General features: G+C 38.7%; 1 protein-coding gene across 1 annotated transcript; it reads left to right on the plus strand.

Annotated features, from left to right (window-relative positions):
- Positions 1-25,970: 25,970 nt before the first annotated feature.
- LOC132038931 (3-hydroxyisobutyryl-CoA hydrolase-like protein 3, mitochondrial) lies at positions 25,971-55,918 on the plus strand. Its single transcript, XM_059429426.1, has 10 exons — positions 25,971-26,172; positions 31,797-31,898; positions 32,097-32,161; positions 35,612-35,746; positions 35,824-35,920; positions 53,846-53,975; positions 54,499-54,677; positions 54,796-54,923; positions 55,061-55,162; positions 55,644-55,918. The coding sequence occupies exons 1-10, from the start codon at positions 26,076-26,078 to the stop codon at positions 55,740-55,742; spliced, it is 1,134 nt and encodes a 377-aa protein (XP_059285409.1). The 5' UTR covers positions 25,971-26,075; the 3' UTR covers positions 55,743-55,918.
- Positions 55,919-60,262: the final 4,344 nt, after the last annotated feature.

Consider the following 60,262-nt stretch of genomic DNA (forward strand, 5'->3'; position numbering starts at 1 on the left):
AAAGAAATAAATTTTCCCCTGTTCTACAAATTTGGAAGGTCCGTTGACGGGAAGGTTGAAGGGGGAAACCATTCTTTTAGTTTGGAAGGTCCTGGAAGGAAGGAGTAAAAGGGAAAAGAGGTGGGTTCAATCCCCCTTTTACATGTTTTATGGATGTTTGGACGGTTGAAAATAGGAAAGGTAAAAATTGAAATGTTGGTATGGGTGGTGGGTGTTTTTTAGGGAGGAAGAATAATAAATTTTCCTAGCATTTTGGTTTTTTGTTGTGATGGATTCTATGATGCAAAATGAAAGTTTAATGATCAAGTTGAAGTTATAGTTGTGTGGGCTGATTTGGAAGTAATGTGATTTTTAATATGCCTTCTTGAATTTATGAAATAATGTTGTAAACGTATGGAATTGTTGATATAGTTTATGAATTTGGAAGAAGAAAATATGTTATTGATGTTCCTAATGTAGTTGGAAGATTTCGAATTGGAATGGCCTATTGTTTGGGTTGTTTTGAATATTGTATGGATTGCTTGGAATGTTCTTTTAAATGCGTGTTTGAATGGTCTCGGATTAACACTTGAACGTATGATCATTGATGTCAGTTTGAATGTATGTAGTTGAATGGAAGATAAATGAAAGGCCAAACCCATCGACAAACACTTGTGGTCGTCCACTTCTTTCACTTGAGCACCTAAAGTGGCCCTTGTTCCATTTAGACACTTCAGGTAGGTCATTCCTATTCCTTGAACACTTTTGCCGTTATCGGAGAAAAACCAACACCGATCGTCTCTACGTGGATTAAGTGGCCAATTAAATTGTACCGACTCATTTAAATTGTGCCAACTCAATTAAATGTGTCAACTCATTTTATTGTAAATTCACTAATTTGTAAATTCGTGGAGTTTTGACCATTAAAAATTGGGGCTTTTGAGGTACAGTTGGATGTACAATGAGGTGGCGCCCCTTTGGTGTTGGTTTTGCTCCGAAATACGGTGATTGCCAAAAGTGTCTAAGTGGAATAGGAATGGCCCTTTGGGGGGGTGTCTAAATGAAAACAAGGGCCACTTTTGGGTGTTCAAGTGAAAGAAAGTGGACGACCACGAGTGTCGTCGATGGGTTTGGCCTAAATGAAATGTTGTCGAATTATGTAGAAAGGAATTATTAATGTTAGAATGCGTTTTGAATCACTTATGGATATTGTTAGTATGGTTGTTGGTTTGGTTGTTATTGATTTGGCCGAGTTTAATTCTCGGGGATGTTGAAGTTTTAGGGGAAATCTTTGTCGAAATTTTTGTAGACAAAGTATTAATTTGGAATTGGATTCTTAAGGGTTATGGCTAATGGTTGATACCTAATGACATTATTGTAGATCGTGAGAAGTCGAGACGTAAGTTCGGATTAGCTTAGGAAGTGGCTAAGGTATGTAAAGCTCACCCCTTCTTTCTTTGGCATGTCTTAGTTGAAAATAAGTTATGACACGAATTCACGAGGTAACTCTGTACTGGTGATCCGGGCATGTTAATCTTATTGGCTTCTTGATATCAGTATTCTTAATGTGGTCAAATCATGGTCCGTATGTCACTTGTATAATTAAATTTCAAAAGTTGCAAAAAATTTTGTTTTCAAAGAGTTTTGTTCCTAAACGGTTCCGAAACTACGAACGTCCGTAACTTTCACAGAAAGGCTCAGATCACTTCGATGTGTTCGTAGAAAGTTCTTAAGTGGATAATGTTCGTAACTCTCCCTCGGATTGATTTGATGTATGGCTATGGTCTCTACGACACTTTGATATGCTTATGATATATGACATGTTCCGAGCAATGTCCGAAAGCTATTTGGTTTTATTAATGTCCGAACTTTCAAATGACGCTTCGATTGGATTACTTCATTGAGTCCATGAAAATGATTTGTGTGCATATGGTTTCTCGCTACTACGCTCGTGCAAGCTCAATATGTCTTTCACGAGTCCGGTAGGGTACGTATTCATGCACATATCTTTGCATTGTTCACGAGTCCCTCACTAGGGCCGGGTACGATATATGATGATATGACTATTCAGGAGTCCTGAAAGGGCCGTACGACCGAGTCCCGAAAGGGCCGGGTACGGTATATGATGACATGATTATTCACCGAGTCCCGAAAGGGCCGGGTACGGTATATCATGGTATGATTATTTATCGAGTCCCTTGCTAGCGGGGCCGGGACACGCTATTCACCGAGTCCCTCACTAGAGGTGATACAAGCCGAGCTTCATCAAGAATATCCATTTCAAGCCGAGCTAGGGATCACGTCTTTGGAGACTTACTAGGTGCTTGGATTGAAGGCATGAAGCTCAAGAATATGCTAAAATGGAAGTATAGGCCTCATTTGGATGAAGTAGGGAGAAGAAGCCTTCTCATCTTTGAGAAGACTACTAACCAAACAAGGCCCTTACTTAAATTAAGGGTATTATTGTAATAGCCATAGTAGTCTTCCTTTTCTATCTAGTATAAATACTATCTTAGTTTTATTTCATTTGGTAGACTTTTTTATGATATGAAATATTAAAATAGTGAAATTGTAAGACTCCATTGGGAGCATGAGAGATGAGAGCTTGTTGAAGCTTTTGGTTGAATTCTTTGTTGAGAAGGTTGGTTGCTTGGGACTTTGTTGGTCACCTTAAGAATTTGGTGTTTCTTTTGATGATAATTTAGAGGTCTTAGTTTTAATATAACTTTGGTTGCTAAATTGAATCTTAAGTTGTGTCAAATTATCTATCTTTTCTTTTCCTTTTGTTTATCTTCTTAATTTTTCGTTTCCGCGTATCCGTTATTGTATCAATTGGTATCAGAGCCTAAATTAGATTTGTTTCAACAAATCTAGCTTGGGATTTGATTCTAAAAAATTTTAAAAAAAAAATCGAAATTCAAAAAAAAAAATAATCTGAAATTCAAAAATTCAAATTCGTGTTTGATCTGTCCTTGTTTGTTGTTTTTGACACTAGATTTGAGTTCCCTAGTGTTTTTTGAGTCTAGATCTTGAGTTTGAGTTATTTGGAGTCATATTAAGTCATTCGCCATTGTTGGAACATGAAGGTTTTAGAACTTGAATGTGGGTTTGAAGAAAGAAGTAGAAATTAGAGCTTGAAAGTCATTGGGTTGTATTCTCCTAGTGAAGAAGGTTAAGAATCCAAAATTTGAAGTGATTTGGAGTATTTTTGAAAGATCTACCATTTTTGGTATTTGAAGCTTTGAAGAACTTAAGAACTTGAAAAGTGGGTCTTGTGATTTGGTTGAAATTGAAGGTTGAAACTTATTGGGTTTTGTTCTCTACATCAAAGAGAACTTAAATCGAAATTTGAGCTAATTTGGAGTTGGTTTGAGGGTAGTTGAATTTTTGAATTGTTCTTGTGTTCTTGAAGACCTTGAATCTTCATAAGAAGAAAGACTCTCAAGGGCTATTTGATCCAAAGTTGCCAAATAAAGTTGTGAAAAAGTGTTTGTGGGCCCGAAGTAAGTAAAAAAAAAAAACAGAAATACTTACTCTAAATTTACGATTTTTCAAAAAAAAAAAAAAAAAAGTGCCACGTCATTGCCACACGTCTGCGCACGTCAACGATGACGTCGTGATCGACGCGCCTCGACGGAGCACGTGGCGGCCAAATTCGAGTGGGAGTTTTGACACTTAGAAATTTTTTCTAAGTGTTGGCGATTTTGGTCCAAATTTGAGAGGGCATATCTTTGTGTGTATAAGGTGTTACGGGACCATAATATATGTAAATTCAAGTTCAGAGAGTCTACTTTCCGAATCAACAAGCCGTTCATCAACCAGAGGTCTGTAGAAAAAGTTATAGACGTTATAAAATATGTAAGCTGTTCCGAATTTCTAAGTGTTTGTCAAAACTTCCAAAAATTTGTCTAAGTGTTTGGCTAAGGTTTGCTCACTTCTTCTTCTCACTTCTTTGATTCTTCTAGCTAATTAACAACTAGTAATTGATCCTTACTTGGTTGTTAATTAGTTCTTAATCCTTTCTTTCAAGCCAATTCTTTTCGTTCTTTTCTCGTTTTTACAACTTCATCGTTAATTTCTTGATTGAAGTGCGTTTGTTTTAAATTGAGTCGTCCTTTCTTTCTTCGAGTCGATAAGAATCCACTCTTGACCTCGAGTAGTGAACGGGACCTTGTGACCCAACCGGATTAACAAGCATACAAACATTAGCCGAAGCAATTTGTGAGGCATTCAAAAGTGCGCGTTGAGCGTTTGGTGAGTTATTTTTAACTAACGTAACGTGTTTTCTTGCTTTGTTTAGTTTCTTAAATAGGTACTAATGGCTAATCAAGGAGGAGAAACGCAGTTCCAGGAACCTACACTTGTTGATTTGATGAGGTTGTTGCATGATATGAACAACAAGGTAGGGAGGTTGAATAGTCAAATGGATCACACAGTAGGATAGAAATCACGAGAATGTAAGGAGAAACGACGAAGAGAGCTTGATTGGTTCAAAACTCATAGAGTTACCTATGAAAGAGAGGGCACAAGTATGTAGTGGACAAATGTGGGAGTCTTCTCTTTCCACAACCTATTCCACAAGAGACAATGAATGCAAGGTTGCAAAAATCTCCACCCATGGAAACCTTGTCAACTAAAGAAGATTCTTCGTGTGAACTTAAAGGTACGATAGCTAAAACTCGACACTTCCAACTCTTTGAATGTACAAGTTTGCGATGTGAGTGTGAGTAGTAGCTTGTCGTTGTGTGACTTTAATGATTCTTTACCATGTGATGATAATGTCATTGTTGAAAGTGTCCCTACACTAGTTGATCTTTTAGATGACCGAATTGATTCTTCTTGCAAGATTGATTTGTGTCCACCTAGTGTTGACACTTGATCGAGGATAAATACTTAATCACATAACCTAAGGGGGAATTTTCATATCTTTTATCTCATAGTAATATTTGCTTCTTGTAGTAACTTACTAACGTCATACTCTCTAGGTCTGATTTGAATAAGCTTAAATAATTTTAAAATATCCCTAAAAATTCAAGAAATTTAATATCAAAATATATATCCTTGGATAAAGTCTGGTTAACTTTATAACATGACAATTTACCTTGTAAGGGTCTTACGTGGGGTTCCGAACTATCATCCTTATACTATAGCTCCATGGTCAAAGAACCCAAATAAACTTACTATGTAAGGTAAATAGCCTACATGTATTACCATACCGAAACTTGTCAAAAAAAATGGTTTTTTTCACACGTTAAACACACCAGCCCATTTGGCGAGTCTTGGTCTTAAATTTCCTTCTTATCGCGCTTACGCATTCGACGTGTCCGAAGAATTGGATGGAAAAAGAATGTCACTTACTGCTCTAAGCTTCATGGAACGAGTTAGAATAATTCCTGATGACTCCATTTGAAAGCAATATATCGATAATGATTAGATTTACATCTCTCTCATCCGTTGAGACAAGGCGTATTCGGTAGAATGGGAAACGATACACGACTCAATTGATTTATGATATAACATAGCTCTATTGCACGATCTAGATTTGAAAGAAGTGAGACAATCCTAGATGTCTTGGTGGTCAACTATTTATATGTGTGGCGCGCACACACATATAAAAGTGACTTACTTGGACACGGTTTCATAGACTCCTAAGACACTTGAACCTAGGCTCTCGATACCCAAGCTTTGTCACGCCCCGAACCATGACACAGGCGTAACACGGCACTCGGTGCCTTCTTTGCATGTGACCGAGCGAACCACATGACTTAATGAGTCTACATGGGACATGAAGCGATGTGGAATATAAAGTAAACATGCATGAATTGTGAAAACATAGAATTCAATAATCATAAGTACGAAAATATTATTATTATTATTATTATTATTATTATTATTATTATTATTATTATTATTATTATTATTATTAATTATTATAATATCATGAATGCGGAATTATAGTAGTAAGCCATTAAGACCAACTGAACATGACAATCGACTAGTCTATGAAACTCTCGACACGAATACGTTGTTAAACTATTCACCGGGACAAGGCCCTCGGCATACTTTAAATGCATAACTGACATAAATAGAAGTAAAGATACAACCCCGAATGAGATGGGGCTCACCAAAAGCTGATACGAGAAAGGTCCTAACGAGCAAATCTGCTGTCATGTCAATCAATACCTGCATCGTGAAATGCAGGCCCCCGGGCAATAGAAAGGGGACGTCAGCACATTGAATGTACTGGTATGTAAAGCAACTGAAAGAAATAACATGGGATATGGAATAACATGATGAGAACTGAAATTGAAAACCTGGATATGAACATGAGTACACATATCTATCTATATATATATATATATATATATATATATATATATATATATATATATATATATATATATATATATATACATAAATAAAACATGATAAGTAGGAGAGCATTTCATAAACCGACCATGTGATATCACCACGTGGGTACGTGAGTACGGTACCTCGCTTGGGACCAATAGAGCCCATACCTTGCCGGGGTATAAGGTGGTAACGTGCCTGATGGATCCATTCGGTGTAAAATTAAGGAATCATCCTAAGCGGGCGGAAGCGATCCTTATCCTACGGTGGCTACGTAGTTTCAGGCTATCTGAGCCTTCTCGGTAATTCGTGCAACTCCCAAAAACATGAACATAATATAGTTGGCTAAGAAGCCCATGATTTTCGTGAAATAACTTATAATCATGATTTCACGAAGTAACTTGTAACATAGCTTGTATCATGGTTTCATGAGATAACTTGTAGCATGGTTTCATGAAATAACTTGTATTTAGTATATATATTTCTTGTATCATGGCATGAAAGTAATTATATGATTTAATTGCATGAAAACTTGTAGACATATAGGATATTCATAAAATAATCATTCTTAGTCAAAAACATGCATGCAAGAACCCATGGAATACAAAATATGGGTTATCATGGATTACGGACGTATTCTCAATAATCATAACGAGTATCAAGAACACAATGATAGAATAATAGCAATTCAAACATAATATAGTCATAGACATGGACCTAGGGTTACTATGAGCATAGTATAGAATAGAAACCCTAGTTTTGTAAAGTTTCATACTTTATGGATTAGGAGGCGTGGGGAAGAACAATGATTTTCCCACACGTAGTTAGTAACTCTACATACCTTAATCTCTCCAAAACTTGAAGAAAAGTCAGAATCTTTGAAGAAGAATTCCAAAAGCTTTGAATTTGGAAACCTTGAGAGGATTTTCACTGATTTTCGTAACTACTGTTCGTGGCTCAAAGGGTACTTCTCCGAACTTCCAAATCCAATCTCCACCGTAAATATTTTATAATTATGTGTTATGAACACTCAGTTAAAATTTGAGCTTGATCCAACGGTTAGATTATCGGGAAACACCAAATTAATCTGGCTGGTCGGAATGAAACTCAACAAAAAAATATTAGAGTTTTCTCCAACTTTTTACAACTCTTAATTTTTATAGGGTAAAGGGATGGATGGATTTATTCTAGTCTTTATAAATGATAAATCTTGTAGAATACAAAGGTTCTTGATTAAAATATTTACCTTGGAGGAAACCTTAGGAAACTAGATTGCCAAACCAAATTCTTGAAGGTTTCTTGGATTTTCTTGATTGCAAGAATGAGTTTCTTGCAAGATTGAAGTGTCTAGGTTCTTTAGGGATGGAGGTAGAGAGAAGAGAATAGTCTCTTAGGGTTTATAATAGTGTTAGGGACGTTTTTACTTCATACAATAATAAAATAAGGAGTCCAATTCGAGTAGGAAAAGGCTAAAAACGTAACCCAAAATCTGAAAATTCTGCTCCGACCAGTGATAGTAAAACAGGCATAACTCTTAGCACAGAGCTCCGTTTGAGCTCCATAAGATGCCGTTGGAAATCTATTCCAAAGGGATACAACTTTCGTGTTTTAAGTTTTCTGAAATTATCAACTAATCAATGAGTTACAAAGCCGAAGTAGGCTAGTCAACCACTTTCGTAATACGTACAAACTTTCAAATTTTTCTCTAAAACTCTAACGTTACGAGCCTAACATGAGTTCTAAGATACGAGGTGTTACACTTCAAGAGTGGTACCAATGGATGATATACAGGTGACCGAGCAGTTATCATACGAAGAACTTTCAGTGGCTATATTAGACAAACAGGTCCGTCGGCTGCGGACCAATGATGTAGCTTCAGTTAAAGTTTTATGGAGGAATAAGAATGTTGAGGAAGTGACTTGTGAAGCGGAAGTGGCAATGAAGACTGAGTACCCGCATTTGTTCCCAGCAGTACAGGAGGTTCAATCCAAGGCATCATCACCCCAGGTATTATCTCCTTTCAGTTACCGTGATTGGTCGTATGAGGCCACGGTATTGTATGTTATAATATGTGGCCCTGTGTGGCATTATTTTGGGTTACTGTGTGCAGGACGGATGGGTACAAGGGAAACTCTACCGAAATTTTTATAACCCAGGATTGTTCGAACATTCGAGGACGAATGGTCCTAAGGGGGAAGAATGTTACACCCCTCGTTTTCGTGGTAGTAGAACCTATGATTTTCTAGTCGGGTATGCCCTTGGAATTGAGACTCATGTCTGGGTTTTGGAGATAGAAAGTGCCTTACCCCGTGTATAAGGGTATCAACAGATATTCCTGGCAATTTACAGGACTAGAAGTTGAACGAATCGAATTGACACGATGCCTCCGAACCGAATCGAAAAATCTTGAACACCCATAAAAATGACGCGGTCGTCGACATAGTCGACGGACCGCCGCTGGCGTCGACAGGGTCCCGCAGCCTTGCATCTACGGGCGCAGGTCGACGGAGCAAGTCGACGGACCACTGTAGCTTTTTAGCTTCCAAGTATAAATATAGGAGCCACGACCTTATTTCTTATTTTCCTCCATTCCAAATTAGACAAACCCTAATATTTCCTCTCTCAATATTTTCCATCATATTAGTGAAGATTTGACAAGACCCGGACCCCGTAAACCCGAGCTTGTGAAGAAGAAGGTTGCTTCTAGGGTTTCTTCAAGGTTGTGAAGCTTAGGGAGTTAAAGTTGAAGTGATTCTTGGGATTTTTGACCCCTCAAGGTATGTAAATGATTTCTATCCTTGTATTTGAGTTTATTATCAAGAGTTTTAGTGATTTAAGTAAAGAGAAGGTATTTGTGGGAGTGGCAAGTTGATGAAGGACAATGTCACGACCCAAACTGATGGGCCGTAACAAGTGCCCGACCACTACTGGCCCAGCACTCCTATGCTTGCATTTACTGCTCACTAACTATCTTGGGCCCATACATAATCTGTAACTGAGCTGTACTGTCTCCCGAACAATCAACATAAGAGACACTGCACCGGGAACTCACGGCCAACACATACATATAAACATAAACACTGAGAGTAACAACATGGCCATGCTTAAGCCGCCACATATATACTGTACAACAAAATAAACGCTGACGAGGCTGCATAACATCACAACTACATATCACTGTCTACAGACCTCTATGGAGTACAAACTGTAGAAAGGACAGGACAAGGCCCTGCCGTACCCGTATATGTACGTAACAAGATGGCATAGCAAGCGGACTGAAGCTCCGGATCAATAGAGCGTACCGCCGCCAACAGGGAGGTCCTACCGCCGTGGATCGTTCTATTGCTACTCCGATCCCCCCGGACACGAACGTTAGCCGTCCACAAGAAAGGACGCAAGCACAAGTAATGTACTTAGTATGTAAGGCATGAATGATGACATGATAATATGTACAGTAACATGAACAACAACATAATAAGGAAATATGGAAAATATAAGAAAAAGGTATGATCAGAATCGTCATTGCCTCTTAAGGCGGAATCATGCATGCTCACTTTTACCTTCAAAACATATCACCCATACATACATAAACTGTCTGAATCAAATAACGTCATTAGCCCACGTCTGGGCCTCCCGCGTTCGAGGTAATCATCTCACGCCGCCCACCAGGCAGCCGCCCGTGCTACATATAGACACGTGTTATTATCATCATCCATAAGCCGCCCACTACGTCCAGTGAATGGTGCTTCGCCCGCCCATATAGGCACGGTAATCATCCATAAGCCGCCCACTATGCCAGCGTAGTGGTGTCGCCCGTCGTATAGGCACGTGATAATCATCGCAACATAAGCATGCAAGAGCCCAATCAAAAGCTATAACTCCATCGAGCGACGTAAGGATCAGAACCTCCGATTGTATTATGGAATAATCATGATCGTCGTGTCTCACCTTAAAGGGACGAGCATTATAAGGTGAGACTATCAATGAAGAATAACATTAAGAGAACATAGAATAAGATCATAAATGTCATGAGGCGTCAATTCATATACTACTTTGAAGTCTTTTGAAAACAGAGTCATTATCAAAGAATAAGGTTAAGGATCAGGGAATAGCTCAATATTCTCATATCGTCATTGAAATCATAAATTGGAATCCTTTAGACATGAAATCGTTCTCATCATAATCATCATAGAAATATTCTCCTCTTTGGCATCACTGTCATCATGTGAAAACATGCTCATCGTTGTTATCATAAGAGTTCACATAATCATAAACCTTTAGTTTGGAAAATACGGGCATTTAGAAAACATGTATGGATTATTAGAAAAAGGTGCCATGACTTTGAGTCAAGGACTTCCAACTTTGACACTAGGGATATTATGAAAACATTTATGGTATCACAATATAGGAGTCATGCCTTTGAAAGAAAGGGACGAGCCTTAACATACCTGTTCAACCTCCTATTGGCTACGCTTATGCGTCCGAGCTCGTAAGTCTACATTTAAGAGGATTTACACTAACGTTAGCCTCTTCATCGCACACTTGTACCAAGTTTCAAATCAAACTATTCTATATTCTGCAGAAAATCGGGTAGCATTTCCCCTGTTTATATGCCTAGCCCGAATTCTCAATTCAACAACCAACAACAATCACAACAATACCAACATTAACCATAATATTTCCAACTCCAAATTATTCCATAGAACATCCCACACGCTGTTTTCCAACTTTCATAATTAATCAACTCAGTATACAATTATTTAACCACGCTTTCTTCGTAAATAAATCGATATTAACACAAATAGAAAGAGATTCATACCTTTCCCTTGATAATAATGCTATATATTCACTCCTCAACCTTGAACTTAAGTCACAACGCCTCAATACACAATTTTTTAGTTGTAACTATACGTCGTCTGGACCAGGATTTGGGAATTATACCTGGTTTCGGGCTAAAAAGTTGATGATGGAAAGTTGGAGATTTTTCTGGAATATTTGGGGGTGTTTGGACATGTTTGGTGTGAAAATGTGGGCCTCCCCTTTATAGAACGGTCCAGTTCTCGCCCGGACCGACTTAAATTTTCCTTCCGCCGCGTTCGCGCCTTTGGGCGCGTTCGCGCTTAGTTTTTTCTGACTGCACTTTCGTTCAGTAAAAAGGTCATAACTCTTTATCCCGATATCGTGTGAGGGACCAGGACCTATGGTTGGAAAGCTCTTTCAATTATCTACAACTTTCATTCCTGGTGTTATACCAAATTCCAAACTTATACTATCGTTTCGACCCCTCCAAGTCAGATCATCCGAAAATGCTTCCTTAAATCGTCCTTTTGGAGGGCTTATGCCCATATTTGGCTTAAGGGTCCTTCTTAAGACTTGCTCAACTTTCCATGTACTACCCATATATCTCTTCATATGTCCTTTATAAAACTCTGGTGTGTGGGCCCCACCTAGCTTGCAGCAACGAGGGCTTTTCATCAAGTGCCATATGAACCAATTCATAACATATGGTCTCCAAATGTCATATATATATTATTATTACACTCTTATAATATAACCTTCATCCCGAATCTGGGCCTCAAAATTGTTCAGCGCGTTCGCACCTCGTGGTGGCGCGTTCGCGCTGTGTTGGCCCTTGGCCTCCTGCGCGTTCGCGCAGACCGTTTTCCTGGTCTGCCAGCCCGACTTGTAACGTCCATATCTCCTTACCCCGATGTCCTATTGAGGAGCGGTTTGTTGTGTTGAAAAATAGACTTCCCAAACTTCACTTTAGACTTTGGTTTCACTTCAAAACTCTTAATATACTAAAACATATTCTTTCTTCCAGTTAAACCAAAATTTCCGTACCCAACCTTGGGCAACTTTCCTTCAAAGCCTTGGAAGCTTAATCTCCTTAGTTCACTGGTTTTCCAATCCTCCTATAACCTGTTATGCGAACTCATACTCTTGTAATCGTAACACGAGCACTTATGATCTTGCATCTTCTCGACAATAACTCTGATGTCTGCAATTGATTAGCTAATACCTAACGAATCTCAACGTACAGAAACTACGGGGTGTAACAGACAAGATAATGACTTGGGGTTATTTTAAGAGATGATTGGAAATGGATTTAAGTATATTTTGATATATATATATAGATATATATATATATGTGTGTGTGTGTGTGTGTGTGTGTGTGTGTGTGTGTGTGTGTGTGTGTGTGTGTGTGTGTGTGTGTGTTGTCATCGTTTTGTGGGTATTGTGGTTGATGTTGGATCGAATGAGAAGTTGAAGAGTTGTTGAGCTTATAAGGAAAATGTTGCCCATAAATTGTCAAGCTCTATCCGTATTTAAAATGATTAGTAAGCGAAGTAAATGGTCTAATTAAGGCCTATGTTATCTTGATTGTAGATTTGCAAGTTCGAGAGGTAGAAGTTGGACGATTGAGTATATTTCAAGGTATGCTAAGGCCACCCTTTCTTTCCTTTGTCATGTTCCTATGGTATGATCTAACAAGCGAGTAAGCGAGCTTCCATATTACTCTACTCTTAGAAGCATTAGAAGTACTTCAGTCTTTGATGTTCATGTACCCCGTTTATGAGCGATCCTTCTGTTCATGAGTCCAGTCTTACATAGCCAGTTCTATGCATACAGTCGATTCATGCATTACATTCATTATATATTTATGTACATTGACCCATGACCAGAAAGCGTTATATACGCGAATATTATGTATATATGTATATGGGGTATGAGAAGGGAGATAGGCGGTATATACGCATTACCACCTGATCAGCTGGTGCACATTGATGATGCTATTGATTATGGCCGCAGAGGAGCCGATATGATATGATGAGATGCCATAGAGGCTTTACAGTCGTTATACACGCACATATGTCAGGCGTTATATACGCACATATATCAGGCGTTATATACGCACATATATAGATGTATGACCCTCATTGATAGGCATGAGCATGTATATTATGTGCCCGCAGAGGCATTGTCAGTTATACAGATTTGTGCAGATACAGGCAAATACTAGTTCATACAAGTACATGTAGTTAGTCATTTCAGTTTATGAGTTCAGATCTTATCCATGATCCTTATGTATATCTGTTGTTCTTATGCCTTGCATACTGCACATTATCCGTACGACTCCCCCGTTGCTCGGGGGGCCGCGTTATGCCACAGTGTGCACAGTAGACACAAAGTGGTCCGCCCGCAGACCTCTAGATCTAGCAGCCGGTCGTTGCGCTCCATTTGATCCGAAGTCATAGCCGCTTTTGGTATGCCACCCTTTTCGAGAGACGTGCACGCATATGGGTATAACAAGGCCCGTCCCATCCTTTCTACAGCTTTCATTCCAGTAGAGGTCTGTAGACAGTTATATGTAGTAGTCAGATGATGTAGCCTTGTCGACTTCTATTCTTTTGTGTATAGTACATGTAGTAGCCTAGCTGGCTTGCACTGTTCTTCAGCATGTTGTGTATATATGCAGATTGTATAGAGTTTTGATGTTTCCCTTTTATGAGATCAATTTATGCCATTATGGGCCCTTGATGTTTAGTAAGATTCAGATATGAGTACAGGGGTATTTGGTTGCTAGATGTCAGACGCTCGTCACGACTTGTTGGTTTGGGTCGTGACAATCACCATGACCCATATCTTGCCGTTGGGCCTGAGCGGTGACTAACTGGGTCAGCAAATAGATAGCCTCTCTCATCTCGTGACCTGAGGCATCTGGTGGAGAAACTAGGGGTGCTGGAGCTGAGGCTCCTTCATGCTCCTCTAAAGTAGGTGGAGTATGAGAGGACCGAGATGGAACCTCAATCTGGGACTCTCCCTCATCTACCTCTGTAGGCAGTACCCGTTCAATTCTCCTACCTACTACTGTCTTGCCCTTCTGGGCCGCTGTTGCTTTTCTCTTCACAGGCATCGCTGAAACATAACGCACGGTTAAGAAGAGAGAAATTCTTATATCATAGCTCTATCGCACGATCTATGATGAAGAAGAAAGGTCAATCATTCCTAAATACCCGCAGCCTCTTGTTTATAAGTGTGGTGCGCTTCACACCCATAAACATGACTCTACTGGACACGGCTCGTAGACACACCCTAGGACGAACTGCTCTGATACCACTTTTGTCACGACCCAACCGGAGGGCCATGACGGGCACCCGGAGCTAATCTACGGAGTACCTCTCGTCATACATCTCATAGCCATATCTAGGTGAGCCACACGGCTAACTCATAATTATGACGAATTGAAAGGACACAAGTTTTATCGAACGTGGACACATCTATATAACATCATTAATTATGCCCATAAATACAAGCCGACAAGGCTATCAAAATGATATACATAATATAAGCCGACAAGACTATGGATATCTAGCTATGTACATCTATTTACAAGCCTCTACATGGAGTATGTAACATCATAAAGACGGGACAGAACCCCGCCATGCCCATATATGTACACAAAAAGAATAATACCAACTACTGTAGCTCCGGATCAAAAGCACTTCTATGCAATCACTAACGAAGCAGCCTAAAGGTCTGGTCTGTACCCCTGTCTACCTGCGAGCATGAACGTAGTGTCCACAAACAAAAGCACGTCAGTACGAACAATGTACTGAGTATATAAGGCATGAATAGTAACATGATGAAATCATGAAGATAACATAAGATAAGGAGAGAAATTTATACCTTATAACACTTCTTAAGACATTTGTCATGCAACTTAATCCTTCTCTAGGAGAAACATTTCATACATATACATATACTATACCTTACCCGACCATGTAGGTTCGGTGTCAACCATACCCGGCCATAACAAGGCTCGGTGTTGTCCGTACCGGACCATAACAAGGATCGGTGTTGTCCTTACCCAACTACAGTGGTGCGCGCGCAATAGATATCACACCCGGCCATATAAGCTCAGTGTTACAATATAGCCTTATTACTATTATATATAAGAGGGAATGTGAGGACTTTTGTAGTCCTCACAATAATTTCCCAAATTTTTAAAAACTTTTTCATTAATTACTTTTATGTCCTAATTTTATTTATTTAAGTCAATTTTTTTATTTTTTGTTTTTAAAGTCTACTTTTCAAAAGCTATCGAGCCTGGGGACTTTTGTAGTCCTTACAATAATTTTCAAATTTTTTTTAAAACTTTTTAATTAATAACTTTTAGGTCCTAATCTTATTTATTTATGTCAATTTTTTTGTTTTTGTTTTTAAAGTCTACTTTTCAAAAGCTATCGAACCTCCTACCTCATTTTTCACGTTCTTTAATTTTACGATTGGTGCTCGATATCCGCATTTGAGCCCAATTAATCAGGATAATTCGCACTGCATCGCGTCTATTCGGGGAGCGCTTCCTCCAAAGATTTTTTCCCATATCCATGTTCGAACCCCTAATCCCTAATTAAGAGAGGAGCAGCTTCATCTGCTGCACAAGTTAAATTATGTATTTGTCTTAAAAGTTCATTAACTATGTATAGGTTATTTATTTAGAATTAAATAACTTGTAAAATTAGGATACATAAGTTATAATGTCAAATTCCGGTTCCAAATTTGATTTGAATTAAATAATTTCATCAAAATGGAAGTTAAAATATTAAAGGAGTGGAATGAAAATTTTGCTTTTATATAACTACCCACTTGTGGGACTACAATGGGTATATGGTTGTTGTTGTTGTTATTGTACACTTGTACTAATACAAATTATATTTCTTTAGTTAAAATATCTGCTTTTATATCTTGAGTTAAGCCCGGGCCTCACATAACTAGTATATATATATATACACACATTTATGAACGCATAAGTAAAAGCAACATCATCATCATCATCCCTATATCTTTCCTTAGAGGGTTAACGACGATGAACAAGATCATAAGAACTTTGAGAATCGTGAGCTTCTAGCGTTTCTAGGAATTAGAACATTATGAATATCACAGATGGAATCGTGATGAGATCACAGATGGAATCACAATGAGGAAATCATACTTTTCGAAAGAAAGGTTAGCCTTACATACCTTTTCGTCTCCTTATTTACTTAATGTTCTCCTCCAAAGTCCGAAAAATCTACATTCAAGGGGATTCATACTAAGGTTAAGTCTTAAAAACACTCTGAAGTTCAAAATAGAATAATTGACGAGCTAATGAAATTTGGGCAACACTTCCTCTATTTTATTGACTTTCACCGTATTATAAAACAACTCCCAAACAACAATAACAACATCCACAATATCATAATCAAGTAGTTATATTTAATTCAAAACTCATTCTCATAACCAATTTATATCAACAACTTCAACACAACCCCTTGTACACTTGTATATAACACTCCCTCATCATCACTATTACCCCTCATAACAAGATTATACTCAAAACATTCTAACAACTATAACCCAAGTTAACTTACTATTCAAAATATCATCAAATCCATATTTGAACTTCCTCTTCCACTTTCTTCCCTCAATCAAGTTTTTCAACAACCCAGCATTCTCAATAACATGAAATAGATGTGAAAACTAACCTTTTATCACGTAAGGATAAGCTTTGGATCAAATTATCCACTTGAGTGCAACCTCCAACTTCAACACCAAAGGAATTCTTTGACTCTACAAACCCTAGCGAGCCTCTCAGCACTTGAATCCCTTGATTCCTGCCCTTTGACCTTTGATTTCACTTGGGTTTGATTGGGTATGCTTAGTGGAAGGTTCTAGAGCTTTTATGGGCTGTGGAAAATGTTGAAATGAAACAAAATGAACATGGTTCGAAATTATATATTAAAAAAAATTTGGTACCGACTCGGATTTACGGTCTACTTTTACGGACCGTAAAAATTATACGGTCCGTATAATTGGACCGTAGATTCTGACCGACGATGGTTCGTTACACCTCGAAAAATTTCATGTTACCAAGATCGTAGACGGCTTAGTATAAGCTCAAGGAAGAGCAAAATTGTAGAAGGATCAGGGATGAAGATTATATGATCTAAGTATAAGAGTATATATATATATATATATATATATATATATATATATATATATATATATATATATATATATGACATTTGGAGACCGTATGGAGTAAATCGATTAACACGTTACTTGATGAATAGCCCTCGTAACCGTAAGTTAAGGTGGGGCTCACATGTCGGGATTTTATAAAGGACATATGAAAAGTGATATGAGAAGTACATGGGAAGTTGAGCAAATCTTAAGGAGGACCCTTAAGCCAAATATAGGCATAAGCCCTCCAAAAGGATGATTTAAGGATACGTTTTCGGATGATCTGACTTAGAGGGGCCAAACGCTATTATAAGTTTGGAATTTGGAAACACACTAAAAATGAAAGTTGTAGATAATTGAAAGAACTTTCCAACCATAGGTCGTGGGCCCTCATACGACATTAGGATCAAGCATTATGGTCATTTTATGATAAAGACTCCAAGCTGCCAAATGGCTTCCGCGGGTCCCACTTGAGAAGGTCGGTGGAACCGACTTATGTGGGGTATAAATGTTACACCCCGTATCTTCGAAGAGCACTTATCAAATTTGAAACATAAGTACGTTGAGTTAGGGTTAAGTAAAACCACTTTGGAATATAAGGAGCAAGTATTATTAAATATATTTAATGAGTGAAGGATGTATATAAGGTATACCGGAAGGTTTTATAAGGAAATGAGTGGAATAAATGAAGTAGTACGACTTTGGAGAAAGAATGGGTAATGTTTTATGTGAAAATTTTGGTCCAACTTGGGGGACGAATATCTCTTAGCATATGAAGTGTTTTAAGGTGAAACAAAAGCCTAAAATGAAGTTCGTCGAGTCTAGTTTCCAACGCAACAAACCACTCATCGATAGGACATCGGAGTAGAGAATTATGAACGTTACAAGTTCAGCTGACAGAGCAAAAACGCGTGCTACAGTACTACTACAGTAACCGACTTGCTACAGTACTGCTATAGTAAATTGCTACAGTGACCCGACCCGAATTTGACCCTATATAAAGGGTAAAAACCCTTTTTTTCACCAGATTTGCCCAGAAAATTCCAGAAAATTGAAGAGAGAGAGAGAGAGAGAGGAGATCACAAAGTAAGCAATTTTCAAGCGACGGAGCATTAATCGAAGCTCGGATAAACGCATGGATGTGATTCTAGTATGGTTTTGTGCTGGATTCAAGGTGGATATTGAAGATATCGCTGTTTTAACAAGAATAAGGTATGAATCTCCTATTAGTAATGTTAATTTTGGTTTATTTACGGAGATAAAGTCGTTAAATAATTGTATAGCGAGTTGGTTGGTTGTGGAAATTGGAAAACATCGTGTGGGATGTTTTATGGTACATATTGATATTGGAAATGATGTTATTGTCGTTGTTGTTGTTGTTGTTGGTTGCTGAATTATAATTTCGGGTTAGGCATATAAACAGGGGAGATCTTTGCCGAAATTTACAGATTCTAGAAAGAGTTAGTTTGAGGGCTTAAGACAGGCTTATGAAGATGAGTCTAACAACAGTATAAAATTTTCTTGAATATAGATTTACGAGCCTGGGAGGCCAAGCGTTGAATAGTTAAAGTTAAGGCGACCAAAAAGGTATGTTAAGACTTGTCCCTTTCTTTCAAAGGCATGATTCCGATGTTATGATTTCATAAATGTTTCCATATCTTCCTTGTTTTCAGAAGTTGGATGTTATGACTCCAAGGCATAATTCCTTTCCTAATAATTCATAAATTTTTTCCAAAATGTTCGTATTTTCTAAATCAGAGATTTATGGCTCCGTGAGCTCTTATGATAACAACAACGAACCTGTTTTCACAATCATAATGATGATGTCAAAGATGGGAATATTTTCCTACGAGGATTATGATGATGATGATTCCGTGTTTAAAGGTTTCAAGTTTACGATTTCAATGACGATATGAGAATGTTGAGCTATTTCTTGATTTCTCAATTTTATTCATGGATGATGACTATTTTTAAAGATTCCAAAGTATATGAATTGATGCCTTATGAGATTTATGATCTTATTCTATGTTTTCTCTTGATTTTATTCTTCATTGATAGTCCCACCTTATAATAATTTTTCCTTCAAGGTGAGACAAAGCGACCATGATTATTCCATAATATAATCGGAGGTTACCGACCTTACGTCACTCCGATAGAGTTATAGCTTTTCTTTGGGCTCTCCTGCATGCTGCTTATATGATATATGTATATGTAAATGGGGAATATGGGAAAAAGGGCCAGAGCGTTATATACGCGTAACCACCTGATCAGTTGGTATAATATGATCTCATCTCGGACGCGGGACATATGTGGTTAAATAGATCGAAGCCGACGCCTCGGCAACATGATATGTTCTATTTTCTGTATATATGAACAAAAATGTTTTTCAAAGAAAGCGAAGCATGCATGGCATCCGCCCTAAGAGGCATTCACATGTACAGGTTACTCTTTTATTTCACGATATGCTCTATATTTCCATTCTATTATTAGTCATACTTTACATCCCTTACTATGTTACTATTCATGCCTTACATACTCGGTACATTAGTCGTACCGACGTCCCTTCTTGTGGACGCTGCGTTCATACCCGCAGACTGTAGCCGGTCGACGATTCGCGCAGCCGAGACCTCCTCGGCGGGGGTCCGCACGCTCCATTGATCCGAGCTACGTCTTTTGGTATGCTATTCAATTATGTACATAAATGGGTACGACAGGGCCTTGTCCTGTCCTTTCTACAGTTTGTACTCCATAGAGGTCTGTAGACAGTGATATGTAGTCGTGATATTATGCAGCCTCGTCAGCGTTTATTTTGTTGTACAGTATATATATGTGTTGGCCAAATCGGCTCGCGCCATTACTCTCACTGCTTATGTTTATATGTATGTGTTGGCCGTGAGTTCCCGGTGCAGTGTCTTTTATGTTGATTGTTCGGGAGACAGTTTAGCATAGTTACAGATTGTATATAGGCCCAGGACAGTCAGTGAGAAGTAAATGCAAGCATAGGAGTGCTTGGCCGGCAATGGTCGGGCACTTGTTGCGGCCCATCGGTTTGGGTCGTGACAATAAATACCCCATTAACTCCATTTTTCAGTATTTTACATTCTCAATAGTCCTAGAAACTTCTCAACACATCCCCCAAACATTTATAGCCCATTAAATCAAGAATTTAACAAGATTACACTTAACTAGTCCATGAAAGGTGATTGTTCTTGCTTCTACTTGATGTTGTGGTAAGTTTGGTCTTGAAGAAAGTTGGTGTGGCTGAATTTATTCAAGTATAAGGTATGTTCTTCATCTTATCTCTTATGTTAAGTTGATTTGAAGGTTTAGCAAGTCTTAAAAGTGAAAATAATTATGGAGGAAAGGTCATAAAGTGTCGTGTTGTAGTTGTTGTGTTTATAGACTGTTTTGAGCGTGTTGTGGCCGTGTGGCTGGGCTGATATACATGTATAGATATGGTATCTAATGTTGTTGGTGTTGATGAGATTATGCTCCTTGATTGGGAAGAAATGAAGTGTATATTGTTGTTGTATGTTGAAAAACATCGTGTGGGATGTTGAAAAACATCGTGTGGGATGTTTTATGGAATATATTGGTAGTGATAATATTGTTGTTGATGTTGGTATTGTTGTTGTTATTTTTGGTTACTGGATTGTAATTTTGGGCTAGGCATATAAACAGGGGAGATGCTGCCCAAATTTCGGCAGATTCTAAAGGAGTTTGGTTTAAGGACTTGAGATAGGCATATGACGATAAGCCTAACAGTAGTATAATTTCTCTTGAGTGTAGATTTGCATGTTTGGGAGAATAAGCGTTAATTCGTAGGAGATCAATCAGGTATGTTAAGACTCGTCCCTTTCTTTCAAAGGCATGATCCCTATGGTACGATTTCATAAATGCTTCCATAACTTCTTTGTTTTCAAAAGATAGAAGTTTATGACTCCAAGGCATGGTTCCTTTCCCGATAATCCATAAATGTTTTTCAAAATGCCTGTATTTTCCAAACCAGATATTTATGATTCTGTGAGCTCTTATGATAACAGCGATGAACATGTTTTTACGATGATAATGATGATGTCAAAGATGAGAATATTTTCTATGATGATTATGATGATGATGATTTTATGGTTAAAAGTCTCAAGTTACGAGATCAATGCTTTTATGAGATTATTGAGCTTATTTCATGATTCTCTCGATTTTATTCATTGTTGTTGGTCTCACCTTATAATAATTGTTCCTTCAAGGTGAGATAAAGCGATGATGATTATTCCATAATATAATCAGAGGTTACCGACCTTACGTCACTCCGCTAAAGTAGTAGCTTTTATTTGAGCTCTCATGCATGCTATGAGTATAATATATGTATGTAGCTATTTTGTGACATTACCGAGTTCTATTATTTCATTTTGCTTATGCACTGCACTCATTCTCATTCTTCATGTACATATAAAAGGCACAGTTGACAGGGGGTGACGCTGTGGCCTTTGTTGTGATGTATATATATATATCTATATATATATGTATATATATATATATATATATATATATATATATATATATATATATATATATATATATATATATATACATATATATATATATATATATATATATATATATATATATATATATATATATATATATATATATATATATATATATAAAAGGACAGCGGGGGGTGACGCGTGCCTCCTTTTCGTGATATATATATATATATATATATATATATATATATATAAGGCACACATGGACAGGGGGGTGACGCCGTGGCCTTTGTTGTGATGTATATATATAGGCACGGTTGACGGGAGGTGACGCTCGTGGCCTATGATGTGATGTTTATATATATAAGGCACAAACGGGGAGTGACGCCGTGGCCTATGATGTGATGTTTATATATATCACGATTGATGGGGTGATATGTATATATATATAATGTTTATATATATAAGGCACAATTGATAGGGGGTGACGCTGTGGCCTATGATGTGATGTTTATATATGTAAGGCACAGTTGACAGGGGGTGACGCTGTGGCCTATGTTTTGATGTTTTTAGGGGTGACAATGTGGCCTATGTTGTGGCATTTCGATAGATATATGTGTTTTGTTGATATAGCCATAATGATTTGTTTATCTTTGCACATTCATTGAAATGTCTCAGATGTCTTCCATGATTTTATGTACATATTGATTTAAAAAGGGTTAAAGTTGCATGTATCGTATTCGCCTTAAGAGGCAACCAAATATACAGGTCATCTTTATCCCCTGTTATGTTCTATATTTCTTATTATGTTGTTATTCATGTCTTACATACTCAGTACACTGTCCGTACTGACGTCCCTTCTTATGGACGTTGCGTTTCATGCCACGCAAGGTGTATACAGATGAGTAGAAGACATTAGCTATAGGATGTTCCCAGGCTATCAGCTGGATTGGTGAGCTCCATATCAGTTCGGAGTGTTGCCGAGTCAGAGTACTTATGTTATGGTATCTCGTGTATGTTAGAGGCTTTTGCAGACAGTGTCTTGTGGATAGTGCGTCGAGATGTCGACAGTTGTGTAAAGTGACCATATAGGTCGATGCGTTTTTATGCCTTATTTCTAAAGATTTTATTGTGACTAAAGGTTTTCTTTGAATTAACGATAAGGGAGAAGTCCCTGATTTGACGAAAAAGTTTTATTGAAAAGTTTTTTCACCTGACGGAAGCGTCATTTCGTAGACTAAAGGTTCACAAAAAGCTGTGACTCCTGGATGGAATAGTAGTATGGCACTCAGCCGAGTAGGGTCTTGGGTGTCAGTCGCGGCCCTCCGGTTTGGGTCCTGACAGGTTCACCCCCTTCTGGAATCAATTTTCGGTGGGAGTCAGCCAGATATACGGTCCGTAAAAATTATATGGTCCGTATATCTGTCCGTAAAACCCACTTTTCCTGAAAACATATTCTCGTCGATTTGTTCAACTTTTAATCCTTCTAATACCTACTAAACATGAACTTAACCCCTTATAACTATAAGATAAACTCATCTAATCTCATTTAACCTTGATAACCCCCGTATCCAAGACTAGAACCACTAACGCGCGACGAATCTCAATGTACAAAACCATGGGGTGTAACAGATACCTACCAGTACTTGTTGTTTGTACTAACCTGCGCTTGCTACATTCTTTTATGAATGCAGGGTACCAGGTGAGATCGACTTCTACTCCTTGTGACTGATATTCGAGGATGGATGATTCGAGTCCTTTAGCGTGAGCATAAGGATGTTCACTGCGTAAGACTCTGTCTATCATTATGTCTTTATTTGCTTTCTAAGACATAGTTTTTGAGACTATTGACGTATTGTTATTATTCAGACTTGTAGTAGTTAGTTAGTTGCTCTTGTATGTCCAGACCAGATACTGGGGTGTATTTCTTACTTCCGCATTTTCTTATATTATTATCGTAAGACTTACGTTATTCTATCTTCTTCCGCTTTACTTATGTTTTATGATGTTGGGTTAAGGGTTCGCCTACCGAGGTGGGAAAGGTAGGTGCCCTCATAACTTAGTGTAATTGGGTTGTGACAGAGGTATCGCTCTCCGATTGGCTGGTTTGATGCCTTCGAGGATAGGCCTTGGGGTACGGATTTCTTTGAGGGATTTGTTGGATAAAGTGAAATTGATTCAGGAAAGAATTATCACCGCTCATAGTAGATAGAATAGTTATGCGGACCAGAAGGTTCGTGATTTAGAGTTCATGGTTGGGGAGCGAGTTCTGTTAAAGGTTTCATCCATGAAGGGTGTGATGAGATTTGGGAAGAAAGGGAAGTTGAGTTCGAGGTTTATTATCATATCTCATATGCAAATAGTATTATCATCATTCGGAAGAACTATATCAATCCAATATCCGATGGAGCAGCAGAAAGGTAAAAGCTTTCCAGTGAAAGCTTCCCAGAAAACACTCTACACCAATTTGAAAAAAAACAAAAAAATAAAGTGAATAGGTTGGTTGTGTACCCTGAAAAGATCTTTGCATTACTTGAAATACCTAGGTCTTTTTTTGTTTCCCCACTCTAAATTGTACGTATCTTTATGTATTTGCAACACCCATAAAATGAAAAATAAGGCCATAAATCTGTAACCCTATTTGAGATATTAACTAGAAATTGAAGAAAAACTAAACAAACAAGGATTTTGAAACAATAAAAAACATAAAAAGCAGAAAAGAAAGAATGACCTCAAAATCAATGGTTAGATACTCCACCATATTCTCTCAAAAGACTCTGCAACAACATAAATTATTTGAAACCCATTAACCAAAATCTCATGCAAGAATAGAAAAAAACCAAAGAGTAAAACAAACAAAAGATAATAAAATTACATAGACTTTTCTTTTTCTCCTTCTTCTTTAGCAGTAGAGCTCCCAAAACAGAAAAAAGATAAGAACTTTTGTTGAAAAACTCAATGATTTTCATAAGAAAATTTCAATAAACAGCCAAACATCTTCTCTTTTTCCCCTGTTACGCAATAGTATTATCTTATTTGGTTTTGTCTTTAGGATGGATTTCAAAAGTGAAAGTTAACCGTTCTGATTTTCAAACCGATATAGAGAGAGCGAGCGAGAGAGAGAGAGAGAGAGAGAGAGAGAGAGAGAGAGAGAGAGAATCCCAAAGTCTCCCAAGTGATCTCTTTCTTGCTGTTGCTTCTGATATTTGTCTTTGTTTAGCAAAACACCCGAAAATGGAGAGGCAATATCTGCCATGGCTGATAAAGGTGGTGACTTTCACCGAAGATGAAGGAAGAAGGGTCACTAAGAAGAGATTAAAAATCATTATATGTCAAGAAAACCTCTAGAAATTTTAAAAAATTTCACATTTTACTTGAAAAATCCAGACAAATGGTTATGAAAGGTGAAATCAGTGAAGTGGAGAAAGTGTGGAATCCAGCTATCGAACAAGTAAAAGATGTCAAAACACATGTCAGTAAATGGGAAAAAGGGTTTGCCATTTGGCAATAGGCTGCTAAAGAATTTCAATAGACATGTGAGATATCAGATAGGGCCAAGTTTAAAGTACGAGCCACCTTACTATTGTACAATAAGTCGATCTTTGCGTTCATACAAATTGACTTCTAAAATATAGAAGAAATAAAGGGAAAATAACCCTCTATGACTATTTAGGAAAAATAATTACCCGAAATGGCCCAATTTGTACCCTTCACTTCAAAAGCCTGTTGTATATTTATACCCTCACTATAATTGAAAAAAGTTGTATATTGTTAGATACAATTTAATTTTCTAGGATATAAACACCTCTTATACATTATTATACACTTTTATACAAGGCCGATGCATTGTCTACTCAGATGTATAAAGTTATATATTGTTGTATAATGTTGTATATTGTGAAAAAGTGGCTATTGGGTGTAATTTAAAAATATGGCTACGCAATTGTAATTTTGTATGCTAGATTATATATTATTGAAATTTCCCCAGAAATAAACTAGATAGGGGGTAGTTTTCATAAAAATAAACGGAAAGGGTGCAAATACAAAAGCAGTACATCAATTAGGGTGCAAATTGCAAATAATCTAAATATATACTATCAGTGAGTAGAGCCACATCAGTGGGGAATCTAGAAGTACGTGTATCTCTTCAAAAGTAAAAGCATATGCCAAATTTGGTTGGTGCTTCTGAGCTGCTGAATCGATCCACCACGCTTCTTTCTTCCAAGTCCAACAAGCCTCCCCAGTACTCTGGAGATGATGGAAGACGAATTCATCAAAGGACATGTCCACCCTAATGGCCTTGCTGTTCTCACTCTCCATCGTCCTAAAGCTCTCAATGCCATGAACCTTGGTGGGTCTATTTTCACTATTTCTTATTTTCACTTCTCTTTTACAATTCTTTTTCCCCCTTTAACTGCTCTGGAGCTGAAAATTTGCACTAAATTTCGTTTATGATCATGAAATTATTATTATTATTATTTTATCCATCCCCCAGGAGCTACCCTTTTTTTTTTTTTTTTTTTTTTTCTCTCTTGGTGACTCGAACCTTCATGTGGGAGGTGGAGGAGGGTGCTTACCACCTGAGCAACCCCCTCTTGTCCATCATGAAATTAGATATGATTCCTTTTTTTTTTTTTTTTTTTTTTGTGAGGTTGGTATTACTCTATTATGTTAGGACAGGGTCAAATGGTTAACTTGACAGCGAGTTAGTCTCTGAACAAAACTGATATAATTTTGGATATTATTTCACATGCTGCAATCAGGTTGAATTTTCATTGTCATAGCATTGATTAGGCTTTACCTGTAAGAATATTGACATAATAAAACCAGCATAATGTATGATATTTATGACACAAAATAAATTTAGATTAACACTGATAATTGCATAGGATTTTGAGCCATAAATCAAAATCAAAGACTCAAATCTTTCTATTATTGTCTTGGATCCACAATTAATCCTACGCATCTTTTGGATTGGTATATTCTTTTCTATCTTGTTGTTTCCTTGAATCAAGCCAAGTACCACAACTCTTTTTTCGGTATATTGTATCCTTCGTTTCGTATTGAAATAGAATCTCAATTTATTACTTATTATTAGATTTTAGATTAGTTAGTGTTTAGCTATTAGTATTAGATGAGACTTTACGGATTTTTTTTTTTTTGATTTCTTTATAGGAGAGGACAAATCTTGTGTTTCGATGCGAATTTGATACGACATAGGAGAAGCCGCCCTTTATAAAAAATTGTATTATTATATTATTTTGACTAATAAAAGGAGGTTCCAACGTATTAATATATAGTGAAGGAGTCAAGGATACTCTCAACAGGAAGGTATAGATTATGAAAGAAACCTTTGCTCTAGTGGCAATGTTAGAATCTATCAGAACCCTTTTAGCATTCGCTTCTTTCAAAGGTTTAAAATTTTTCAAATGGATGTTAAAAAACACATTTCTAAACGGTTTTATAAACGGAGAAGTTTATGCAAAAAAACTTTCTGGTTTTGATACTAAAAATTTCCCCACTGTGTTTTTAAGCTGACTAAGGCGATTTATGGATCGCGGACTGATGAAAAGACTAGGTCTTCCTCTCTATTACCTTTTCACAAAATGGCTAAGGCACTAGGACAATTATCCCACACAACATATGTTAGATAGTATGTTTATATAAGGTTAGAAAAGGGACTTGTATTGAGCCTGCACTCACAGCCACACTAGACCCATCAAGCACATAAAGTGCACGACCCAATAACCAATTATCACATTTATAATTGGTCTCACGTTTATGGACTATCATCAAACCCAGAACGCTTAAAATATTAATAAAATATTTTAAACATTTTTTCTTACATTACTTTGTAACTTATTGAAGAATTCGAGAATGATAACTTCCTATTATGACATAAGAATACAACCAGCTAAATCCCACTATGTGGGGTCTGGGGAGGGTAAAGTGTACGCAAACCTTACCCTAGGGAGGCTATTTCCGAAAGACCCTCGGCTCAAAAGAAAACATGACGAAAACAAGGTCAGATAAGGACAAACTGTTGAAAGCAGTATGAAAATGAAACTAACGAAAGTGAAAAAGCCATGATAAAAGCAGTCTGAAAGAAAATAGCAGTAGCTACCACATATAAATAAGATAATCGAATAAACAACAGATAGTAGTAGGTAGGGGCTAAATTACTCGGACTTTTCACTTTCGGTGCCGCACCCGTGTCGACACGACATGGGTATTGGTGTGGGTGTGGGATCCGTACCCGATCTAGTCAACCGCTTTTGGGTACTTTGACCAAAATCGACGGAGAAATTCAGGACGGATCAATGATTTTTATAATCAAAACAAAAGCTGAGATGGACTTAAAGAAAATAGAATACTTTGTATATTGAAATTTCTATGTCACTCCTTTTCCTTTTATCTCCTTCCGGAATTCTCCTCTTGATCAATATTTTCTCCTTATGTTTTCCACATAATATCTCATAATTTAGGTTTTATAGTTCTATTTTTAGATATTTCAATTATTTTTAGCCGAATCCCCACACCCCTATCCATTCCTGGATCCATATCCCCGAATCTTAGAATTTAGATCATGAAGGATCCGACCTCTAGATCCGCACCCGTATCGGACACCCGCACCTGAGTCCGATTAACTTAGGGTAGGGGTGTACATGGACCTGGTTGGTTCGGGTTTTTCAAATACCAAACCAAACCAATTATGTCGGGTTTTTAAATCTATAAACCAAACCAAACCAATAAAGCCGGGTTTTTCAACCTCGAGTTTTCTCGATTTTTTCGGGTTATTCGGGTTTTTCCGGTAAAGTTTTCTACAAAACATATAACTTGTGCTTTAAATATTTCTTTAGTCCTAGTAAGATACAACTATCTAATTTAGGTTCTTCTTAAGAAAATAATACAAAATGTGAGATGAGTGATGACATTGTGCTAAAATATTCAACAAAAAATAATGAAATCATTATGAAAATGGTCGTAATCTAAAAATACTAAGTCATGCTAAAATAAGTATTAATTACATGACCAAATATCAAAATAAATTCAATTCTAACATTAGGAATAACATTAATGTCGGATATCTATTCTTAGTTTTGCATTGGTATTGATTTGAGTTACTAACATCAATGGGCTATAAAACTTATGGACATTCAAAGTTGTAAGTCCAAAAGCTTGAAATAATATGAAAGACAAAAACTATGAAAGTTTAAGAAATATATCTAAGTTCTTCATTAAAAAAAAAAAAAAAAAAGAAATATATCTAAGTTACATTATAAATAAATGTTTTTATGTATAAAATACTTTAAAAAGTTATATACATGTAATGTCGGGTTGGTTGGATTCGATTTGACTTTTTTTGGTTAAAACTAAACCAAACCAATTATGGTCGTTTTTTTTTTTTCAATACCAAACCAAGTCAAACCAAACCACTAGTCGGGTTTTTTTCTCGGTTTGATTCGGATTATCGGTTTGGTGCGGTTTGTCGGTTTTCTTTGTACACCCCTAGTAGTAGGAAAAAAGGACAATAAACTAGCAAAACTGCGACTACTAGTACTAAAGGATAAGCGGGACTGCCTACTAGCCTTCTACCCTAATCTGCAGCATCCTATCTAAGGTCCTGTCCTTGGTAAGTTGGAAATGCGCCATATCCTGTATAATGGCCTCTCCCTAATACTTCTTCGTCCTTCCTCTACCTCTTCTGAAACCGTCAATAGCCAACCTCTCACACCTCTGCACTAGGGCATCTGTGTCTCTCCTCTTCACATGCCCAAACCATCTCAGCCTTGCTTCCTGCATCTTGTCCTCCAGCGATACAACTCCCACCTTATCCCGGATATCTTCATTCCTATTCCTATCTCTCCTAGTGTGCCCACACATCCATCGCAGCATTCTCATTTCCACAACTTTCATCTTTTGAACGTGAGAGTTCTTGACTGGCCAACACTCCGCCTCATACAACAGATTCGGTCTCACCACCACTTTGTAGAACTTGCCTTTAAGTTTTGGTGGCACCTTTTTATCACACAACACTCCTGAAGAGAGCCTCCATTTCATCCACCCTGCACCAATACGATGTGTAACATCATCGTCAATATCCTCATTTCCTTGTATAATAGACCCAAGATACTTGAAACTTCCTTTCTTTTGGATGGGCTGGGTACTAAGCCTCACTTCCACGTCAACCTCGTGTGGGACATCATTGAACTTGCACTCCAAGTATTCTGTCTTGGTCCTACTCAACTTGAACCCTTTAGGCTCTAGAGTTTGTCTCCAACCCTCTAGCTTAGCGTTAACTCCGGTGCGAGTCTCGTCAATCAAAACTATGTCATCCACAAATAACATACACCATGGCACCTCACCTTGAATGTGCCGCATCAAACCATCCATCACCAAGGCAAATAAAAATGGGCTAAGAGCTGATCCCTGGTGCAACCCCATCATAACTGGGAAGTGCTCCGAGTCTCCTCCCACTGCCCTTACCCTGGTCTTGGCTCCCTCATACATGTCCTTGATCGCCCTAATATACGCCACAGGTACACCTCTAGCCTCCAAGCATCTCCATAGAATCTCCCTTGGCACTTTGTTGTAAGCCTTTTCTAGGTCGATGGATACCATGTGTAAGTCCCTCTTCCTCTCCCTATACTGCTCCTCCAGTCTCCTTACAAGGTGAATGGCTTCTGTAGTCGAGCGCCCCGGCATGAATCCGAATTGGTTCTCTGAAATAGACACGCCTCTCCTCACCCTCATCAGAATGTGCAGGAAATATGGTTTAGCACTAGAAATTTGATGGACAAACAATACAGGAACAAACATTGTTAGAAGTGGAGATTCTTTCTTGTTCTTTCATTCGTTGATTTATCAATTTCTTTTGAAATTTGGTATGGTTGCCTGTTATTTTCGATGTGCTAGTAGAGTTGAGCAGCTCTTGCATTGTGTTTCAGTGAAAAAAAGAAAAGTGAAGAAAAAAAAATTAGAACTAGGAGCTAGACTGAACACAAAATAGTAAGGTGTTAATTTAAGACAAAAAATAGCATTAACTTAGAACTAATGGAAGGTTTGGAGTTGTCGTGATGACTACCCTTGTTTACTGGCTGGCATAATAGGGTAGGTGTTGGAAATGAAAGGTTTAAATCATTGTGAAAATGGATGCTGATTTCTAGGACAAATATCAGTAGATGGGAGAACAAATGAGTATTGTTAACTCTTAACAATCACAAACAAAGATGAAATAATTTTTAAAGATGACTTATGGGATAAAAGCTCTTAAGAGTTTCTAAGTGTTTTTCCTGAATATCTAAAGTATATGTATAAGGAGAAAAATAGAACTCCTAATGGAAAATTAGTAGTAAATAACAAAATACAATTCTATATGCTAGAACCTCAAATAAAAATACATATTTCACAAGGAAATGTAGATGTTAGCTTATATGTTCCAAACAACATTTATCTGTCAGGGAGCATGACTAAACAATAAGATATTCATACTTGATTTCTAGGACATGTAGGACTTGAACGTGAAACAGAAATATTTTAGACTAGATCAAAGCTCATTAGCTTGCTCAAATAAAATGTGAGTAAGTACTAAGAATATTAACAACATTTATGACTACGGAAGCAAAAGTCTGTACTCTTTCGATGATTTTAAGAAAATAAAAAAGTGAGGACATGAATTTGACACAAAAGAGAAGAATGTCTTTTCCGATGGTGAACGGCTATGCTTTACAAAATGACCCAAATAAAACTTCATATTCTGTTTTTGACTCTTAAGCATCCGTTTTCACTAGTATTTAATTAGTATTCTGATGTATAATTTTCCAAATAAGTAGGACAAGAGTTAAAGCAGGAAAAATCAAAATATAAGAATTAATAGATATTGCTTTTCCTCTAAGTTTGAGAATTAATATACTACATCTTCATTTAAGCAGTTTGATTTCTGTTTACCTCATGCTTGACTGATATATGACACAGATATGGACATGAAGTACAAGAGTTTCCTGGATGAGTGGGAAACAGACTCAAAGGTCAAGTGTGTTTTAGTTGAGAGTAGCTCCCATCGTGCCTTTTCAGCAGGTAACAAGTTAAAAGTCTTTCATCAACGGGATGGATACTGGCTAGTACTTTATTTGGCATATTTGCAGCATCTAGTTCCTAAAGCAGTTTTGTCAGTACGTCATTAGTCAATTTGGTAGAGCCTACTATTCGTAGTTACATTGCGTTGTTTGACAGGTTCTAGTAATATTTGTGGGTAACCATTCGTTGCTGATGCAGGAATGGATATTAAGGGGGTTGTTGCTGAAATTCAAAAGGACAAAAGTACACCTCTTGTGCAAAAGGTTTTTCTCACATCATGAGATTTACCCTATAAGTGTACTCAACATGTCATTTTCTTCTGCTCTCTGGTTGGGAACAATTGTTGGTTTCTTCCGCTCTGTAGCTTAGTCTTTGTTGTTTGTAGTTTCATTTGATGATATGGTCTTGCTGAGTTGATGCTGCTATGCTGATGCCTAACGGAACCGTTAGTGCTTTTACTTGAAGGGGGGTGCTCAAGCTGGTTTAGACCAAAAACCGGCCGTCAGATCTGATTGAGGTCGTTTAGTGTCCCTTAACATGCACAAGATCATAACAAACTGTGGTAGTAGAGGTACATACACTAGCTGTATTTTGAAGAAAAAAAAGAATCAGAATACCAGTTTCTTTTCTAGTTTGGTTCTCAATAAAGCGGTATAAGAAGCACCTTTTTCTATCATGCAGTTGTTAAGAATACTGTGTATATTGTTAGATTCAATTAGGGAGATATTATGTATTATAATCATGTAGCCTTGATTTCTTTCCTTGTTTGGAATAAGTGCTTATACTATTTAACGCCCAATAGCTAGTTAGAATAATCAACTATGTACATTCTTTCATTTCTCTCTCGTGTTCTATTTCACACATGGTATCAAAGCTAGGTTAGGGATAGTCATCGTGTAATTACCAGCGACTTCAGAGAGAGAGAAAGATCGTCGCTGTGCAATTTTTCGGGATTGGGTGCTGTTTCAGTTGTCCCATATTTTTTGTGAGTGCTGTGCATAAACCAGCACCACCATCAGGTCCATCATCTCCCTGCAACAAAGACCCAGCAAGCTCCGCCGGAGAAGGTGCACTCTGACGTGCCACACAGACAAGAGAAGGCGAGATCTGAGTCACACACCGGCGAGTGCATCATTTTTCGGCCAATTTCAGATGTGTTCCTTTGGTCCTTCTGAAGCCATTCTACAAATTCTGACCACCAATCTAGGGTTCCGGTTTCAGCGTGTTTTCTGGACAAGTCTCACGGTCCAGTGTTATTTCTGAAGTTTTCCCGTACTGTGGAGTTGGCTTGAACTTCTACACCTGTTCTTTCAGCTTTCAGAAATTTCCTTTTTATGGTGATTTTTCTGGCCAACAAAATAGTCTGGTGATAATCTGGACCTTTTCTGGAGATTATTTCATGCTTTATTTTGCTGAATTTTTTGTTTATCACATTTGAATATAGTTTTTCACAACATTTGAGCTTTTCTTGAAGAATTTGTGGCTATTACGATTGAAAGTATTGACTTTGAGAAAATGGGTTATGGTGTTTCAAGTAGCTGGATGGCTTCCTTATCAGATTATAACAAGTTTCTTAAGTATAAGGAGGCACGTAAGCAGGCATCTTCACAAATCACACTTCTTGTTCAAACTGGTAATCCTGTAGCTTATGTTTCTCAACTTCCCAACCTTGGACTTTGGGCCATTGATGCAGGAGCCTCAGATCGTATTTCTCATATTCTCAATCTCTTCCCATCGTCACATTGGCCAATGGCTAAAAACCCAGGCAACAAGAGTAGGCCAAGTGATCCTATTACCCTCTATGACTTTAAACTCAGTTCTTTATATTCCTGATTGTCCTTTCAATCTCTCATTCATTAGTCACTTGTCTCAATCACTTAATTGCTTAGTAACCTTTCTCAACAACTCTGTTGGATTACATGATCGCAGTACAGGACAGATCATTGGTAATGGACGTGAATCAAATGGACTTTACTACCTTAACTCTTTAAGGTCACCCACGACCTGTCCTGTTACCAATTCTCCAGAGTTACTTCATAGACGGTTAGGACATCTCAATCTATCTAAGCTATAGAAAATTGTGCCTGGCTTATCTCACATGTCATCTTGTCGTCATGTCAATCTCGGTAATTCGACTTGTTCTTCCTTCCCTGTCGTCCTGATATTCGAGTAGCGTTTCCTTTCACTTTAGTCCACTCAGATATTTGGGGTCATAGCCGAGTCAGTTCTATTCTTGGATTCTGTTGCTTTGTCAGCCTCATTGATGATTATTCAAGGTGCTCTTGGATTTTCTTAATGAAAAATCGTTCTTAGTTGTTTCCTATCTTCTATACATTTTGTGCTGAAGTACAGACTTAGTTTGGGGGGTTCCCATTCACACTTTTTGTAGCGATAATGCACCAGAATATTTCTTCTATGTATCAGCAATTTATGCAGTCTCGTGGGACTGGGATTATTCATCAAGCATCCCGTCCTTACACCTCAACAAAATCGCGTAGTTGAGAGGAAGAATAGGTATCTCATTGAGACAGCTCGCACCTACTTATACAATGACATGTTCCATTAAGTTCTTGGGGAATGTGGTTCTCGCAGCATGTCATTTGATTAATCATATGCCTTCCTCCGTTGTCCGAAATCAGGTTCCTCACATGGTTTTATCCCACATTCACCGTTGTACTCTCTTCTCCTCATGTATTAGGAGCACATGTTTTGTTCATAACTTAATCCCCGGGAAAAGATAAATTAGCTCCTCGCCTCTTAAATGTGTGTTTCTTGGTTATTCTCGTCTTTAGAAATGATATCGCTGCTACTCCACCTGATTTGGGAAGAATTTGTGTGAAATGGAAGAGTGTCCGCTGATCTATTAATAATTCAAATAATATAGCTCATCAAGTTAATTTCATTCACTATGGAGACAAATGGTGTAGGTAGATTCAAAACTTTTTTAAGATATAGGCTTTCATCAATCATCACTGGCAATTCACATCAATATAGTCGTTCACCAAGAATCTACAACTATCTAGCATAGATGAATCTTGAAGAAACTTGAACTTAACTGGCAGTACGCTGGCTTGGCTACCATAGGACATTCGGAAGTTCCTCCTCGATGTTCTACCTATAATAATAATGTGAGCCATTTGATAATTGTGCATTCTTCAAGTACTAGTAGTTGGTGCTCTGTGTTAGTTCATGGTACTGTTCTTAAGTAAGTATGTTTCCACAAGCTGATAGTTTGTGAATGCAGAATATGCTTTTTCTCCTTTGAAATGTTTTTCCTTTTTAAAACTCGTGGGCTTTTCTTTTAGCATGTATACTTGGAGTTGATAGTTGCAGTTAATCATGCTCAACTTGATGATGTTCTTCTTTATGTTCTTAAAATATTCTCTTAGAAAAAGGTTTTTAATTTATAACCCTTCGTTTTACATATGCATGTGGCGTTGATAGTATGTGTACATGCGTCCTATGTAAAGAGGGGAAACTCATGCTCTTCCTCAGACACACACATCCATCTGTGACCTCTTTAACACCATACTGAGTCTGTGACTTGCTCGGCTGTTGTTCTTCCACCAGTCGTAACACCAGATATCAGTTATGCAAGCCTCTGTGTGATGCCTTAATATGTTAATAAATGGATATATTTGAAGTGAACACTGCAGCTCGATTTGTTAGTAGGCCTTTCAGATAACTGAAATGAGTTCCTTCTTTATGTACAGGTATGCACAGCAGAATATTCTCTGATTTGCAAAATATTTGAGTACAAAAAGCCTTACATCAGCTTCATGGATGGCATAACAATGGGCTTTGGCATTGGCTTATCAGGTCATGGTAGCTACAGGCTTATCACAGAGGTATTTTCCCCCCTTATATGGAGGAGTACCCATTGTCGCAACTATGGTCTTATTTATACCTCTTATTATTGTTTCAGAGGACTGTTCTAGCTATGCCAGAAAATGGAATCGGGTTGTTTCCAGATGTTGGTTTTTCTTATATAGCTGCACATAGTCCTGGCGAAGGGGCAGTTGGTATGCGTTCTCTCTTTCTTCTGAGGAAATTGCATTAATGAAAGATAAATTATAACAGAGGTGAAGTTTTAGCAACACCTATTACTATTGGAGGGCTTTGCGGTAGGTGAAAAAATGCTTCTCTATTTGGAAATGTGCCAAAAAACTCCTCTTTCCATCTCTCCTTTTAGCTCACCAGCAAATGACTTATCCGATGAAGTTCCCTTTTCAGCTTAGTTATGGATTGAAGAGTCTTTTATTTCTGGTGACAAATCATTTGATTAATAGATATTAGCATGGTTTATGATAGATGATTTGTACTTGTCGAATGAGTAGAAGATTCACAAGGTCCGTGAAGCTTCGATTGGCACTGGAAACAAATGCAGAAATGGGGTAGGAAGATAAAGGCCTACACATTCATAGTTTTCCCGAACTTTAACAACTATAGGCGGTATGTGAGAAAGAAACTCTACTAGGCGAAAAAAATCTGCAGTAATAATAATCTTACCGGAAATGCTGTTATTGATAATGAGGAGCAGGAATGGCTACAAAGACAATGCGAAGAGGAGGAAGTTCTTAGTTGTATCAAATTATGTGCTAGTGACAAGGCTCCTGGACCTGATGGGTTTACAATGAGCTTTTATCAAACTTTTTGGGATTTGTTGAAAGTTGATATCATGGGGACCCTTCAACATTTCCACCAGCATCAGGTTTTCAAAAGAGCTTTAATGCTACCTATGTGGCTTTAATCCCCAAGAAGAATGGTGCAGCTGAACTCAGAGATTTCAGACCAATAAGTCTCATAAGTGGTATTTACAAAATAATTGCTAAGGTATTAGCAGAAAGACTTAAAAAGGTGGTGCATAAGCTAGTCAACAAACACTAGATGACATTTATTAAAGGGAGGCAAATTATGGATGCAGCACTCATGGCAAGTGAATGTGTGGACTCAAAAATGAGAACTGTAGGACTTGGCATCATATGCAAGCTAGACATTGAAAAGGCTTATGACCTTGTTAATTGGGATTATCTTCTGAGTATATTGAGGCAAATGGGGTTTGGAGCAAGATGGTTGAAGCGGATGGGTTTCTGTATCAAAACTGTCAGGTTCTCTATACTTGTGAATGGAGAACCTATGGGTTTTTTTCCTTCTGAAAGAGGACTCAGGCAAGGTGATCCTCTTTCACCTTTCCTATTCATCATTCCCATGGAAGCACTCAATGGTATGGTAAGATTAGCTATGCAAAAGAGATGGTTGAAGGGTTTTCAAGTAAGCACCAGACAGGAGGAAAATGTGGAAATTTGTCATCTACTCTATGCTGATGACACTATCATCTTTTGTGATCCAGAAGCAACTCAAATCAGTTTTATAAGAATGATACTTGTAATCTTTGAAGCTACTTTTGGGCTGAAGGTCAACTGGAGGAAGAGCAGCATTTTCCCTATTCAAGAAGTGACTCAAATAGAAGGACTAGCTGGGATTCTAGGTTGCAAGATTGACCAACTACCAACAACATACTTAGGCATGCCCTTGGGTTACAAGCACAAAGAGGTGGGCATCTGGGATGGGATTATAGAGAAAACAGAAACGAAGCTCTCAAAATGGAAGTCTCAATACCTTTCCCTTGGAGGTAGACTGACCTTGATAAATGCAGTGTTAGATTCATTACCCACTTATGTGATGTCTTTGTTCCCTATTCCAGCGGGGTTGGTGGACAAACTAGATAACCTCAGGAGGGACTTTCTTTGGAATGGGAATAGGGAAAGTAAGGGTATTCATTTGGTGAATTGGGATGAGGTTCAGCTTGATAAGAAAGTAGGGGTTCTTGGTGTTAGAAATCTGAAACTTCACAATAATAGCTTATTGATGAAGTGGTTATGGAGATATGTGAATGAAGATCAAGCTTTGTGGAAGGATGTAATCAGAAATAAGTATGGTCAGACAAATCAGTGGTGCACTGATGAGGTGGTCAGTACTTAACTTATAGTGTTTCAGTTTGGAGGACTATAAGAAACTTGTGGCCAAGTCTAAATGAACATATAATTTGTAAGGTGGGTGATGGCACTAAGGTACTATTTTGGAAGGAAGTCTGGATTGGGCAAGCTCCTTTGATGAACACTTTTCCTGATCTATTTACCATTTGCAGCATCCCTGATACTACTGTGGCAGAGTCCTGGACTCCACAAGGGTGGAATATTTGTTTCAGAAGAAATTTGAATGATTGGGAATTGGCAGGGTGGCTGAGCTCTTGAAGGAAGTTGATAAGTTTAAAGGGACTTCTCCAACTCCAGATGTAATCAACTGGAAACATCACAGTGATGGGAGTTTCTCAGTGAAGAATACACAAGTTGGAAGTGCTGGAGCAACCAGGAGGAAGAACAGGTCCATGGACAAAGGTGTGGAAAAGTTTGGTACCATCCAAAATCAAGTGCTTCACTTGGCTTGTGACCAGAAAAACCTTTCTCACCCATGAAGTCTTACAGAAGAGGGGAATCCAATTGGTCTCTAGATGCTATTTCTACAATGAGACTGCAGAAACAAACAGTCATTTGTTTCTGCACTGTAGAGTGACAGCCCATCTTTGGTCACTGTTCTTCAGCCTCACTTGAAACAGTTGGACCATGCCAGAACACACAGCTGATTTACTAAGTTGCTGGATTAGACGAGGAGGAAGCAAATCTCAAAAGAAATGGTGGAGAGTTCCGTCATGCATCTGGTGGAGAATTTGGAAGGAGAGGAATGGGAGGTGTTTTGAGGATAAATTTAATACTCTGCAGAAAATTAAGTGGAACTGTATTGCAAATTTTCATTTTTGGTGTAAATAGTTTTTATCTTACTGCTCCTTGTGGATAACTTTTTGGAGGTCTCCAGCATTAAGGAATACAATTTACCAGTTTTCAAAAAATTCCAGAAGATGAATACGATTGGAGATATACAGGAACATTGCAGAGAAGATTCTAAGATCTCTGAGTAAGGCGTTGTCACGACCCAAAATCCCATTTTTGCCGTGAGGGCACCTAACCCAAGTCTTGTTGGAAATTTTACGGAAAATACTTGATCACGAACACTGTACTGAATTCTTGAACAATCTCATAGCTTGAGGCGTGTCAATTAAGACACTATCCTTAAGGATATTTCACCCGATATGGGTGTATCCCCCAGGATTGAACAAGCTATTCTAGTACAAAATTAGGAGCCAGAATCTAACAAAGATTTCAATAATATTATAAAATCCAGCAAAAGGAAAATGAAGAGTCAAAGAATTTGTCTGTGTTCTATCTCCCAAAAGAGGAGTACAACAACAACAACAACAACAACAAGAAGCCCAAAGATAGTCCCACCATGTGGGTCCGGGGAGGGTAGAGTGTACGCAGACCTAACCCCACCCTCAAAGGTAGGCGGTACGTTTCCGAGAGAGACCCTATTTCGGGAGAGTTAGAGAGAGAAGAGATAAGACAAGAGGAAAACAAGACAAAAGGTCGATAGGACAAGCATATCGAAAGCAATATGATAACACGAATACCAAAAGCGAGAAAGTCATGGTAGAACCATCCGGTAAAAGTAAGCATGAATACTAAAGATAAATAAAATAATCAAAGAAAAGTTACCAGCTTCAAAAAATAAAAATAAATAAAATAATCAAAGTTCAACGTCCCAACAAATATAAGCAAAGAATCAAACGCATAAACCAAAAGTGCAATAGACAAGCGAGCAAACCGCAACTACTATGGTGAAAGGGTACGCCACCTAGCCTTCTATCCTAATCCGAGTCCTCCACAACCTCCTATCTAAGGTCATGTCCCAATGAAATCGAAACCGCGACATATCCCGCCTAATCACCTCTCCCCAATTCTTCTTCTCGCCCTCCTTTACCTCTCCCGAAACCATTCATAGCCAACCTCTCACACCTCCGCACCGGGAGCATCCGTGTCTCTCCTCTTCACATGCCCAAACCATCTCGGCCTCGCTTCCCGCATCTTGTCCTCCACCGACGCCACTCCCACCTTGTCTCGATATCTTCATTCCTAATTCTATCCCTCCCAAAGCGTGTCCACACATCCACCGCAAAGATTCGCATTTCCGCGACTTTCATCTTCTCGAACGTGACATTTCGACCGGCCAACACTCGCTCCGTACAATAAAGTCGGTCTAACCACCACTTTGTAGAACTTGCCTTTAAGTTTCGAGGCACTTTCTTATCACACAAAGACTCGATGCGAGTCTCCATTTCATCCACCTCGCACCAATACGACGTGAAACATCGTCGTCGATATCCCCATCTCCCCGTATAATAGACCCAAGATACTTCGAAACTTCCTTTCTTTGAAACGGCCCGGGTACCAAGCCTCACTTTCTCATCAACCTCACACGCAGCCACCGAACCCCGCACTCCACGATTCCGTTCGTCCTACTCAATTTAAATCCTTTAGACTCCAACGTCCTATCTCCGCCCTCCAGCCTTATCGTTAACTCCGTCATGCGAGTCCGTCAATCAAGACTATGTCATCCGCGAACAACATACACCAAGGCACCTCACCTTGTATTTGTCGCGTCAATTCATCCATCACCAAGGCGAATAGAAACAAGCAAGAGCCGATCCTCGACGCAACCCCACGAACAAAGGGAAGCGGCCCGAGTCTCCTCCTACCGTCCTTACCCTCGGTCTTAGCTCCATCATACATGTCCTTTATCGCTCTAATGTACACCAAAGGTACACCTTTAGCCTCCAAGCATCTCCATTAGACTCTCTCGGGCACCTTGTCGTAGCCTTTTCTAGGTCAATGAATACCACGCAAGTCCCTCTTCCGCTCCCTATACCGCTCCACCAATCTCCTTACAATATGGATGGCTTCGTAGTCGAGCGCCCCTACACGAATCCAAACTCGGTTCTCTCGAAATAGACACACCTCTCCTCACCCTCATTTCCACCACCCTTTCCCACACTTTCAGTGTGACTTAGCAACTCGATACCTCTATAGTTGTCTTTTGAATGTCTCCCTTGTTCTTGTACACGGAATCATTGTACTCCATCTCCATTCTTCCGCATCTTCGCCGTTTTGAAAATGACATTAAACAATCCAAATACCACTCCAAGCCTACCCCGCCTACATTCTTCCAAAATTCTCCAGAATCTCATCAGTCCGGTCGCTTCTTCCCCGCGCAACCTACGAACGCTCTCCCTTAACCTCCTCAACCTTTATACTCCTACAATAACCAAAGTCGCGACGCCTATCAGAGTGCTCCAAGTCTCCCAACACAATGTCTCTGTCCGCTCCTTCGTTCAAGAGTTCATGAAAGTATGACTGCCATCTCTGTCTAATGCGGGCTTCCTGTACCAACACTTGGCCATCCTCGTCCTTGATGCACTTCACATGATCCAAGTCGCGTGCCTTCCTCTCTCTCGCCTTGGCGAGCTTAAATAACTTCTTATCCCAAAAGAGGAGTACAAGTATATATATAGGTGAGAAGGGCTCAGATGATCACAATCAAAGTTTAAGGTCAGAGAGTATCCTACAACGGTAATGGAGGATTAATGGCCAAGAATTAATGCCAATAAATAAAGGATAATAGTTAATGGCAATAGGGAATCAATTCAATTGCCATAATCAGCCATTAAGACTAGTCAATATCAAATATTTGTTACAAGATATAGACGTTAGGAATGTTAGGAATTTTCAAGGATTATTATTTTTGAGATATTCTATTCTTTTTTCAACAATCCCCCACTATCTCAAAAAGAATAATAAGGAATGGAATGAAAGAAGAAGTTTTGCTGGGTTTTCACATATGAGTACAATGCGTCGAATCTGGTGTCTCGTAGACTATGAACCAGACCTAGATAAAACAAGATTAAACTTACAGAACAATTGGTGAAGTTTAGAACTTCTATGAACCAAGATTTTTTTTTTTTTTTTTTTGATGAAGTAATAAATTGCATTAGAAAGGCATCAAGAAGATGCAGAGTTACAAAACATCTAACTGTTAGCTTCAGGACATAACTACATGAAGCTGAAACTAAGCAAAAACCTATAGAAACAGTCAAAATGTGCCACCAAGACCACTGCTAAGTCAGTGTTAGGGAGCTAACAAAATCCAAAAAGTTATCAACACTGTTTACAGGGGAATGAAAATGCCAACTAAACAGACTAAGTAGACATCCAACCTTTATAATACTTGTAGGAGTTGAAATTTCATCAAAACATCTGCTGTTCCTTTCCTTCCATATACACCAAAATATTGCTGCTGGGATCATTCTCCAGATCCTTTTGATGGTTTCGTCAACTCTCCAAAATATCCAGCTTTCATAGGCATCTTTGATGGAGTGGGGCCAGACCCATTTTTTTTTTTTAGGGCATGACCCATTGAATGCCAAACAGAGAGAAAAATAAGTGCCAAAGGGAAGCTGTTATAGGACAATGCAGAAAGAGGTGGTTGACAGATTCATTATCCTGTAGGCAAAAGAGGCAGCAGTTAACATGGATGATGCCTCTCTTTCTGTTGTCCAAGTGAAGCAACTAACTTTTAAGTCTGTTTGGTCTTCCAAACATGTTTCCAAGGCCAAGCATCAAGAATTCCATTATGAGAGCATCCCTGTGTGTAGCATTCTTTCACAGTGTACATTCCCTTCTTAGAAATCCCCCATAGGATCCTATCCTGGGAGGTATTATCCAGATTGCATACTTCCAATGCCCCTAAGAAGATGAGTAAATCATTGACTTCCCAATCCCGTAGGTTTCTTCTGAAAATTGGACTCCATGTGTTGCCGTCTCTGTATTGAGCAATGGTTGTGTCCTTATTGCTAGCTATCTGAAAAAGCCTTGGGAAGGAAGCCTTCAATGTAGTGTTCCCAAGCCATAAGTCTTTCCAAAATTTGACATTATGTCTATTGCCAGCTTTGAAGGAAACCTTCTGAGAAAATTCATCAAGTAGGCTACAAATGTGTTTCCAGACCCCAACTCCATGTGGTTCCCTGCTTCTTTTGGGGTACCAGTGGTTTTGGGCATCATATTTGGCAACAATGATGTCCTTCCAGTAACCTGCCTCAGGTTCCATAGCCATTTCATTAGTAAGCTTTTTTTAAGAAGCTTCAAATTTCTGATCCCCAAGCCTCCCTGAGATTTAGGAAGAGTCACTCTTTTCCATTTAACCAGAGAAAAATTGTGAGATTGACTGTTTCTTTCCCATAGGAATCTTCTTCTGAGGCTGTCTATCTGCTTTATGACTGAACTTGGCATAGGAAATAGAGACATAATATAGGTGGGGATGCTATCAAGGACACTTTTGATTAAAGTAAGTCTGCCACCTAAAGACAGATATTGAATTTGTCATATTGCGAGCCTCTTCTCCATTCTTTCGATAACACTGTTCCATATATCAACTGATTTGTATTTAGCACCTAATGGTAGACCCAATTAGGTAGTGGGGAGCTAAGTTACTCGGACTCTTCACTTTCGGTGCTGCACCCGTGTCGACACGACATGGGTATGAGTGTGGGAGTGGGATCCGTACCCGATCTAGTCAACCGCTTTTGGGTACTTTGACCAAAATCAACGGAGAAATTCCGGACAGATCTAATGATTTTTATAATCAAAATAAAAGTTGAGATGGACTTAAAGAAAATGGAATACCTTGTATATTGAAATTTCTATGTCACTCCTTTTCCTCTTATCTCCTTCCGGGATTCTCCTATTGATCAATATTTTCTCATCATGTTTTCCACATAATATCTCATAATTTAGGTTTTATAGTTCTATTTTTAGATATTTCAATTATTTTTAGCCGAATCCCCGCACCCGTATCCATACCTGGATCCGTATCCCCGAATCTTAGAATTTAGATCATGAAGGATCCGACCTCTAGATCCGCACCCGTATCGGACACCTGCACCCGAGTCCGAGTAACTTAGGTGGGGAGAGAGCCAATATTGCAGCTGAGGATATCTGTTAACTCTTCTAAATTGGGGACTTCATTTACTAGATAAATGTTGCTTTTTAGCATATTGATATGTAAGCCAGATATAGACTCAAAAACCATTAGAGTGATGTTGAGATTGTGAACTTGGTGACTGTCTGCTCCACAAAAAATCAAAGTATCATCTGCATAGAGCAAATGAGAGACAGTGATAACAGTGGAGGGATTCCTGCCAACCTGGAACCCCTGAATCCATTGAAGCTCTTTAGCCTTTGCCAACATTTGAGTAAGCCCCTCCATTGCCAAAATAAACAAAAAGGGAGAGAGAGGGTCTCCCTGCCTGAGGCCCTTTTCAGGAGAAAAAAAACCCCACTGGACTTCTATTAACCACTTTTCGCATTTTATTTTTTGCCCCTGACGGGGAACATATTCTGTGCATTTTCAACGTGTGTCTTCTCTCTCCTCTCTCCTCTCTTTCCTCCTTTTCTTCTCCAACGGTTAGTTTAGCAGCCCCTACCCCTCCACCCCCCCGCATGCCACCCCCCTCCCCTGGCAGCGAACCCCCATCAGGTATGCCTCCCTTTCTCCTATTCCGCCGGCGAACACCGACGGCAGGCTATTTTTCCGGCCAGATCTGTCTCTTTTCTCCTCTTTTCCTTTGCCTTTTGCTTCTTGTCTTCTCGTTTCTGCAGCCGGAAACCCCTCGTCAGTAGGTTTTCGGCCAGGTCAGCAGGTTCCGACGGTGAACAGTAACTCCTGTAGTGAACAGTACTCCGACAGTGAACAGTAACTCTGGCGGCGAACAGGTTTTTTATATTTCTTTTATTTTTATTTTTTCCACCTGGAGTTGGTACTTCTGGTGGCGCATATCAATTCTTGTGTCTTTTAGCCTTGTTAAATCTTGCCTGCCACGCATTCTTGACTCTTGACGTTACATTCTTGCCTTTATTCATCTAGCTTATAGTGCTATCTTTATTGTCGTAACAACCTGACTTGCCTGTAGTCTCGTGCTAACTATTGATTCCTGTTTGTTTTAGATAACTCTTTGAATTGCTTATATTTGCCTTAGTGGCTTTAGTGGGCGATGGTAGACTAGGGTCATGTTCTCGGTCGGGGACGGGGGCTAGGGCTAGGGGTGGTAAGTGGGTTCAGGGAGCGTCTAGGTAGAGAGTAGGGTCCTGGAACATTGGAACTTTGTCGGGGAAGTCCATAGAGCTAGTTAAGATTCTTAAGAAATATAAGATTAATATAGCTTGCGTCCCGAGAGACAAATGGGTAGGATCTAAAGCTAAGGATGTGGACGGGTATAAGTTGTGGTTCTCGGGTAAGTCGACATATAGGAATGGGGTAGGCTTTTTAGTAGATAGCGAGCTTAGGGACCAGGTCGTAGAGGTTAGGAGGGTCAATGACCGGATGATGGCGATTAGCAGGCTTGGACGAGGAGGAGAATAGGCGCTTTTGGGAGGATTTGGACGAAGTGGTGGGAGGTATACCGCCCGCCGAGAAGTTATTCATAGGAGGAGATTTCAATGGACACATCGGGTCAACCTCGGGGGGTTATGAAGATGAACATGGAGGTTTTGGCTTCGGAGTCAGGAATGGAGGTGGAGTCTTACTTCTAGATTTCGCTAAAGCTTTTGGATTGGTGGTAGCTAACTCAAGTTTCCGAAAGAGGGAAGCGACAACAGTAACCTTTCGCGGTTCGACGAGCAACGCGAATGAACTTTGCTCCTTAGAAAAGAGGATAAAGGTCTTTGTAAAGGCTGAGGTCATTTCGAGTGAGAACCTTACGACCCAGCATAAGCTTTTGGTGATGGATTTGGAGATTATAAGGAAGAAGAAAAAGAGGGTCGTGGATAATTGGCAAAGAATCAAGTGGGGAAGTTTGACTTTGTCGAGTGCCCAGGAGATGGGGGAGAAGTTGATGGCTATGGGGGCTTGGGAGAGTGGGGGGACACGAGCAGTATGTGGGATAGGACGGCGAGGGCTGGCGTGGGGAAACGACTAGAGATGTTGCAGGGTCTCGAGAGGTCGCCGTGGTAGGCATCGAGCGGATTGGTGGTGGAATGGAGAAGTCCAAGGGAAGGTGGAAGCAAAAAAGGTAGCGTACGCGAAGTTGGTAGACAGCAAAGATGATGAAGAGAAGCGGGCGAATAGGGAAAGGTATAAGATTGCGAGAAAGGAAGCGAAGTTGGCAGTTTCGGCGGCAAAAACGGCAGCTTTTAAACGCCTATATGCAGAACTAGAGGACAAAGGCGGGGATAAGAAGTTGTTCAGGCTAGCCAAGGCGAGGGAGAGAAAGGCACGAGACTTGGATCAAGTAAAGTGCGTCAAGGACGAGGATGACAAAATATTGGTGGAGGAAGCTCTCATTAGACTGAGGTGGCAGTCCTACTTCCATAAACTCTCGAATGAGAAAGGTGACAGACATTGTGTTGGGGGATTTGGAGTACTCTGAGAGGCGTCGCGATTTTGGGTATTGTAGGAGTATAAAGGTGGAGGAGGTTAAGGGTGCTGTTCGTAGGATGCGCAGGGGAAGAGCTATCGGGCTTGACGAGATCCCTGGGGAGTTTTGGAAGAGTACAGGCAGGGCAGGTTTGGAGTGGTTGACTAGGTTGTTTAATGTTATTTTTAAGACGACGAAGATTCCTGAGGAATGGAGGTGGAGTATGATGGTTCCTTTGTACGAAACAAGGGTGATATTCACGATTTGCGAAAACTATAGAGGGATTAGGCTGCCTTTCGCTTCTGTATGAAAGCGTGGGAAAGGGGTGGTGGAGATGAGGGTGAGAAGAGGCTTGTCCGTTTCGGAGAATCGGTTCGGATTCATGCGGGGCGCTCGACTACGAAGCCGTTCATCTTGTGAGGAGACTAGTGGAGCGATAGGGAGAGGAAGAAGGACTTGCACGTGGTTTTCATCGACCTAGAAAAGGCCTACGACAAAGTGCCTAGAGAGGTTTTATGGAGATCTTGGAGGAGGCTAGAGGTGTACATCGCGTACGTTAGGGCGATCAGGGACATGTGTGAGGGGGCCAAGACCGGGGGTAAGGACGGTGGGAGGTGACTCGGAGCTTCCCGGTGGAGATGGGGTTGCACCGGGGATCGACTCTTGCTTTATTTTTTATTTGCCTTCGATGGATTGTTTGACGCGACAAATCCGAGGTGAGGTGCCATGGTGTAGGTTATTCGTGGATGACATAGTATTGATCGACGAGACACGCGGCGGGTGGACGCTAGGCGGAGGTTTGGAGACAAACTGCGGGTCTAAAGGTTCAGTTGAGTAGGACCAAGACGAGGTACGCCAAGTGTAAGTTCAGTGACGTGAACAATGAGGCTGGTGTGGAAGTGACGCTTGGTACCCAGGCCGTCCAAAAGAAAGGAAGCTTCAAATATCTTGGGTCTATTATACAAGGAAATGGGGATATTGACGGTGATGTCTCACATCGTATTGGTGTAGGGTAGATGAAATGGAGGCTCGGCTTCGGAAGTCTTTGTGTGACAGAAGGTGCCGCAAAACTTAAAGGCGAGGTTCTAAAAGTGGTTGTGAGACAGACTTTGTTGTACGGGGCAGAGTGTTGGGCAGTCAAGAACTCTCAAGTCCAAAAGATGAAAGTTGCGGAAATGAGAATGTTGCGATGGATGTGTGGGCATACTAGGCGAGATAGGATTAGGAATGAAGATATCCGAGATAAGGTGGGAGTGGCATCAGTGGAGGACAAGATGCGGAAAGCGAGACTGAGATGGTTTGGGAATGTGAGGAGGAGAGACACAGATGCCCCAGTGCGGAGGTGTGAGAGGTTAGCTATGGATGGTTTCAGAAGAGGTAGAGGTAGGCTGAAGAAGTATTGGAGAGAGTTGCTTAGACAGGACATGGTGCAGTTCCAGTTTACCGAGGACATAACCTTAGATAGGAGGTTATGGAGGACTCAGATTAGGGTAGAAGGCTAGTAGGTAGTCGCAGTTTTGATATATAGTCTATTGTCATTTGATGCTTCCTACTATGTGTTGTTTCTTGTACTTCAATTATCTTATTTATCCGTGGTAGCACGCTTCCTTTTCTCGATCGCTCTATCATGACTTGTTCGCTTTCTTTAGTTTCATTTTCATTTTGCTTTGAACTCGCTTGTGCTTATCCGACCTTTTCTTATGTTTTCTCTTGAGCCGAGGGTCTTCCGGAAACAGCCTCCCTATCTTCCAAGATAGGGGTAAGGTCTGCGTACACTTTACCCTCCCCGGACCCCACATTGTGGGATTTCACTGGGTATGTTGTTGTTGTTGTTGGACTGCTGTTAACCAGCGCAGAGAATTTTACAGTTGAAATACGGAAATATATCCACTTTATCCATCTATTCCCAAACCTCATTTTTTTCAAAATATCAATTAAGTAAGCCCAATTTAATTGATCAAACGCCTTTTCTATGTCCAGCTTGCATAGAATGCTAGTTCCCCCACTTTTAAGCTTCCAATCAAGAAATTCATTGGCAATCATGGATGCGATTTGCCTATTTTTCATGAAAGCACTTTGCTGGCCAGAAACCAATTTGCTCACCACCTTTTTCAATCTTTCAGCTAGAACCTCAGCCACCAATTTGTAAACACTGCCTATCAAGTTGATAGGTCTAAAATCTCTAAGCTCTAAAGCTCCCTTCTTCTTAGGGATGAGAGCAATGAAAGCAGCATTGCAGGACCTCACCATCTGACAGTTCTGATGAAAATAGTTGAAAGCACACATCATATCATCCTTGATAAAGCTCTATGATTTCTGAAAGAAAGCCACGGCGAACCCATCCGGCCCTGGGGCTTTGTCTGGGGCAGAGGACTTAAGGGCAGCAGAAACCTCAAGTTCATTAAAGGGAATTTCTAGTTCAACTATCTCCTCATTGTTAAGAGTGGCGAGGGCCTCAAAGTCAACTGAGGGCCTCCATGTTTCTGTCTCTTTGTATAGTTTCTGGTAGTAATCCAGAATGCCTTCCTTGATCAACCCCTTTTCATCAGTTACGTTCTCCCCTATCTTCAATTTATCAATGTTGTTGCCTCTTTTGTGTGAGTTAGCCATTCTCTGAAAGAATTTTGTGTTCTTGTCACCCTCTTTCAACCATAGACATCTAGACTTTTGTCTCCAGGAGACTTCTTCCGCAATTGCTATCTGTTTCAATTCTAATTTCAGGCTTAGTTACTTCAATTTCTCATCAGGGGTGTGAGTTCTGAGCTCTGCAATCTGCTCTAGTCTCTCCAGTTCTACTAAAGCCTTGCTCCTTTGAGTTTCAATTTTGCCAAAGACGTCCCTGTTCCATCTTGTAATGTCCTTCAGGTTCCTTAGTTTTTGTGTGAACATAAAATCTGGGGTGCCCATAACTGTATAAGAGTTCCACCAATCTTTCACCATATCCATGAAACCATCAGATTGTAACCACATGTTCTCAAATTAAAAATATGAAGGTGATGCTTCCCAGTCCCCACTTTCCAGAATAATTGGCTTATGATCCGAGAACACCCTGGGCATGGCGTGTTGCTTAATGGCTTTGAATGCTTCACTCCATTCAGGGGAGATTAAAAACCTGTCAATTCTTGAGGCTTGGGGAAGCTGCTCCCCTCTTGACCGGGTGTACTGTGCTCCTTGTAGTGGAAGGTCGATTAACTCCAAATCTAGGATGATGTTTGAGAAGCCTCTCATGGCCCTGGATCTACTGGTGCAGTTGAGTCTTTCCCCTTCGAATCTACATACATTAAAATCTCCACCAATCACCCACATATCTGACCAAAGGCCCCTGATTGCTGCTAATTCATACCATAAATCAATCCTCTCAGTGTTTGAGTGAGGACCATAAACTCCAGTGAATACCCATTTGAAGTCCTCTGTTAGACTTTCCAATCTGCAAGAAAGAGAGAAGGCCCTAGCTTGAGTGTCAACACAATTCCAGACTCTTTTGTCCCACTTGATTAGGATACCTCCTTTGGTGCTAATTGCTTTGAGTTCAGCCCAAGATAGCCACCTGTTTCCCCATATTTGACTGATTAAAGAAGTGTTCCATTCCTCTATTTTGGTTTCCTGTAGACATATGATATCCAAGCCCTATTTGTGAATAAGAGATTTCAAGGTGCTTCTCTTGTTCTTATCGTTTAGTCCCTGTACATTCCATGAAAGAGTTTTGACTCTCATCTGGAATGAGCTTTGTGAGACCTGCCCCTTTTCCCACTGCCTTCCGTAAGCCCCAAGCCAATTTCTTGGGCTCTGTATCTGCTTTGTTTTTACTCTTCTTCTGTTCCCCTGTTTTCTGTTTCTGATCTTGAACTTGAAGTTTTCTTCCTCTCCTCCATTCTTAGAATAATATCAAAAATTTCATGTTCGAATCCTGAGATATTCACCCTTAATGCTTTACATGCTTTCATCATTATCAACTTTTACCACTTGGATGTTTCCACCACTGTAGGAGTGTCGATTGTGAGCATGTTTAATTTACCATCATCATACCTTGATAAAGGAAGGTAATTGTTGAGAGAATAAGAGGATAAGCCAGAATCTGTATCACTGGGTGGAATTGAGTAAGAGAGGTGCTCTGAAATCGAATTGCATGGAGAGTATGAGGGGTTGATTGGGTCTGCTTCGCCATCTGCTTCAAGAGAAGAGATTGCCCCATCAACAATATCCAAATAAATGTTGGATTCAAATTCCTCAGCAATGGGGTCGAAGAAATTAGCATCGTAGGATGTAGAAGGTTTGAAGACGCATGGGTCCAGTTTGGAGCCTCCAACTCTCTAGTAATTAAAAGACTTCTTGTTTTGGTTTCTTCTGTTTGGGCCCTTAGAATACCCTTAGAATAATAACCTTTATTTGAGCCCACTGCTGCTTTCCCTTTTAATGTTCTGCCCCTAAAAATATTTGCTTATTTATGGGCCGACCCATTTAAAACTAAAACCCCAGATCTGATTTCTTTTCTTGCAGTTGTGTGCATGTGAGCTGCGTGTGCTACTTTAATATTGTCAACACGTGGTTTAGCATGAGACACGTACTCTGTCACCTTCTGCTTCGCAGCTTTATGCAGCGGTGGATTTTGTCCAGCAGGTAAAGGCTTTGACCGGATTTCCGACATAATCGATAGATCGAAAATCCAGCCCTCGATTTCAAATTTCAAACTTGCCGGAATCTTCCTCCCGGAGTTTTGATGCTGATTCGAGCACAAAAAAAGTGTGTTCTGTGCTTTGTGTCTTCATCTAATCCAACAAAGCCACCGCAGAGCTCCCCTATTCGTTTGAAAGTTTCCGGCGTCCAAGCATTCAAAGGAACACCAAAAACTTTTATCCAAATATTTTCTAATGTGTTCTCTGATTGTGGGTTGTTGATCTCCGGTGTCCATCATGAGAGAGATAGGCGTCTCTCGCTCCAAAACCAATCTCCTGATTTAACTCGCATAGCCTCTTGCCTTGAAGGAAGCTCAAAAAGAAATTGATTGTGGTCCATGGGAATCACCTTGAAGCCAACAGTGACTTTCCATCTGTATATAAACCATTTATGAATTGTTTCTGTATTAGGGTTGTGGTGGAAAGAGTCATTGAAGGTGCCAACTAGGCTTCTAGAGAGGGGGTGAGACTCTGCCGGTGAACTCCTGTTGAGGGAATAGGGAGCTTCTGGCCAGCTTTTTATGTTAGCTGCTGCATAGTATGACTTTTTCAATGGGCCAGGGACTAGTGCTAGCTTTGAAGACATAGTCACCATCACAATAGAGGAAAGTCTCAATCCAGAGGTAATCTTTGAGAACTATAAAGTGTTAGCAGCTATACAAGCATGTGTACTAGACAAGGCATCCGGCGCTGATGGATACGCAATGACTTTCTATCATAAATTTTGGGAGTTCATCAAAGCAGAGATCGTGGGATCCCTCAATCAGTATCATCATCATTGCTGGATGGTGTGATCATGCAATGCCTCATTCGATGCTTTGATCCGTAAGAAAAAAGGGCAATGGAGGCTTAAAAGAAAGTGTATAAATTGCAGCCAAATTCCTATCAGAGAGGCTCAAGAAAATAATGGGGAAACTGATCTCAGATTAGCAATATGCATTTATAAAGAACATACAGATTACTAATACCTTATTGATTGTAAATGAATTTCTGGACTGAAAGTTGAAGGAGGAGGGAGCAAGTATCTTATGCAAGCTTGACATAGAGAAAGTCTTAGATCTATTGACTGGTCCTATTTCATATCAATTCTTAGTTAGATAGGACTTGGTGAAAGGTGGATCGAATGGATCAAGTTCAATAAATCCACTGTCAACTACTCAATACTCATCAACAGGAGGCCAGTGGGGTTTTTTCCCCCACGAAGAGGCTTTACTGGGGATAACCTTTCACCCTTTCTCTTTGATAAAGTGGACCTGGCTTAACTCAACCCCAAAAGCGAGCTCATGGAGAGAGGATTGTCCTAGACCATATAAGAAGGCCTTCCCATCCCTAAATGAACGATGTGGGACTTTACACTCCCCTACACGCCAGGACTGGACATCTGGAGCGTGGACAACATAAGATGGGGGGCCAATATCGGCAAATGAATTGGGATGGGCCTAGCTCTGATACCATGATAAAATGGACCTGGGCCTAACTCAACCCCAAAAGTTAGCTCATGTTATCAAAAATGTATTGAATGGCAGCTGAGTGCTGAAATTGCCAAACAGTGCATGTCGTCATCAGTATGTACTTGCTGAGTGCTATTAACCGGAACTTCTGTATGTTGTCTGAGGTTATTTTTCCTCATTTGTGATTTCTAGGAAAAGTAAATGCGAAGTTTGATCACATATTTGTCTGAAAGAGTATTGGTGGTTTATTTTAGAGAAATCCAATTGACGCCACTTCATGCATACCCCCTCTGTGTTTTCAACACCCTCCTATTCTCTTATGCATCAGAAAGTAAAGACTTGATCATTATTTCATTGGTGTGAGAAAAATGAAGAACTTGATTATTTAGTACTCCTGTGTCCCAATTTGCTTGTCACTTTTCACTTACTGAGGGTCAATTGGACCAATCTTTGCAGCTAAAATTATAAATACTATAATAGTATTTTGAAACAACACCTACATTTTTAAGACTATACAAAAAGTATGAGTTGCAATCCCATATCAAAATGGTTGAAGGATACACTCCAAAATTTTAGCCAATGATTGTTTTTTAAGTCTTGGAAAGCAAGAAACAGTGAACTCTTTTAATTCTATGGTACTTCCTCATATAGGTATTTCTATATTGGGGACACTGTTACACCTGAGAGAAGACAACAACTAAATATATCAACGAATTAATTATCTCTGGAGAACATGGACTATAGCTCCTTTTTATGTACTATATGTGTTTCTTTTTTGTTTGATTCTTTTAATTTATTGGAAATTTGGTATTCGCCATATCGGACATAGTAACACACTTGAAATGAAGAGAACAAATTCATAAGTTTTGATGAACTATATTGTCTCCGGAGGACACAAACAGGGCTCTTTGTTTAGCAGTTACCAGGTGCGGAACCTCTAAAATGTTCAAATCTAATATAAAGTCTGCTTCAGAGACAACCACAATGCATCATTTGCTGGTGATGGCCATCTTTGGTTGTACACAAATGTTAATCTCTTGATTATCCAAGGTGTTGTCAAAGCTTGATTTTGAACAAGGAAAACCTCTTCAGGTGGAGGAAGCAATGATCATTAAACATACTTGTGAATATCCTCAATTGTTCCAATTCATAAGTGGTACACATCAATATTATGTTTGTTTGGAGAAAAAAAGGGTCGTGTCAGGTGAATCTGTTTCTGCATCAGTGTCGTCCTAGTAATCTTTTCCTTTTCAATACAAGTCAGTAATGACCTTTGTTTTTTCTTTTACTCTAGTAAAAGGAAAATATTCCAAGTGAGAACCTCCTATCTCATTTTTCAGCTATAATGTGTGGGTGGTTGTTAGAGTGAGATGCTGAGAATTATTATGTATGTGTCCATTATACTGCAAGTCATATCTGCCAGTATTCTTTTCCCTATTTACTTCCTTAAATCATTTATTACAGGTGCTTATCTTGGACTGACTGGAAGTAGGATATCATCACCTGCTGATGCACTGTATGTTGGTTTGGGAAGTCACTATGTCCCTTCTGCGAATTTGGGTACACTGAAAGAAGCTCTTTTGGCGGCTACCTTGTATGTCTTAGCATTTCCCTCTCTTATAATATGAACCTCAAGCACCCAAATGTTGAACTTTATCAACTTTTCACAGCTATGTGACATGACCAGATCCTTGGCCTTTAGTTTTTTTTTTTTTTTTTTTGGGGGGGTGGGAGCGTATCCATACATTCAAAAATTGCTGTCATTTCATTCATCTATGTTGTTTTGTCACTTTGATCCTTCAACATTCAGAAATTCGGTTATGTTCTTTGTCCCCATGTTATTGGAAACTATTTTAGTGTATATTGCTTGTTTCTAGTGGTTCGAGTCATGCTGGAGGGGAAGTGTGGAAACACCACAGATCCTCCAAAAAGGGGGGGTGGTGTAAAAAAATAGTGGTTACTTTATGAGGCCATCTGGTGTCCTATTGCAGGTGCTGAAGATTAGTGATCCTTATTTCTTTGCATAAGTTGTTTTTTATTGTGTTAATGGTACATGACATTTAAGTGGTATGTTTTGAGTTTTAAAGATGTTCTATGAATTATTTATTTTGGAACAGCTCTCAGGATCCGGATGAAGAGATCAAAGCGCTTCTAGCAAAATACAGTACTAACCCTGATTCAGAATCCCGGTTGAAGTGTCTTTTACCCAGAATCATTTCAACATTTGGTGGTAACAAGCCACTTAAAAATGTAATAGAGGAGCTCGAAAATCATCAGCAAAGTGCTGATACTTTGGGTATGCTTTTCATTCATAAATGAATCAGATATGCTTCCCAATTTATTCAATGTGCAAATCAATACTTGTGGGGCAAGCTTTGTTTTCATTTTCATTTGTTAGTTCATCTCCATGACAGTGGCAGAATGGGCCCAGGATGCTCTGCAAGGGTTAAGAAAGGGGGCTCCCTTTTCTCTCTGCCTCACCCAGCGGTACTTTTCTAGGGTTGCATCTGTATGTGGCAAAAATGAGAATAACTTGTCGAAGGTGAGCTTCCCTGATGTTGTGCTTTTATTTTGTTCTTTTTTCTTTTACTATTTTTCTTCTTTCTGAAAAAAATCATGACCCTTTCACTTCTCATAGATCTTTGGATTTTTTTGTTTCTTTCTGATTCCCACACGCAGCTCCCCGGTGTTATGAAAACTGAATATCGCATTGCTATAAGGTCTGCTCTACGTAATGATTTTGCAGAAGGTGTTCGTGCTGTCTTAGTGGACAAGGATCAGGTTCGTTTCTTGTTTGACTCCTTTTATGCAATTATGAACTCCACGGAACTTTATCAATTCCAACGCAACTTATCCTTTTGGAGCTGATGTAACAAACGGCAGTTTCGGTCCTGAACTTAAAATGGAGGGCAAAATTCCTATTTCGAATAGTTCAAGGGCAAAATTGGTCATTTTACGTTGTTTTAGACTAACTGTTGGTAGGAAAGGTATCTTTGAGTGCAAGCCCATGATAGAGGGGATGTGTTAATGTTTAATTGTTTGTCAAGCCTGGTGGTGCATTTTCTGATAGGCTGTTCTGATAATTAAAATTGAGGAGATGAGGAGTCGTCTTCTTTAAGTACTTGATGAGAGTTCCTGATGCACTTTGTCCTTTCTTATAATGGGAATTAATTATCATATTAAACACAATCTACTGTAGTGTGAGTGATGATTTTCTAGTCTTATAGAATTAAAACCTTCACAACGAGTTTGGTTTCTGCAGAACCCAAGATGGAATCCATCCAGCTTGGAGGAAGTGAACCTCAATGAAGTGGAAGCTCTCTTTGAACCTCTCAGCCCTGAAGTTGAGTTGAATGTTTGAGGTTGGCCAGGATATCTTACGGAGTCGATCTTTCTTCCTTATCTTTGGACAAATAAGAACATATGATTTTACATGTTTTAACTTAGCATACAGAGTGTGTGAGGTTATTATAGGCCATGTTCAGATTCAGCTATTATTTGCCATTTTCGATCTATTGGAATTTTAATTGCTGGTAATACGTGTTGGAAAAATAACTCTTATATCTCAAAAATAAGTTAGACCGTATTCTTTATTCTTTACTAGACATAATTAATAGCCAATTAATGGTTGCTATTCATTTGCCATTACAATTCTTCATTATCGTTGAATAGTCATTATATGACTTGAAATTACCGTTATCACTTATTAGCTATCACATTAATCCGCAGCTAATCTTTACTCATTCTATTCGTTATGAGATTAACTAGTGAATATATCCGCGCGAAGAAATATATTTTCGTTTACAAATATTGAAAATTTAGTGGAAGAATAAGGAAAATTATAATAAAAACTATTGTAAATAAGTAAGAATAAAGGTATAATTCCTACTATACCTACATTTAGTTTATAACATTATTTCTATCAAGGTAATGAATTTTTACAATATAAATGATCAAAAAGTAAAATTAACATGGTAATAAGCATGAAGTTGTAAATTTAATGAAAAAGAAATAAATAAATATGGAGTAAAACGAAAAAGGAGAATAACACATATCATTCGTTTGTTAGGCTCGAATCTCTCTCAGGACTTCAACAGTTCAACTTGATACAAAAATAAATAAAATTAAAATTTAAAAGATTATATTAACCCCAAGGACAAATTAAAAAATAAAAAATAATCAAAATAACATGCCGATTACAAAACGAAAAATGAAAATAAAGTTATATTATAAAAATAGTACTACTCCAGTAATGACTAAAGCTACATTTCGTATTATCATTCATAAGAAAATAGCATTTTTCACCCTTTAGATCATCGTTGGAGCCACAGCATTAGTACTTTGGCTAATGAAGAACGCTAAAACGAAAAAAAGAGAATAGAATAAAGCAGGGTACAGAGGAAAATCACAAAAAAAAAAAGAAAAAAAAAAAGAAAGAGACAAATGGATTACATTCACTAAATAACATGTTGTATTCTTGTAATGATTAAACGCACAAAGACATTGAATAGAACATAAATGAGAGAGTTTTCATAAAATGCTGCAAATTTAATTATTATTCGTAAGAACATAACACGTGTTTGTTAGACTCGAACCTTTCTTAGGGACTTGATAAGGTTATTGATTTTAACTACTATGTTGCCTTGTTAGTTGTTATATGTAATATTTAATTTACATCTACCTTCAATGTCATTGCTATCGTGGGTATTTTCCTACTGCAAGCCCAAACCAGAATAATCATATATCAAGTTGAAAAGTTTAATTTTGGGATCAGTATGCTATCTAGATAAATTAGTTTACCTTGGAGCAGGAGAAAGTGAGAAACTCTTTACTTTCAAGATCATCCCTGAAATGCTTCTTTCACCCTCAAACATTTAAAATTATATCTGATAACTTATGTAACCCTAAGATTAACAGAAAAAAAAATATTCCCATAGTTTAAGCAACCATACCTTGATTAACATTATGGTTGATGGTTTTGATAGATGTTGTAAAAGTCCTAGACTTCTTAACTGAAGCATGAGTGTTTCTTCAAACTAATCTTATCACAACCTCGCCAATTGTACTTATATTTCACTACACAAAATCAATGGAGTAATTCAAACACAAGCACCTCTGCGAAAATACAATTGAATAAATTCATTTTTTATGTTGAGCATCTTTCCTTTAAAATATCTTAAAAAAACAAAGAAAGTTTTTAAGACAACAATCTTGAACTTGTTGATACAATAATTGCAGATCTCTTTGCCAAACAACGGTCTTCTTCACAACAAAAAATGGTGACTAAGAAATATGAAAAAGAAGAAAAATATACAAGTAGAAAGATATATAACAAAACCGTAAAGATGTTAATTTGACGATCGTTTTTACGTACATTGTCAAGTAGCATTCATGAAATCCTTCTTGCTCTCCATTTTCTAATGAAATCGTTGTTACTGGGTCTTGACTCTTGAGAATTTTGTTGGATGCAATAGCTGAGACCCAACAATTCCATAAATTATGTAGCCTTCCTCCATAACTTGCACAAACTCTTCTTCTCCATGATCTCTACCAAACGTTTCATGAATTTAATAGAATTAAAAGCTTTATGTTTTAATTAATATATGTCGTTTCTTTTCTTCATACTTATCATTTTAGTTATGCATATTAGAAGCGCCGAGTCTGTTACTAATTTTAATTTTGTCATTGCACTCTTTTCACGTAGTACATATCAATTAATTATGCATATTAGAAGTGCTGAGTTGGGTACTATTTTTAATTCTGCCATTGCACTCTTTTCACGTAGAAAAGTACGTTACATTATAAGAGTGGCAAGCTCCTGTCATATTAAATTTAGTACGTCATTTCAGTTGTCCATTATTAAACCCAATAATTAAGATATATTTAGAGGTTTGGATTTTATAATGTGATAAAAGACCAAAAAAAGGAGAAAAAAGATAAATAGGAATGGAGCGCTAGAGAAGTGCGCATTTACTCGTACATACTTTGAAATTTTTATATTATATATAGATTGGTCTGTGCCAAACGTTTTTCTAGACAAAATTTATTCATCATTTGTAATAACCAAATTTTTAAATAAGGGTTTATTTGGTAATTTTCGCTAAAAGGAATTAAAAAGAAAATAGAAAAGAAGGAATTTAGTGGGCCAAGCCCAAAAAGGAAAAGGAAAAGAAAAAAAAAGACTTTAAAAACTAGTAGGAAAAAAAGAAAAGAAAGGGAAAAAAAGAAAGGAAAAGAGGGGATAAAAATAAGAATTTTCATCCCAAATCAGTATTATTTCTGACAATCTTTTATTTAAGTTTATTACATAATTATGGGGGAATCTTTATGGTAAAAACATGGGGACATTTTGAGGAATTGAGAAAGTTTAGCTCTAGGGTTCTTCAATCAAAATTATTGATTTGAAAGGGCAAATAGTGTCGGATTTTAGACTTTTATATATCGTTGGAATCCTCTTGTTAAGGCCTTCCCGAAAACATATGGCTTGTCGGGTTTTGAACACATTGACCAGAGAGCATTTTCGTCCTTTAAAATTTGACTTTAACCTTTTGCCCTCTAAAAATATAGAAGTGGTTTACCTTAAGGGATTTTTGTTACACCTCGAAAAATTTTCGCGTCGTTTGCGTTGTAAGTAAACTAAAGTAAGCTCGGAGAGGTCATGAAACCCTTATAAGGTTAATGAATACTCTTAACAAGAGTCAAGCAAATGCCTAAAGGTTCCGGGACCAAGCAAATCGAAGAAAATAAATTTGTCAAAAAATTTGGAAAAAAAAGTTGGCAGAATTTTGGGCAGATTTTTAGTCAACTTTGGAGGGGTATATCTCCTAGTAAATTAGGAGTTTTTAGGTGTTTCAAAAGCCTAAAATGAAGTTCGTCAAGTCTAGTTTTCAACGCAATAAACTTCTCATCGATAGGACATCGCAGTAGAGAATTATGGATGTTACAAGTTCAGCTGACAAAGCAGAAACGCGTGCTACAGTGACCCCCCGAATTTGACCCCTATATAAAGGGTAAAACCCCCTTTTTTCACTAGATTCAGCTCAGATTTTCCAGAAAAACCCAGAAAATAGATGAGGGAGGCGATCCTATCATAAAATTGAGTGATTTTGAAGCGACGGAATGTTAGTTTAAGTTCGGATAGCGCGTGGTCGTGATTCTAGTATTGTTGTGTGGTGGATTCTAGCGTGGATTCAAAGTGGGTATTGGAGATATTGCTATTTCAACGAGAATAAAGTATGAATCTCCTTCTAATTACGTTAATACCGGTTTATTCGCGAAGATAGAATGGTTAAATAATTGTATAGTAAGTTGGTTAGTTATGTAAGTTGGAAAACGGCGTGTGAAATTTGTTTTATGGGATACTTTGGTGTTGGAAATGATGTTATTGATGTTGGTATTGTTGTTGTTGTTATTGGTTGGTTGTTGAATTGAGAATTCGGGCTAGGCATATAAACAGGGGAGATGCTGCCCGATTTTCGGCAGAATATAAAATAGTTTGATTTCAAAACTTGGAACAAGTGTGCGATAAAGAGTATAACGTTAGTGTAAATCTTCTCGAATGTAGATTTACGAGCTCGGGCGGATAAACATAGCCAATAGGAGGTCGAGCAGGTATGTTAAAGCTCGTCCCTTTCTTTCAAAGGCATGATTCTGATGTTATGACTTCATAAATGTTTCCATATCTTCCTTGTTTTCAAAAGTTAGATGTTTATGACTACAAGGCATAATTCCTTCCCTAATAATTCATAAATGTTTTCCAAAATGTTCATCTTTTCTAAATCAGAGATTTATGGCTCTGTGAGCTCTTATGATAACAACGATGAACTGTTTTCACAATCATAATGATGATGTCGGAGATGAGAATATTTTCCTACGATGATT

Source organism: Lycium ferocissimum, chromosome 12 (genome assembly GCF_029784015.1).
Source record: "Lycium ferocissimum isolate CSIRO_LF1 chromosome 12, AGI_CSIRO_Lferr_CH_V1, whole genome shotgun sequence".
Taxonomy (NCBI): Eukaryota; Viridiplantae; Streptophyta; class Magnoliopsida; order Solanales; family Solanaceae; genus Lycium; species Lycium ferocissimum.

What these genes read in the sequence shown, in the direction of transcription:
- LOC132038931 (XM_059429426.1), top strand. Translation starts at nt 26,076, where the DNA reads ATGATGGAAGACGAATTCATCAAAGGACATGTCCACCCTAATGGCCTT. An exon ending in CCATCGTGCCTTTTCAGCAG is followed by an intron (nt 31,899 to 32,096) that starts GTAACAAGTTAA and finishes TTGCTGATGCAG; the next exon opens with GAATGGATATTAAGGGGGTT. An exon ending in GTACACCTCTTGTGCAAAAG is followed by an intron (nt 32,162 to 35,611) that starts GTTTTTCTCACA and finishes CTTTATGTACAG; the next exon opens with GTATGCACAGCAGAATATTC.